The sequence below is a fragment of the Dama dama genome, chromosome 5 (assembly GCF_033118175.1).
Source record: "Dama dama isolate Ldn47 chromosome 5, ASM3311817v1, whole genome shotgun sequence".
NCBI lineage: Eukaryota > Metazoa > Chordata > Mammalia > Artiodactyla > Cervidae > Dama > Dama dama.
Window position 1 is genome coordinate 52,330,206 of NC_083685.1, and position 67,045 is coordinate 52,397,250.

Sequence of the window (67,045 nt, forward strand, 5' to 3'; positions counted from 1 at the left end):
AAGTGGGGTCAGGTAGCAGTTGGTCATGTAAATTGTGAGTCCAGTGGATGGAGATGAGGGCTGGGCACACAGTTTCGGGTGATAACTGAAACTGTGGACATGGGTAAGATTGCCAAGGGAGAATCTGTAGAATAAGAAGAACCCTGATCAGAATTCAGACACACAAGAGTTTTGGGGAAGGACAAGAAAGGGTAGCAGTCAGGGAAGCAGTAGAAAACATTAAGAGAGGAAAGTCTCAGAAAAGGTCAGAGAAGAAAATGATGACAGCAGGAGTGAGCCGTTTCTAAGAAGTTTAAGAGAAACCACAATGAAAGAGAGGTGAGACAGTGTGAAGAGCATAAAGAAATACTGCAAAAAGTTTGGCTGTTAGGAGCAGGTGAGGTTGGCAGGTGATAGGAGATGCAGACAGAGGATTTTTTTCCTTTTACTTTTTACTTAAGATGGGGTAGACTTGTGCCTGCTGGCAAGAAAATTCTGTAGGCAGGAGAGTTGAATGTAAAGGCCAAGTCAAAGTCATTGAGGAGGCAGGACATAGATGAGACATTAACCTCAGGTAAGAAGGAAAACCGGGAATTCTTTGACTGTCCAGTGGTTAGGACACTTCCACTGTAGGGGCCCTGGGTTTGATCCCTGGTTTGGGAACCAAGATCCACATGCCCTGAGGCATGGTCAAAAAACAATAGGGAAGCAAACAAAGGAAAACATCTCTTCAGCTTAGTGGAGGAAGAGGGGAAAGGATGCCTATAGAAGGAGATAAGTTTGCTGATCTGATGGCAGGAGGCTACAAGTTTTTCCATTTATTCATTCAACAACTATTTTTGAATGCCTGGCACATGCCAGGCACTGTTTAGACACTAGCGATACAAAGAGAACAAAACAAGATCTCCATCTCCATAGAACTTATATTTCAGGCAAGTGGATAGAGAAATACATATGTATGTATTTTTCAAAGCCACATAGTTGATCAATGCTATGAGAAAGCATAAAGAAGCTTGGGGAGAGAGACTTGAAAGGGTATCTGTTTAAATAGGATGTCTAGGATCAGCCTCTTTGAGGTGGGAAATGAAAAGGCAAGGCATTAAAGATCTAGAAGGATTATTCCAAGCAGAGGAAACAACAGATATACAGGCCCTGAGGCAGGAGTATGTGCAGCAGCATCAAAGAGTAATAGTAAGGAGGCTCCCTGAAACTAATATTGTGAGTCAGTTATACTTCAATTAAAAAAAAAAAAGGAAGGAGGTCAGTACAGCTGCAGCAGAGGAAGGCAGGAGAGAGGTATGAGAACAGCAGGCAAAGTTCTGGTCACAGAAGTCTTAGAGTAGGCTTTGGTGGGGATTTTAGACCTTTAGTCTGAACGTGATGAGGACTCTTGGAAGGTTTTGAATAGAAAAGTGACCTGATATAACCTATGTACAAATAATCAGGCTGCATGTGCAGAATAGATGATAGAGAACAAGAATGAAAGTTGGGAGTTCAGTTAGGAAGTTACTACAGCAGTCAGATGAGAGATGATGATGGCTTGCACCCGCATGGTGGTTGTGAAGGGGTAAAAAATTAATCCAGTTGGGAATCTATTCTGAAAGTGATGTCCACAGGTCTTACTGAGAGACTGAAGATGGGATGTGAAATAAAAGACTAAGAGCCTTAAACACCTCAGATAGAACATTGGCTAACGTAGAATTGATTCCTTCAAAGAAGCCCTAGCCCAGGTATATGAAGAATGTTTTGATGAGATAAGTACATTACACAGGGACAAGGGAAGGAAATGTATTGGAAATATTTGCTAGATGCCTATACTGTGTGATTTTTATGTGTCAACTTGTTGAATCCTCTCCACCACCTATGGTAATGTTATTATTCTTAATTTTAGAGATAAAAATTGTAATTTAGGTTAGATTTAATAGTTTACTCAAGTCATCTTATTTGTGAATTTTAATTTAACAACTAAGCTGTTGTCACTAACTTAGAAAATAACACTTTTATAGCACTAGTACTAAGTTTAATCAAATTAAAATATTTGATCTATTGTGAAGCAAACTGGTACTTAAGAAAAGTCAGCTTTAATTAGATGATAATTCAAAGGTATGTATCATTTTGGGAGCAGTTCTGAAAGACTTTTTAGGTTTTCAAGGCTCTCAGAAGCTAATGGCACTAGTTATTTCACATTTCTAATCTTACTTTCTGAAGATTCATCCTGAGTACAATTTTTGCACTTATTAGGACATATACCTTTTTTTTTTTTTTTTTTGATGCACAAGATAGATCCAGAGCTAGAGACTATTTCCTCTAAGAACCTGGGCAAGAGCTAGGAGAGGGGAAGAAGTTCATGAACAAGTGCATATTGTGATGGTAACTCTTCAGCTCTGGTGAATGAAAACTTAAGAGGGGGAACATTACCGTGGAGAAAGCTAGAGCAGGGGAACCCAGGGAAGCCTATCTATAGTCCCAAGATTCCTTAGTATTTGAACCCCGGAACAATGTAAAGTAAGTCTGTTTCTATCTGGACAAGATTCTTACAAGCAGCTGGGGGTAGGGCTACTCTGTTCCTTTATATTGCTCTCCTTAATGTTTATACTCTTTTTAACCTGGAGGAATTTAACCCTGGACATATTTAAGAATTCCCACCAAAATCACTGAAGGAAGAGGCAGTGGGATATAATGGAAAGGGCAGGGACAATTCAGAGGCCAAGATGCCACCTTAGTGGAGGCTCCGGAGAGGAATGTGGACCTCAGAATGCCTGCTCTGCCCCGAATGGGCAACCTCAAGTAGGTCATTTTCTCTGAGCCTTAGGATCCTCATTTGTTAAATAGGGATAAATGAGAGTAAAAATAGGAACTACCTCATAGGTTCCTATAAGATTAAAATGAGTCAGTCTATAAAGTACTTAGCCAAACGGCTCCACAAGAGTTTGTTACTATTAATAAGTTTCACTATCAGTGTGACTCTAGACTGACAGCTTAAACATTTTTGCCTTTTATTTCCTCAGCTGTAAAAGGATCGATAGAACTAAGTGATACTGCAGATTTCTTTACAACTTTATAGTTACGATGTTTGTTATGTATGTTGTTTAAGGTGATAGGAAAGAAATAAGAAATCTTCCTATGGCAGCCACCAGGTGGCAGTACTGAGTTTTACGGACTTGCCACTTTGGGGGAAACGTCCTAATTTTTTCAGTATAAAAAAAAAAAAGTTTAATCACTCATAATCTCTATTCCCAAGGAAATACCTTTAAAATTTTTGATGTATAACCTTCCATCCAGGTTATTTCTTCACATATACATTTAAATTATTATTTTTCAATTTTTTATGAGAAATGGGGTAACATATGTTGTTTTGTAATCAGTTTTTTTAAAACACAAAACTATACGGTGAACATTTTCCATAGCAATTGATGTAGTTCTACATCATCATTCTTAAAAGTTCCATGGTATTCCACAGGTATTTGTTTAAACCATGATTTGTTTGAATTTTCCTCTACTTAGCAAACACTGATTGGAAAAATTTCCAGAAGCGAAATGCCTGGGTTGTGCACCCCCTTTTTTCTCTATTTTTTGTTTTTGCATCTGATAGAGCAAGGTCACTTATTAGTGCCTTCCTTCAGAATTTAATTGACTATCTAAAGCCTTTATTCTTCTTGATGAAATTTTAAATCTTTTAATCAAATTCTGCCCCTCTGTCTCCCCTAAAAATTTCACTGGGATTTTGATTGATACTGTGTTAAATTTACAGGTTAATTTGGGGGGGTGGAGTCTGCATCATCCAATATTTTGTCTCTCCATCCGGCAGTATGGTATACTTCTCTAGTCACTCAGTTCTGTCAGAAAAATTTCAGTGTTGTTTAGTTTTCATTTAATTTGCTTCAGGATATTTTTGTTGTTGCTGCTGTGAATAAATACTATCTATAAAAATATTTTTCTAATGGCTTTTGTTGGTATGTAGAAACACTATTAATTTCAGGATTATTGATTCTGTAGTTCGCCATGTTACTGAACTCATTTAACGGGTCTAATACTCTTATCTATCCTTTCACTCATTTTGTAAATACTCACTGAGTGCCTACAGTATGCAACGCAATATTCTGAGTCTTGGAAATAAGCAGTTAAAAAAAAATCTGTTCTCAAGATCTTTACATTCTACTGAGAGAAAATACCAAAGAAATATGACAGGAGGTGCTAAGTGCTAAGAAGGTGGGAAAGCATAGTAAGAGGAGGGAAACTGACCACAAAAAACACGGTTTTGGATAATGTGTTTAAATAAGCCCCCTCTGATCAGCTGAAGTTTGAGGAGAGACCTAAAATGATGTTGTTTCTCTTGGGTTTTCCCAGTAGATATTTATATCATCATATGCCCCCCGCCACCCCACCCCGCAGCAGGGTCTCCATGGTCCTGGAAGATTGTCTGTCCAGTGACAATGACACCAAAGATTCAGTCTATAAAGGAGGCTTCCAGGGTTTTCAGTGACCGTGTTCCGCACTGTCAGTGTTCAAAGATTTAAATAATGGCTCCAGAAGTCTTTCCAGCCGCAACCCCAAGTGGATTTTAGCGGTTCACAGAGTTCAGTGTGCTCTTGGCAAGTCTATTTTTCCCTTCCCCTCCCAAATCACAGGATCTACCTGCTTCACCAGTATTAACTGCCTAAGGGGACCATCCCCAGAGACCATTATTACAGGCTAGAAGCTGTTTGAAAGAATAATCCAACCGGCTGTAATTTCCTTTCTAAAAAAATTAGAAGTAATTCCATCATACCTCATGCCTATTTGCCTCTTTCAACAGGTCACGTTCACCATGCAGCGTTTTGAAATCATAACTTTATTCCTTTGGTGGCTGTGCTGGGACTCCGCCGCTGTGTGGGCTTTTCTCTGGTGGCGCTGAGCAGCGGCTGCTCTCCAGGTGAGGGCTTCTCACTGCGGGGGCTTCTCCTGTGGAGCACGGGCTCTGGGGTCTGCAGGCTTTGGTAGTTGAGGCTCCCAGGCTCTAGAAAACAGGCTCAGTGGTTGTGGCACACAGGCTTTAGTTGCTCCAAAGCATGCGAGATTTTCCCGCAAGAGGGATCAAACCCACGTCTCCTGCCTTGGGGGGCAGATTCTTCATCACTGAGCCACCAGGGAAGCCCTGACATATAGATCCTTCACCCCATAACTCTTTGTTTTAATCTAGCCTAACTTCCCACTTCTCTTAATCTGTTTTGATTCTTTCATTGTGCTTGTTATCCGTCAAATCCCCTATTATCCTTAACAGCTTTTCTAAACATTCCCTTTATCTTCTTACTCTAACCCCAAACCTAGTAATCTCCTGTAATATTGTTTCCTTTCAATACTCTCAAGTTGTAGCTGTTTTGTTTTGCTTTAAATCCTTCAGGTCCTGCTTGCTCCCAATTCCAAACCTTTCCCCTTCCTTCGAAAATCCTAGTTCCTTTGAATGCATGCCTTACACTACAGCCTGAATCTACCCAGGTTGTGTGCGTGTGCTCAGTCACTTTAGTCGTGTCCGACTCTTTGCGACCCCGTGGACTGTAGCTCGCCAGGCTCCTCCATCTATGGGATTCTCCAGGGAAGAATGCTGGAGTGGGTTGCCATTCCCTTCTCCAGGGGATCTTCCTGCCCAGGGTTCGATCCCATTTCTTTTAGGTCTCCTGCATTGGCAGGTGGGTTCTTCACCACTAACGATACCTGGGAAGCCTGCTAAAACAAGAAAGTAAACATTCTCAATAGAATTTAAGCAACACACAGAGTTTCCAAACAGAAGAATCAAAATGTCCAGGATGCAATCTAAAATTACTAAGCATACGAAGAACAGGAAAATCTCAATTCACATGGGAAAAAAAGATGTCAGTGCTGAGGGAACACAGATAATGGCCTTACCTGACAAAGGCTCTGAAGCACTCACTTGTTGGAAGACAGCTCTCCATTGATCTCTTGTGTTTCTGCATGTCTTTTGGGCAAGGGCATTAAGAGCTTTTTCCTGATTTTTTCAGGGATGTTTGTGTAGCCAACATCCTTAGAAGACAGAGATAATGCCTTCCTCTGGGCCCAAGGGGAGATTTGTTTGCTGTCTAGAATAAAAAGGATGAGTTTCTCTCCATTACTCAGTTGGATAGGTTTGCTAGTCCTTTATTACAAACTGGAGTTTCCCCCATAAAGTTCCTCTCCTATCAGGAAACTCACTGCATACACAGGTATCACCTGATCCTCCTGGCATTACTTGGTAGGAACTGGGATCCAGGAAACTGTCAGAAATCCTGATATTCTACTTCCCACTACTGCAGTGAGTGATAAATTGTCCTTTGTCTGTGATTCACGAGACTCACACCTTCCCCACTATGCATTAAACTGCAACAGCCTAACTTGTTAACTTCTAAGTAAAATGCCAGACCTTTCAAATTTCTGAATTCTGTTTTAAAAATCCTCTTAACAAGCAATAAAAAAAGCACTTTTGAAACCAATGGAAAAATACAAAGTATCAGCAAGAAACAGAAAATATAAAGAAACAAATGTTTAGTTTAAAATTGAAAAGTGTAATAGCCAAAATTAATTACAAAATTCACCACAAGGTCTCAGTAGCAGAGGAGATGACAGAGGAACGTGTCAGTGAAATTGAAAACATCAACACAAATTATCCAACCTGAACAATAGAGGGGGGAAAAATTGGATAAATAATGAATAGAATCTCAGGGACCCGTGGGATAATAGCAAAAGGTGTTGAAATTTTTTTGAATATATAATGAATGAAAAGTCTCAAGTTTGGCAAAAGATATAAACCTATAAATTCAAGGAGCTCAACAAAGCCAAAACATAAAGAACATAAATCTGTGTCCAGACACATCTTCATCAAAATGCTGAAAAAGACAAAGAAAAATCTTGAAAGCAGCCAGAGAAATGCAATGTATTACTACAAGGTAACATCAGTTTGAATTACTATAGATTTCTCAACAGGGACCATGCAGTCCAGAAGGAAGTAACACATTTTTAAAGTGCTACAGCAGAAGAATGGTCAACACATTATAGTATATGCAGTAAAAATATGTTTCAGAAATTAAGGTGAAATAAAGGCCTTCTCAGATGAAGAAAAACTAAAAGAACTCATTGCCAGTTGGTCTGTTCTAAGAGAACTGCTAAAAGAAGTTCTTCAGACAGAAGAGAAATGACACTAGGAGAAAACCTGGAACATCAGGAATGAAGAAAGTGCATGAGAAATGGTAAGTATTTGTATAAATATGGGAGATTATTCTCGAGTTTATAAAATTTACTTGAAGTTAAAAGCAAAAATTACACCTTTGTCTGAAGGGCTTTTTTTGACCTGCGTGCTAAGTCGCTTCAATTGTGTCCGACTCTGCTACCCTATGGACCATAGCCCACCAGGCTCCTCTGTCCGTGGGATTCTCCAGGCAAGAATACTGGAGTGGGCTGCCATGCCCTCCTCCAGGGGATCTTCCTGGCCCTGGGATTGAGCCTGTGTCTCTTACGTCTCCTGCACTGGCAGGTGGATTCTTTACTACAGTGCTGCCTGGGACGTATGCAGATGTAATTGATGACAACTAGAACATAAAGGGGAGAAGATAAATGGGCCTATGTGGTGGTAAGGGTTCTGTATTTCACTTGGAAAGAAAAACAAACATTGATTCTGTACAAATTTTAAAAGTTTTAGTATTTGCCTTCCTTGAACTTTGTTTTTGCTTCAGGGGCTTTGCAGCTGTTTTTCCCTGTGTCTGAAAAACCATTTCCTTATATATACCATCAGCACTCCCTATCTGGGGGCTCTGCATTGGTGGAGTCAACCAACCTCAGATCAAAAATTTTTGGGAAAAAATTTTCAGAAAGTTCCAAAAAGCAAAATTTGAATTTGCCACATGCTAACAAATACTTACATAGCATTAACTTTCTGTTAGATATTATGTGTAATCTGGAGATGATTTAAAGTGTATGGGAGGATGTATGTATTAGGTTAAATACAAGTACAACTCCATTTTATATATGGGCACTGAGCATTTATGGATTTTGGTATCCTTAGGGGATCCTGGAAACAGTTCCCTGAAATTGAATGTTTTTTATGTGGCATATAGCTAGATTTGTTTTTAAATTTCAAAATAAATAAATAATAAAAATTTCAGTCTCCATCTTTGGTAATTTTAATTGTTGTTGTTGTTGAGTCACAAAGTTGTGTCCGACTCTTTGCAACTCCGTGGACTGTAGCATGCCAGGCTTCTCTGTCCTTCACTATCTCCCAGAGTTTGCTCAGATTCACTTCCATTGAGTCAGTGATACTGTGTAAACCATCTCATCCATCCTTTTGCCTTCAGTCTTTCCCAGTATCAGGGTCTTTTCCAATGAGTCAGCTCTTGGAGTCAGGTAGCCAAAGTACTGGAGCTTCAGCTTTCGCAACAGTTCTTCCAGTGAATATTCAGGGTTGATTTCCTTTAGGATTGACTGGTTTAATCTCCTTGCAGTCCAGGGGACTCTCAAGAGTCTTCTCCAGCACCACAATTCAAATGCACCAATTCTTTGGTGCTCAGCCTTCTTTATGGTCCAACTCTCACATCCATATATGACTAATGGAAAAACCATAGCTTTGACTATATGGACTTTTGTGGCAAAGTGATATCTCTGCTTTTGAATACATTGTCTAGATTTGTCATAGCTTTCCTTCCAAGGAGCAAGTGTCTTTTAATTTCATGGTTGCAGTTACTCACTGTCCACAGTGATTTTGGAGCCAAGAAATGAAATCTGTCACTGCTTCCAATTTTTCATCTTCTATTTGCCATGAAGTGATGGGACCGGATGCCATGTTCTTAGTTTTTTGAATGTTGAGTTTCAAGCCATCTTTTTCACTCTCCTCTTTCACCTTCATCAAGAAGCTCTTTAGTTCCTCTTCACTTTCTGCCATAAGAGTATTATCATCTGTGTATCTGAAGTTGTTGGTATTTTCCCAGCAATCTTGATTACAGCTTGTAATTCATTCAGCCTGGCATTTTGCATGATGTATTCTGCATAGATGTTAAATAAGCAGGGTGACAATATACAGCCTTGTCATACTCCTTTCCCAATTTTGAACCAGTCAGTTGTTCCATGTCTGGTTCTTTTGCTTCTTGACCCATAATACAGCTTTCTCAGAAGATGGGTAAAGTGGCCTGGTATTTCCATCTCTTTAAGAATTTTCTGCAGTTTATTGGAATCCACATAGTCAAAGGCTTTACTGTAGTCAATGAAGCAGAAATAGATGTTTTTCTGAAACTCCCTTGCTTTTCCATGATCCAATGAATGTTGGCAATTTGATCTCTGGTTGCTCTGCCTTTTCTAAACTCAGCTTGTACATCTGGAAGTTTTTGGTTCACATACTCCTGAAACCAGCAGAGCATAACCTTGCTAGCATGTGAAATGAGTGCAGTTGTAGAGTAGTTTGAACATTCTCTTTGGGATTGGAATGAAAGCAATTTTAATACATATATATTTATTTTGATTCTTGATGTATTTGAATTTATTTCTACATCCTTTTTGTTTATGTTTACCTTACTTTTTCTGAGCTGTTTTTTTTTTTTTTTTGCCTTTTGTTGGAATTTTTTTTTTTAATTAAGTTTTGTTCGGAGTTTTAAAATTCCATTTTTCTCTCTTTATTTGGAATGCGTACACTCTATATTTGTTCTTTTTAGATGTTTTCTTGTACCTCTAACTTAACAAAATGTAAACAGTATATTAACCCTTCTCCTAAACAAAACAATGATCTTAGAATCATTTTAACTCCACTGACTACTCTTCCAACACCTACACGCTATTATTATTCAAGATACTAGTTCTGTCCATTTTTTAAACCTCACAGATCACACATTTTTTAGACAGTGTTTAGCCTGGTGTGCTGCAGTCCATGGGGTTGCAAAGAGTGGACACGACTGAGCAATTGAACTGAACTAGATTGACAAGTTTGTTTACCTTTGATTCACTCTCAGTTCTGTCTTGCATCTCAGACTATTCTAGGATAATTCCCTTGTAAAAAATTTTTTAAAGTTCTCACTTTATGTCAGACTTTGTTCTAATTGCTATTTTCTACTAACTGATTCAATTCTTATAGCAAGTCCATGAGGTGTGTACTGTTACTGGCAACATTTTACAAATGAGAAAACTGAAGCACAGAGCTGTTAACTCACTTGCCTAATGTCCCACAACTAGCAAATGGCTGAACAGGGCCTCACACCAGTCAGTGTCCAAAGTAAATATTCTTAACCTGTTTGAAACACTGCTTCCCTTGTATCATTTAGGATTCCGTTAATGCAAGTCTCTGAGGTAAACTCTCAGTTCTCCTTTATCTTAAATATTTCTTTTTTACTCTTGTTCTTGAACAATAGTTTGGGTGAGTACACAATTCTAGCTGACCTATTTTCTTTCAGCACTTGAGAGCTATTATTCCATTAATTTTTGGCTTCCATTAATGCTGAGAAATCCATTGTCATTTTAATTGTTCTTCTGCTAGTGGTCTGTCCTTTGGCTGCTTTTAAGGTCTTAAGAGTTCTTCATTCGTTTACTATGTGTCATTATGCATTTCTTTTTATTTATCCTGCTTTGGTTATGTTGTGATTCTTAAAACAGCAGGTACCTGTTTTCATCCTTTCTGCAAAAGATAAATATGTACATATTTATTGAATATATATTATAATATTTGATATTGCATGATATTTTATATAAATATTTAATTAACTTAATAAATATTAAATATTTGCTAACTATTACATTTTTAATCTCATTAGGACACTAGTAACCAGTGAAGATAGAGGGCAGGGGTTGACTGACAGGAGGCCTGAGGGAACTCTCTGGGGTGATGAATATGTTCTGTCTTTTGATATGATTTTGCATTATAGCTGTATACGTGTGTGTGTGACTCACCCAGTTGTGTCCGACTCTTTGTGACCCCATGGACTGTAGCCCTCCAGGCTCTTCTATCCATGGAATTCTCCAGGTAAGAATATTGGAGTGGGTTGCCATTTCCTCCTCCAAGTTATAACTGTATATGCACTTATAAAAACTCAGTGAGTGATGCATTTAAGATGTGTGCATTTTACCATATGTAAAATTTACCTAGGGGGAAAAAAAGAACTATAGAACAATATTGAACACTAGTTAATGGAAACACTGAAGTTTTTAGGGATGAGGTCTGCAACTTACTCTAAAATGCACCAGGAAAAAAAACCTACCAAGCAAAAACACACTGATGGATGGGGAAAAGAATGAATGTGTGCGTGCATGCTCAGTCATGTCTGACTTTTTGCGACCGCATGGACTATAGTCCACCAGACTCTTCTGTCCTTGGAATTTTCCAGGCAAGAATACTGGAGTGGGTTGCCATTTCCTACTCCAGGAGATCTTCCTGACCCAGGGATCAAACTGGTGTCTCTTGCATCTCTTGTATTGGCAGGCAGATTCTTTAAATGAGATAGCAAATGTAACAAAATATTAATTAGAATTTAGGTTGTATATATGAGTGTTCACTCCACAATTCTTTTAACTTTTCTGTATGTTTGAAAAGTTTTGTAAAATGTTAGGGGAGACTACTGCCTCTTCTTTATTCTACTCTACTTTTCTGAGACTACTGTTATATGACTGACCCTCTCATCCTAGCCTCCATTTCTTAATTATCTCTTTCATATTTTTAGTTATTTTTATATTTTTATATTTTAGTGAAGTTTCATATTCTGGTTATTTTTAGTTGGGCAAGAATCCCTTAGAAGAAATGGAGCAGCCATCATAGTCAACAAGAGAGTCCAAAATGCAGTACTTGGATGCAATCTCAGAAATGACAGAATGATCTCTGTTCATTTCCAAGGCAAATCATTCAATATTACTGTAATCCAAGTTTATGCCCCGACTAGTAATGCTGAAGAAGCTGAAGTTAAATGGTTCTATCAAAACCTAAAGACCTTCTAGAACTAACACCCGCAAAACTTGTCCTTTTCATTATAGGGGACTGGCATGCAAAAGTAGGAAGTCAAGAAATACCTGGAGTAACAGGCAAATTGGGCCTTGGAGTACAGAATGAAGCAGGGCAAAGGCTAGTAGAGTATTGCCAAGAGAACGCACTGGTCATAGCAAACACTCTCTTCCAACAACACAAGAGAAGACTCTACACATGGATATCACCAGATGGTCAATACCAAAATCAGATTATGTCCTTTAAAAAAAAAATAGTTGGAGGATAATTGCTTTACAATCTTGTGTTGGTTTCAGCAGTACAGCAACGTGAAGATCCCTCACTTTTTTAAATATTTGGAACATAGATATTCTATACTTTATCAGTTCTACTACTATGGCCTTTGGAGTTATATGTCTATTAAATATTATTTCTGCATATACTCACTCGTAAAAGGTTGGCTTCTTGGTGCTTGTAGTTCTTTGATTGTAAGCTATTCTATTGTTTTTTTTTTGCCATGCCACTTGGCTTTAGGATCTTGGTTCCTCAACCAGGGTTAGAACCTGGGGACTCGGCAGTAGAAGAGTGGAGTCTTAAACCGCTGGACTGCCAGAAAATCCCCTTCACCTCATTTCTTGACCTTAATTTTGGGAGTTCTCTTAACCTAAACTGGAGATGTTTTCTTTCAGAAAGTTTTGCTTCTTTTTCTGCTCATAGCCAGGGAGCAATACAGACTTGAAATGAATTCAGTTCCCTTAGAGAATCTTGTTTCAGTAGGGACTCTCAGGCTTGGCTTTCCACCTGGCAACTGCGCCAGGGCAGTGTATCAGCATTGCAGCTGATATCAGCATAGTTCCGCATATCTACTTGCTGATTAGCCTGGGCTGAGCATGGGTGGTGGTAGAAGAGACTCCTTAGGACTTTCTTAACCTCTTAAGAATAACAGAGCATGTCTTAGGCAGATTATACCCATTCTACAGGAGGAGAACCCCTCTAAGAACCTCACCAGCCATGCTTCTAGAAGAAAATATTTGGCATTCTTTGTTAGTAAAGGATGTATTCAACTCCTAATTTATCAAAGATTTTTAATTAAAAATGGGTTTAAAATTTAATATCAAATGCCTTTTCAGCATCTGTAGAGAAGACAGATAAGCTTTTTCTTCTTTAACCAGTAGTATTAAGAACTGTTTTATCTCCTAGATTCATTGCCTGTTCTAAAACTGGAACTATGCTCTTTAAATATTTTTCCTTTGCCAGTTGGCACAGCGTTAAGCTATGGCAGTGGAGAGTGCTGGAAAGAATTTTCCTTCTTAATTCTTGCTTGCTTGGTTGGTGGGCACTTGGACCACGCATAGCTTCCCTTGCACCCCTCCTCTTGCAGTGCCTGCAGCTTTTCCTTTCCCGGCTCCTGCAGTACAAGTGTGTCCCCCAGCACCAGGCTCCTGCAGCAGGGGCAATTTCTCCCGCACTCATTAGCTCCCCCAGACCCCCCACCTTCAGACTATTTTGGAGCAGAGTGGCTCCCACAAGACTCCTACCCATGAACAACTTTCTCTGGTACCCCAGAGGGTACATTTTCAATAAATTCCAGAAGGTGGATTTCCAGTATGCCTCACTGGTACAGAACCAAAGCAAATTGCTTGTCAGTTGACAAGCCATGGCCTTGTCCTCTATGCGCTTCCCTGGCGGCTCAGTGGTAAAGAGTCTGCTTCTAATGCAGGAGATACGGGTTTGATCCCTGGGTCAGGAAGATCCCCTGGAGAAGGACATGGCAGCCCACTCCAGGATCTTTGCCTGGGAAATCCCACAGACAGAGGAGACTGGCGGGCTACAGTCCATGCAGTCACAAAAGAGTTTTTAGCAAATAAACAACTTAGTAACTAAACAACACCACAACAACTTGTCCTCTTGCAAGGTCTGGATCTCAGCCTGGAGTTGGGGCATGGCCCAGGTGCACCATGGGGAATCTATCTTAGCCCTAAGGGTAGTAATTAATTCTTTTATCTGATATTCTGTAATATTTAGGGTTCTCTTTACTTTCTACTAGTGAACCCGTTGTTATCCCAGTCTCATCATAGTTATAATTCTCTATATTAAACTTTGCATGGTCAAATTACTGTGGTTTCTGTTTCCTGATTAGACCTTGACTGATACTTTCAGTCATTTCTAAATTTACTGAAAACTTTAAAAAATATCTCCCAGTTTATGGTGTATCTTGGTGGAATGTTCCATATGCGTTTTGAAATAAATATGTACTCTGCCATTGTTTGATGTAGAATTCTATAAATGTTAATTAGGTCAAAGTGGTTGATAAATTGTTTGAGTCTTCCATATCATTGCTGATTTTTTAAATCAACTTATCAAAAACTGTGAGGTGAATGTTGAAATGTTTTATAATTGTGGATTTGTTTGTTTTTCTGTTGTCAGTTTTTAATTCATGTAATTTGAAGCTTTGTTACTATACCTTCTTGATGAATTGACTCTTTTATTATTATGAAACATCTGTCTTTATCCCTGGTCTTGAGGATAGGCCAAATTCTTTTTCCTAAAATCTACTTTGTCTGACAATAATATAGGTATTCCAGCTTTATTCTATTTGCACATCTTTTATCATTTTACTTTGAACTTACCTGTGTCTTTATGTTGATGATGCCTTTTTTGTAAGAAGTACATCATATTTTGTAAACAGTACATAATTGGACCTTGCTTTTTTTATTTGGAGAGGTTTGTCTTTTTAATTGCACAGTTTAGAACACTTACAATGAATTTAATTATTGATATAGTTGATATTTGTTTTCTATTTGTCCAATCTACATTTTAAATTTTCTTCCCTTTTCTTAGCTTCCTTTTTGAGTAATATGTAGAATATTCCATTTAATTACTCTTGACTACCTTAGCTGTGCTTCTTTCATCATTTCTGTTGTTGTTCTAAGTTTTACAATATGCATCTTTAACTCATCATAGTCTTTTATTAATCATACTATAATACATATTATATGTATGTGTATACTTCTGTTTTTCCCTCTCATTCTTTGTGATATTATGGGCATATAATTTTTTCTATATGTTATACTCCCCATAGTATACCACTATTATTTTTGCTTTAAACAGTCAACTCTGAAAGAAATTTTAAAATTAGAAAGGAGTCTTTTAAAATTTATCCAGATATTTACCATTTCTGGTGCTTTTCATCCCTTTGTGTAGTTCTGCATTTCCACCTGATATCATTTGCCTTTGATCTCAAGAACTTCCTTTAATATTTTACATAGCGTAAGGTCTGTTGTGACACATTCTCTTGGCTTTTATTTGACAATGTCCTTATTTTACCTTAAGTTTTGAAAGAAAAGTTTGCTCCATAAAAAAATTCTAGATTGATTTTTTATTTCTTTCAGCACTTTAGAGATACTGTCTTGTTTTTTCTGTTTCTGATATATAGTGACAAGTCTTTGTTCTTATGTATTTATTGTTTTATTTTTTTCTGGCCACTTTTATGAGATTCTCTTCTCACTGGTTTTCAGCAATTGATCATAAAGTGCTTTGATGTTTTCTTTTTGTTTATCCTACTTTGGGTTCTTGGAGCTTCTTAGATCTATGATAGTATAGTTTTCATCAAATTTGGAAATATTTGTGGCATTAGTTTTTCAAATACTGCTCTCTCTCAGAGGTACTCTGTATATTGAAGTGAAAGTGAAAGTCGCTCAGTTGTGTCCAACTCTTTGTGACCCCATGGACTATACAGTGCATGGAATTCTTCAGGCCAGAATACTGGAATGGGTAGCCTTTCCCTTCTGCAGGGGATCTTCCCAACCCAAGAATTGAACCCAGGTCTCACACATTGCGGGCATATTCTTACCAGCTGAGCCACAAGGGAAGCCCAAGAGTACTGGAGTGGGTAGCCTATCCCTTCTCCAGAGGATCTTCCCAACCCAGGAATCAAACTGGGGTGTCCTGCACTGCAGGTGGATTCTTTACCAGTTGGGCTATCAGGGAAGCCCTGTATATTAGAGCACGTCATATTGTTCCCCATGAAACTGAAACTCTTGCCTTTTTAATTATGTGTTATTTTTTTTTAATTTTTTTATTTTATTTTATTTATTTTTTTAAATTGTGCTATAGTTTGAATAGTTGCTGGCTTCAAGTTCACCAATCTTCTACAGTATCTAATTTGCTGTTAAGGTTCTACAGTGATTTAAAATTTTTTTCATATATTGTATTTTTCATCTCCAGAAGTTGAATTTCATTCTTCCACATATCTTCCATTTTTATCAGAATGTTCATATTTAATTGTAAACTCTTGATTATATTCATATAGCTTTTTAAATGTCTTATTACTAACTCTGTGATCTCTGTCATCTCTGGTTCTGTCAACTGATTTTTCTCTTGGTTATGGGTCAGATTTTTCTGAAGCTTCACATCTAGTGATTTTTTTTGTATACTGATCATTGTAAACATTATATTGCTGATTGTCTTGTGTGTATGTATGTAAGTATTGAGTCTTGTTTTGGCAGGAAGTTATTTATAGATCAGTTTGATCCTTTCAAGGCTTGTTTTTAAATGTTACTAGGTTACGTCTAGAGTAGCTTTTAATCTAGGGCTAATGTAGCCCTACTACTAACGTATAAGCTTTCAGGTGTCTCTATTTAATTCCTCAGTGTTCAGTAAGGTATTTACTCCAACTGGTAACTCTGAAGTCATCTAGTCTTTTATCAGCTCTGGGAATTTTTCCATTTATAGCTCCCTGGTAATTGTTCTTTTCTTGGTAGTTGATCTTTGCTTGGCCTTGCAGAGTATTACTCTACACATACTTATTTAGCATGTGTAGTCACAAGCAGTCAGCCAAAGACTCAAGATTTCTGTAAATCTTCTTGGAGTAAAGAAGATTCCTTTTTCTCCAGTATTCTGTCAAGCAAATTCCACAAACTGCATCTTTTCAATGTCCTTAGCCACATGTATTGGGCCTGCAGGTTATGTGGTAGGTGCTCAACAAAATATTTTTATGAATACATGGACTTGTATTCTTTCATATTGAAAGTTTCCTTTATCAGAGTATATCTCCTTTTTCATTTATTTTTCTTGACTGCACTGGGTCTTCATTGTGGTGCACAGGCTTCTCTAGTTGTGGCATGCGGGCTTAGTTGACCTGCAGCATGTGAGATTAATTAGTTTCCCAACTAGGGATTGAAACTGAGTCTTCTGCATTGGAAGGTCAATTCTTAACCACCGGACTACCAGGGAAGTCCCTCCTTTTTCATTTCTAACATTCTCTCTCCTGTGTTAAAATCTTTGCTACTTTTATTTTGCCATATTTATTTTACTGAACATATCAAATAACCAGCTCTTTCGTTTTATGATCTGTTCTGTATTTCTGGATTCTAATTCACTGCTGTCTACTATTATTATTTTGCCTGCTGTGCCTTAAAACTTTGTGTTTTTCTCATTTACGATAAGAGGCAGTGTAATGTAGTGATCAAAGGACTGGGTTTGGTTATTGACTTTATCACTTATTAGCTGGGTGAACTTCAGGAAAACACTTAACTCTCCGAGCCTCAGATTCTTTATTGATAAAAAAGGGAGAATGTTACTTGCTTCATATGGGTTAATTTTTATAGAAAACAACAGTGTCTGACACATTAAGGACTATATAAGGGATAGGTAAACCATATTTTTACTATGATTTTACTAATATTTACTAATATGACTTACTAATATTTTTCTATATTGGTTAGTATTAAAACATTGATCTGCGATTTTCCTTTATGTACTTCAGCTGAATCCTTACATTGTTTTATTGTTCTCATTGTCATTACTTTCTAAACAGTTTGTAAATCAGCGATTGTGATTTTTCTCCTTGAACCAGAATTAGATTTTCCTCTTAGCTTCCAAGTATAGTAGATAAATTTTCTTTTTTCCTTCTACTTAAAGAAAAAAGAAAGAATAGCTTGTTTTTATTGCTTTGGTATCAGACAGTATAACTTAAAATTGAGACTTTTCTGTGTAGTTATTTAGAAATAAATGTTTATAAATGTGGACATTAAAAAACTACATCTTCAAGGTAGAAAGTTTAATTTTAAATCTCCTAGTTACTTAGATCATCTTCAGAATTATCGGTTGCCTTTGTTATATCAAATACAGGGAATGCTACATAATCAAACATTCTAAAGGTGAGGAGGGAGAAAGGGAATGAAATCAAGGAAACAGCAAAGACCACCATGACTGCATCTTGCATATCTCCAATACTTTTAAGTCTTGCTTACTCATAATTTGAATTTATTATCAAGAAGAATGGCACTGCCACAGGCACACTCACCTTTAACTTAGCTCCTTGTCTGCCTCCACACTTGAACACATCTAGAATTTCTAGTCTTCTCCCCTGCCCCAACCACAAGTGCAGTGGAGATAGATAGTTAAATTTCATAAATCCTCAATGATCCTATTTATGAAGATATAACTTGAAGAATTCTGAAACTCAGTAAATTTACCTATAAAATGTTGATGGTAATTTGCTACTTAGGTGCTAAAACTAAAATCCTTGTTATTTATAATGTAGTATCTCTCATAAACCTGGAGAAGGAAATGGCAATCCACTCCAGTATTCCTGCCTGGAAAATCCCATGGACTGAGGATCCTGGTAGGCTAGTTCATGGGGTCGTGAAGAATCGGACATGACTGAGCGACTTCACTCATTCACTCATCTCTCATAAAATATTTGGGGATACCTATTAACCAGTGATTTCGTAATCTGGTGGAGTCCAACAAGACCAAAGCTATACTTCTCTGGGGAACTGGAATTCTGTCTTTAAAGGAGAGATGATTCCTGCTGTCAAATGGGATGGACAGGAAACCAGAATTAGCAGAAAAGCTCATATATAGGCCAGTGATTCTCAGTGAAAGTGGGAAAGGGACATTAATACCCCTCAGGGGCATTTGGCAATGTCTAGAGTTGATTTGGGTTGTTACAAGTAGGGGTGTGGTACTACTGGCAGGAAGTGGGTAGAAGCCAGGTATGCTACTAAACATCTTATAATGCTCAGGACAGCTGCCCACAACAAGGAGCTATCTGGCTTACTGACAAATACTGCATGATATCACTTACATGTGGAATCCAACAAATAATACAACTGACTGTATATCCAAAACAGAAACAGACTCACAGATATAGAAAACAAACCTGTGGTTATCAAAAGATAGAGGGAAAAGAGGAGGCACAAGTTAAGGACAAACTACTATGTTTATAAAATAAACAGTAAGGATATACTGTATAGCATGGTGAATTATAGCCATTATCTTGTAACAACCTATAATAGAGTTTAATCTGCAAAAGTACTGAATCACTATGCTATATTCTTAAAACTAACATAATACTATAAATCAACCATACTTCAAAAAATTTACAAAAAAAACAATTATCTGGCACAAAATGTCAGTAGTGCCAATAGAGGCAAGCAGGTAAACTCTCTCTTGTCCTCTGTACTCAGGTCTGAACTTAAAAAAGAGTGAAGTTTTCTAGGAGCTACTCTTTGGTTAAGACCAGTTAAAAAATGGCCTCTGCCACAGGGTGGATGCATCTCTTAATAAATAAAAGTTGACCATAAGTAGTTGTATTTTGTACATAAGATTACCCTTATTTCGTTTTTCATATCCAGCTTTTTTCTATTAGAAAAATACTTTTAAATAAGCCTCCTTGCCCTAAACTATGTATAATATTCCAGTTGTACCACTAAAGGATCCAAATTCAGTCTCTTCTCAGCTGTGTAGTAAAATACGAAGGAAAGGAATGGTCACATGCTTATACTTTCAGGCCAAGTGGTAGTGGTAGCAAGCAGTGAAAAACTCCAAGAACAAATGAATCCTCAGAAAACAGGGCTGCATAATCCATCCACTCTTCCCAACAGTAGCATCTTCTTCAAGAGTCAAACCTGGAGGTTCTGGGATTATTCAATAAAAAAAGTGACATACACTTTACTCACATAAGCAATCTCTCAAACTGCAGGCTGGAAATACAAAACTATTTGTAACAATATCAAGGGTCTACAGTCATTTTTCCATCTAAGTGGTGCTGAACTGTGTATAGCTGGTAAAGGGGTGCAAACTGACAAAGCTTACACAAGAAATTTCTCACTAAACTCATTTATTCATCATTTGCTGAGTAACAATGAGCTCTCCATCCATAGTCAAGAGCTGACAATCTAGTTGGAAGGCACAACATGTAATCATGAAACAAACAGCGAAGACAGTACTGCTGAGACCAGTATTGCTGAGCAATACCCCAAGTGTACTAGATTTAGAATAAATCAAGAACATTCTGAGCTGAAGTAATCAGGAGTAGCTTCTCAGAGATGAGACTTTTGAAGTAGGATATGAAATGTGAACAGGATCTAAAGAAACAGACAAGAAAAAGACCAAGCCAAAAAAATCAGAATACAAAAAATACAGAGCAAGGGTCTTGTGGTGCAAAGACACTGATGCTTTTTCACCGTCCTTTAAAATTACCTGATTATCCAGCTTTGAATTCTTCAACTGTTTTTTGTTATTAAATCTTCAGATGCTAACCTTTAAATGGGATAAGTGGAGTAGATTAGAGGCATGTCTCCAAGGTTCTCTAGTAGTCTCTGGGATTTATCTTTATGGAACTAAAGTCACAATTAGGATTTTCCAGGCCACGTTCTGGTTTCTATAACAGGAAACGGAGTAAATGTAATTTACTCACCTGGTACACACGTTCAACCAGGTGTGTAACCTTCTTCCCCCTGGCTAACATAACTTGGTATATCAGTAACTGTATAAAGTTTTTCTACCGCAACAGAAATTATTGTCTATTAAAGGCTTTTGCAAATTGCTGCAGCTCGGCATGCTCAGCTTTTACTACTAATTTGCTCTGACCACATTTCCATTTTATGGGCTGAAATAAGCAGTTTATCTCCTTTCCTAGGGCTTCTGGTTCTCTGTCGTTTCCCTCATTCTATTTAAGGCATGCCATGTCCTCCTCGCCATAGTCCTTCAACTTCCAAACTATGCGCTCAAACAGAAAACCCCCCAAACTCCAGTCTTGTTATCAGAAAATGAAACTCCTCACAAAAAGCAATATTTTTGCACATTTTGGAACTTTTCTATGACTTAGTGTATGGTAGGTTTCCTCGGAAAACTCTCAGTGATCCAGAGAATCCTCTTTAAGGCTGGGTGATCTCGTCTATTAATATTTTCCTGGGATATATGGCTGAAGACAACTGTGTGTGCTCCGTAATATTCAACGGCTACATCATCGTCACTCAGGCAGAAGACATAACTTGGGCACAGTGGGTTATACTCTCATGAGAGAGGCCATCTAGGCCAGCTCCTGGGTTCAAGGCCACCAAGCGGCCCTCCTGTGATCTTCTCTTGGGCCGCCGGACTTGGGCACCTGAGTCCCGCGGATATCCGAACACTGCTTCGGCGCCTAACGAAATTCTCCGCGCGAAGGCGGCGGGCGGCCTCGAACTCCCGCCTGCTCACTGACAACCCTGCTCCTGCCAAGACTCAAGTTCCGCGCGGCCCGGAGCTCGCCTCTAAGGGTTTCCCGCGCCCAGCGGGCTTCTGGCGGCGCCTCGCTCCCCTCAGCCCTGGTCGCTGTCTCATCTCCCGCGACCCCGAGCGTCCGAAAGAAGCAGGGAACGCGGCCGACTCCGCGGCCCCCAGCTGCAAAGCCGAGAGGACCCGCCTCCACTTCCAAGTCCGGGGAGCCCAAACGAGAAGCCAAGGACAGCGCCGAACCTTCCGGAGACCTCACACGTCCTCGTCGGGCCCACGCCAGCGTCGAAGCGGCTCCCCAGCCCTCTCGCGAGAGAGTGCCTGGTGGTACCTCCTTCCTTTCAGCTTTCTCTCCCCGCCCCCTGAGTGCTCGCGCGGCTTCCTCCCGGGGGCGGGAGCCTTGGACGTGGCGGGGCCGGGCCAGCCAGGGTACCGGGCCCGGGGCGGTCTGCTCGGCTTCTCAGCAGCCGGCCTTCCGCGCCCCCGACAAGCCCCCGACAGGCCCAGTGCCTTCACGGGTAGACGGGCCCCGGCCTAACTGACGCTGCGGTGGAGCCGTAGGCCGGGCGGAAGGGTCAGCGAGCCTGGGCCGGTGGGCACCACACCTGCGCGGGCGGAGGCCGGCGGGAAGGTGCGCACGCGCGCTGCCTGCGGGAGGGCGGTGGCTCCGGGGACGCTGAGCAGCGCAAGCCGCGGGCTGGGCGCACTGGGTGGCGGTGGCGTAATCTCGCAGCCTCTCAGCCTCTCCTTCCCTCCGCCTCAGTTTGGGGCGGGTCGGAAGAATGGCTTCGGACATAGAGTCGTCGCTGGAGGCGAGCTTCTCATCCAGCGGTGCAGTGTCAGGGGGCTCAGGGTTTCTGCCACCGGCTCGCTCCCGCATCTTCAAGATAATCGTGATTGGCGACTCCAATGTGGGCAAGACGTGCCTGACCTACCGCTTCTGCGCCGGCCGCTTCCCCGACCGCACCGAGGCTACGATCGGGGTGGATTTCCGAGAACGAGCGGTGGAGATTGATGGGGAGCGTATCAAGGTGAGCGGATGGGAGACTGTCGCGAGGAAGGTTATCCCGGGAAGACACGTGTGCCAGCCCCTTCGTGGGTTAATTGCTGGCCCGGTGCAGGGCGTGCGCTTCATCTTTTCTCACGCTGATGTGAAGATAGGAGTTGGGGATTGGAAGGATTTGTATATAGCAAACTTCTAAGGTAGTGTTTCTCAAACTTTATTGTGCATGAGATTTACCTGGGTTTGTTTGTTTTTTTTCCCCCAAGTAAAGGTTCTGATTTGGTCAGGTCTCCGGTGATGCACTTGGAGCTAGTCAGTGGAGCCCACATTGAGTAGCCAGCGTGTAGAACTGACTTACAGGCTGGGTCTCACGTGTTGGGAGTTAGTGAAGTAAGGCCAGAGGAAAAATAGTGAAATTTCTCAAGCATGGGAATTTTATTTAGTAAATATTATTTGTTAAACATGCATTTGAGTACTGCCCTAGGTATTGTGGAAGTAAGACCCCCGTTGCCTTTGAGGAAGTACCTAGGTATTCTCTTGCATGCAGTTTTGTTATGGTAGTTTCTGGATGACGTTGAGTTGTTTAGAAAATTATGTTTTCCTGCCGAAACATTCTGTAGTTTGTACTTGGTTCCTCATTGGGTTGCCAGACCACATTCTTGGTGCCACCCTCTTTCAAGTCTTAAGTCTTATTGGTGGCTCCTGAGACTGGATAACACAGTAAAAGTGGAGAAGGTAGTAAGCTCAAGGCCAAGCCTGGGATTCTCGGGGATTGGAATGGAGGCATTGGAGAATAAGGCATCAGTGACAGGGCTGAGGCCTTCTGGTAGTGTAAACCTTAGAAACACTTCTTCACTGTGACTGATGCTCAGCTACCTGCTCATACAATCCCTTAAAACAGGTGGCCTCGGGGAACTACTCTGCCTTCCTTATACTGTGTTTATTATTTATTTCTTTTTTGCTTTAAATTAGGATGTTCATCTTTACCTCAGTCCACTGTGGGGGAAAAAAAAATAGGCTTACTTCATTCCTACACCCACATCCTTCACACATGAACAATTTAGTTTTTGGTTCCCCAGTCTAGGGGCTTCCCCGGTGGTGCTAGTGGTAAAGAACCCATCTTCCAATGCAGGAGACATGAGAGATGGGATCAATCCCTGGGTCAGGAAGATTCCCTAGAGAAGGACATGGCAACCCACTCTAGTATTCATGCCTAGAGAATCCCATGGACAGAGCAGCCTGGTGGGCCATAGTCCATAGGGTCGAAAAAGAGTTGGATATGACTGAAGTGGTGTAGCATAGCATAACATAATCTCTGGCCCATCTCCCCATCCCCAAAGGGATTTTACTGCCAACGATAGTAAAGGAGAAATAGAGTTGAAAAGGCATCAGTCCTCTGTAGGCCCTCTTGCCTTTTAATCTTAGCTTTAATTTTTCATTGTCCCGTTCAAGCTGGGAACGGTCGTCTTTCGGACGCGCTGTATTAGGGAGTTGAGAAAGATCTGCATACATTGCAAAGAAAAAGGTAGAATAAGAGGCTGAATATTTTCCATCAGAATTAAGTTAGGCCCAGGAACCTCTGGGGGAGGAAAATAATAGGACTTCTGAAGTTAGAGAGGGAGTTTGTTTGGCAGAGGAGTTCTGAGAGAAAGTGCATAGGTTTTGAAGCCCAGCTGGCCTGGCTCAAATCTGAACCTGTGAAAGGGCTTTGTGTCCCTCGTAGGGAGATCAGCATTGCCCAGTTTTCAATGTAAAGTCTCACATCCCAGGAACCCTCTCGGTCTTAGGCGAATTGGCATGGTTGGATAGTCAAGTGGTTAGGCAGTTTCCTTAATCTTTCAGTCTATTTTTCTCATCTGAAAAATTGGGATACTAGTACCCCATCAGGCTCATGTGAGGGTTAGATGAGAACATAAAGAAGGCACTTGGCTCAGAGTCAGTGATCTTGAGAAGATTCTTCTCCCCTGGAGGTTTAACATTATGATTTCTCTTTGGCCCCATCAGTTCTGTGACTGCACAACCAGAGAGTGAAACAGAGATAGAGTAGGGCATAGGCAGGCAGCTGAAGGGGAGGTACTCCCCCAAATGGAAGCAGGATAGTGACAACATAGAGCGACTGGAGGCAGGAGAGGAGCTGGGGTTCAGGGACCCTTTACCTGCCTCCAGGTTGCCATTTATAGTTTGATCACAGATGAATTGGGTGCAAATTTAAGAGATACTCACAGCATTTCAACACATGAACAATGTCCAGTGTGTAACATCGAAGGCTTAGCTCCTGAGACTGGTGCTGGTGGTGATAAATGAAGCAGAACATCAGATGTGTTGAATCTGGGAGCACAGAGTTGATCCTGCTGGCTGAAAGGAGCAAGGAGAAAACATTTTTCTCTGTGATTGTCCTTCTTAAGCCTTAGCCTGACCTCATATGTTGATAGGGCCCCTGAGTTGGTATCCTAGTTGGTAGAGACACTGGATTTCTTTTTCTTGTCTCTAAGGCCTTATCCGTTGACTTGTACTTCCAACTGTAAGACTTGAGGTTTTTATTGTGGTCAAAAAGATTATAGATATTTCTGTAATAGAAAAAGATATGAGTATTTTGGTGGGGGAAAAGTTTAAGGTGTTCTTTTGGTGTCTTAAAAAAATGAGGTAATATAGAAGAGCTTTATTCCATATATTGCTGCTGCTTTTTTATTAACCTATATTATGTCTTAAGTGCTACTGAGAAGTTCATATTCTCTTTGGAGCATTGTAAGCCTAACCTGAAATGACATTTCTTCTAATTTTTCGTCTTGAGGTGAAAGCTGGAAAGCTCTGTGTTACTTTATTATCTATTAGTAAGTAGACATTATTTTTACTTGTTTGGTAAAAGTGAGAGGTTGTGTTAAATGTTTTGTGGACTGTAAATTTTTCAGAAAGCGTATCTTATAGCAGTGCTGTTTCAGAATCACTTAAAATGTTCTATAAAATGTGATAAAGTCTGTGTTTGCTAATCTGTTCCTAAGTACTATATATGTATAATAGAAAGTGTAAAATCTTGTTTGGAGAATTTTGAAATTTGGATAAAATTATATAGTTAATTCCTTAAATAAAAATACATTTGGTATTTAAATCAAGGTATTTAATCCTTATGCTCCTTCCATCTCTGTGTATCCTCATCATGGCAGCTATTTTCCTCTCATATCAGCACGTGACAATGTCAGACACCAACAGAATCATTAAAACCTAGTGTTGGATTTGATCTCTGTCTCTCACTAGGGATCTTCAGTGTCTATTTGAATATTGGGATAGCTTACTTGTCATTTGTAGTGAATGAGATTTTACATGTTAAATTCAAGATGTTAATATTAACTAAAGAAAAGTAGTGAGGGCCTCTCCCTCCATAGGTAAATCAAACATTTAATGGGTAAACATTTAAAGGAAAGAAGACATTTTGTTGGGCAAAAATAATTATGTTACAGTGCAGGAATCAGCAAACCATGCTTGAGAGCTAAGTACGGCCTGCTGCCTGGTTTTTTAATTTCTGGTTTTTTTTTAAGTGAAATATGATATACAATATTATGTTAGTTTCAGGTGTCCTACATTGTCATTTGCTATTTGCATACATTATGAAATGATCGCCACTGTAAGTCCAGAAGCCGTCTGTGCCTTGCTGCCTGTTTCTATGTGGCCTGTAAGCTAAGCATGAGTTTTACATTTTCAGGTGACTGGGGAAAAAAGAACCAAAAGAATAGGATTTCATGACAAGTGAAAGTTACATGAAATTTAAATTTCAGTGTCCATAAATAATAAAGTTGTATTGAAACACACCCAGGCTCGTTTGTTTATATATTGTGCTTGCTTTTGCACCACAGTGGCCGAGTTGAGTAGTTGTAACAGACCGTTAGGACTGTGAAGCCTAAGATACTTAGTATTCTGACCCTTTACAGGGAAGTTTGCTGACCCCGATACACTGCATAGATGATCTGCTGTCCTACATAGGGATAAAATTTATATACCTAAGAAGATGATTGAGGGCAGGAGGAGAAGGGGGCGACAGAGGATGAGATGATTGGATAGCATCATTGACTCATGGGACATGAGCAAACTGTGGGAGATAGCAAAGGACAGGGAAGCCTGGTGTGCTGCAGTCCATGGGGTCACAGAGAGCTGGACACGACTGAGCAACTGAACAACAACCACAACAGAAAGATGACTCGCAAAACCAGGCAGTCGGTGACTGCCAGGTTATTTTTGGATGTTGGTGGAGGGCTCATTCTCACTGGAGGAATATTTTCATGCGTATCATTAGCGGGATGCTCCAGCAGGATTAAAGGTTCCATGCAAAAGTGGCAAGTGAGAAGAATTGCATAGGTGTTGATAGCAACATTGCTGAAGAGTTTCTGAACAGCTAGAATCTAGATTTCATTTTGTATGCATGCTAAAAAGTCCCAAGTGTTTTAGGAAGATAAATGTGGCAGTGATTGAGGATGAATCCTGAGTGAGCCTGGATCTGCCCCTTGATGGACTGATTTTCTGTCTGCATTCTCTTCTTTAATAGACTCTTGACTTCAGGTATCATATCTATGAAGATAACTTTCAAAGCTTTGTTTGGCCCAGCCCTCACTCCTCATCTGTCACTTTGCGTTCCCTCTGGTTTTGTAGACATTGCTATTTGGGTAAGCCCTCCCTCCCCTCAAAATTCTGAGGTGGGTTTGTCTTTCCTCTCAAATCTGCCTCTTCTGTTTCTCCTCTGTGTGACCTACACGGTCCTGATGTTGTCCTTCTCTTCCCAGAGGCCTCACCATTCTCTCTCCTTTGCTTCCCAAATCCAGTTAGTTTTCTACATGGATGACTTCTCTCATGCATTCTTCCTTCAAAATCCTAGTTCATCTTTTTCACACCTATACCATGGAATACTCCTCACCCATAAAAAGGAACAAAATTGTGCCATTTGCAGAGATGTGGATGGATCTGAAGACTGTCATACAGTATGAAGTAAGCCAGAAAGAGAAAAACAAATAACATTTATTAACACATATATGTGGAATCTAGAAAAATGGTACTGATGAACCTATTTGCAAAGTAGATGGGGACTTCAGTTCAGTTCAGTTGCTCAGTTATGTCTGACTCTTTGTGACCCTATGGATCGCAGCACGCCAGGCCTCCCTGTCCATCACCAACTCCCGGAGTTTACTCAAACTCATGTCCATTGAGTCAGTGATGCCATCCAGCCATCTCATCCTCTGTCATCCCCTTCTCCTCCCGCCCCCAATCCCTCCCAGCATCAGGGTCTTTTCCAATGAGTTAACTCTTCGCATGAGGTGGCCAAAGTATTGGAATTTCAGCTTCAGCATCAGTTCATCTTTTTTATGCTCTGCTCTATTGTAGCACCTCAACTCATCTCCCAACCCCAGCCCTCAGTTAATTTGTTTTACACATTGTTGCCAAAATGCCAGATTAATGTTGCCCTTTAGGGAGAGTAATCTCCCCTGCCTCAGATGCCCAGAGTAGTTCTCCATTGTATTGTAAAAAGTTCCAACTTTTAAAATAAACATAAGACCTTCCTTCTCTTGCTCCAGACTGCTTTTTCTAACTTAACTTCCCCCCCCCCCATTAATTCCCTTTGAGTACCCTATAGTCCAGCCAGTTATTTGCTTATCCCTATGTTTTCCTGTTGCATTTCCCACTCTGCCTGGAATAACCTCCCTTCCCATATTTCACCACATGTAATTCTTCCTGATCCACCTCAATGTGTCTCTGTCAGGAGTCTCCCTGCCTCATTCTCCTTTCTATTTCTTCTTTCTCTCAACTTCCTTTAGCACCTTACCTGAGTCTTTAAATCTTTGCTGTTTGTACTGTATGTGTGTCTACCTCCTTTATTAGGTCTTATTCAGTTTTATTCAGGACAGAGTCCATGTCTGATAATTCCATCGACATCCTCCAGTGTCCAGCTCCATTTCTAAATTATATAGGACTCGGATGAGTGTTGCATATATTGGAAACAGGAGATCAGTTGGTAGCCTGCTCTGGAAATCCAGAATTGGGGTAATGAGGGAAGCTAATGGAAAGAAACAGATGACACAAGAGATATTTTGATGATAAAGCCAAAAGGCTTCAGTAACTGGCTTTTTGTGAAGGGGAGGAGGAGGACTCAGATGGCTGAGGTTGTGGGTCTGATTGATTGAAGGTAGGTAGTATCTTTAGTAGAGATAAGGAATATAGACTTCCCTGGTGTCTCAGACGGTAAAGCGTCTGCCTACAATACGGGAGACCTGGGTTCAATCCCTGGGTCAGGAAGATCTCCTGGAGAAGGAAATGGCAACCCACTCCAGTATTCTTGCCTGGAAAACCCCATAGACGGAAGAGCCTCGTGGATTACAGTCATGGGGTCACAAAGAGTCAGACACAACTGAGTGACTTCACTTTCACGGAAGATTGATTTTTGAGAGGCTCTGTAAAAAAATTTTGTGTTAATCACTTCTTTGTTGAGATGGTGTTGTATTCAAGTGGAAATGTTGGACTGGCAGCTAGAAGTGTAGAACTGGAGGAAATAATCATGACTGTGAAGATGAAGTTGGGGAGCATAGGTAGATGAAGACAAAACGCCCAGTGTAGTTAACATGCTTAGATAGTGAACTAGAACTTGGCTTCATAATGTAATGAAGAGGATATACCATGAATGCTGAACCCAAATAGAAATCAGATTATTTATCCTTCTCCATTGTTTTGTCTTGATCTTTATTAAAAGTAATCCAATGTTTATAAGTCAGAGTACTTTATAAGACATCTTACACCTTACCTGACTAGAATTAAATTGAGAATTCATCTTACAAGTGGTGATGGTGCAATATTGTAAAGTAATTAGCCTCCAATTAAAATTTTTAAAAATTAAAAAAAAAAAAAAGAAGTGGTGATGGTGGTTAGCAAGATACCAAATTGGTCCTCTTGATTTGATTTGCACTGGAATTCAGTGAATGGGAGTATTGACAGTTGGGGTACCCTAAAAACGAATCTTAATTTATGACCCCTTAGCTCAGAAAACTGGGATATTTGGGTCTGCAGTGGTTTGGTCTTGGGTCCTGTATGGTATGAGCAGTTTCCATTTTCACAGACCCAAGCCATTCCACTATCTGAAGAATCCCTGGAACCAGGCCAGAGCTCCTGTTCTTCCAGCCTGATCAGAAGCCCGTGATTCTTATAGCTCTTCTTTGAAAAGTAGCAACATTGGTGTTTGTACTCAGATGTGAGATATGATGGAATTATTAATTTTCCAGGGATCTTTCATCAATGGTTAAGATCTTTTGTTTTAGAGTCTGTGTCAGCTTTCTGTACTCAAATTAAGCAAAATTTTGCTTAAGCAAAATGAGATTTTTTTTTTTCACATAGCTGAAAACTCAGAAGAAAGTACTTCTTTTTCTGTCAGTTCTAATACCAGTACTGAAATGGAGACTCAGTGATTCTGCTTGGGGATTGTGACATATGCCCACCCCCAAACTGTGGTGGTGACATGGGTGTGGGGATGGGTCACATGCCTGGCTGGGTGTTCATGTGAATTGAAGGCAGGGGAGGGGTGGTTCCCCAAGGAAAATGAGATGCTATTAACAGTACCCAGTGAAGAGCCAACTCACTGGAAAAGACCCTGATGGTGGTAAAGATTGAGTGCAGGAGGAGAAGACGACGAAGGAGGATGAAATGGTTGGATGGCATCACTGACTCAATAGACATGAGTCTGAGCAAACTCTGGGAGATGGTCAAGTACAGGGAAGCCTGGTGTGCTATAGTCCACGGGGTCGCAGAGAGTCGGACATAACTTAAAGACTGAAAAACGAACAATAAACAGAGTTGGGATTGTATGCTGGACTGGGATGGAGAAGGCAACGGCACCCACTCCAGTACTCTCGCCTGGAAAATCCCATGGACAGAGGAGCCTGGTGGGCTGTGGTCCATGGGGTCTCGAAGAGTCAGACACGACTGAGGGACTTCACTTTCACTTTTCACTTTCATGCATTGGAGAAGGAAATGGCAACCCACTCCAGTGTTCTTGCCTGGAGAATCCCAGGGACGGCGGAGCCTGGTGGGCTGCCGTCTATGGGGTCGCACAGAGTCGGACTTAGCAGCAGCAGCTAGACTGGGAAAACCAACACTCATCCATAATAGAATCACTTAGCCCAGGTTTAAATCCTGGCTGTAAGACCGTAGTAGTACAGCTCTTTCAACCATCTTGGAGCCTGTGGAGGCCTGCTGGGAACAGGACTTCTAGCATAACTCTTAATAATATGTCTGGAAGACTGTGGTTCAAGGCCAGTTTTGCCGGCTGTGAGCAGGGTCTCTGGACCCAGAGGGAGCATACAGCCCTTTGTAAAATTGAAGACATTTGTGTTCAAGATGAAACTGAATTCTGTCTAGGCAAGAGATGTACTTATGTGTACAAAGCAAAAACAGCACAGTAACTTCTGGTGGAAAACCTAACAGAAGCAGAGTTATGTGGGGAAAGGTAACTGGCGCTTGTGGAAACAGTGGCATGGTTTGTATCAAATTCTGAAGCAACCTTCCTGTTAAGGTCATTGGATGCAGAATCCCTGTGATGCTGTACCCATCAAGGATTTAAATTTATCGAACAGTAAGTAAATAAAAGTGTGGATTTGTGTAAAAAAAAAAAAGGCTTGGTAGCATAACTGAATCACTGTGGTGTACCCCTGAAACGAACACAATATTGTAATCCAGTTAAATTGTAAACTACACTTCAATTAAAAAAAAAAAGGCTTCATAGTCTCTTTGTGTCCTCAGGTGAGTTACATAACCTTAGTAAACCTCAAATTCCTCATCTGCAAGATTGGGTAATTGTTACATTCAATTCAGTTCAGTCGCTAAGTCGTGTCCGACTTTTTGCGACCCCATGAATCGCAGCACGCCAGGCCTCACTGTCCATCACAAACTCCCGGAGTTTACTCAAACTCATGTCCATCGAGTCGGTGAAGCCATCCAACCATCTCATCCTCTGTCATCCCCTTCTCCTCCTGCCCCCAATCCCTCCCAGCATCAGGGTCTTTTCCAATGAGTCAACTCTTCGCATGAGGTGGCCAAAGTATTGGAGTTTCAGCTTCAGCATCAGTCCTTCCAGTGAACATCCAGGACTGATCTCCTTTAGGATGGACTGATTGGATCTCCTTGCAGTCCAAGGGACTCTCAAGAGTCTTCTCCATCACCACAGTTCAAAAGCATCAATTTTTCGGCACTCAAGCCTTCTTCACAGTCCAACTCTCACATGACCACTGGAAAAACCATAGCCTTGACTAGATGGACCTTTGTTGGCAAAGTAATGTCTCTGCCTTTTAGTATGCTATCTAGGTTGGTCATAACTTTTCTTCCAAGGAGTAAGCGTCTTTTAATTTCATGGCTGCGATCACCATTTGCAGTGATTTTGGAGCCCACAAAAATAAAGTCTGACACTGCCTCCACTGTTTCCTCATCTATGTCCCATCACTTCATGGGACATAGATGGGGAAACAGTGGACATTAGGGCCATGTACATTAAATAAGATAGTGCTTGTAAAGGACTTAGCATAGTGCCTGGAACATGCTTGGGCTGTGCAAAACCTCAAGTAAATATGAGTAGTTTAAGTTCAGTTCAGCTGCTCAGTCATGTCTGACTCTGCAACCCCATGGATTCCAGCACACCAGGCTTCCCTGTCCATCACCAACTGACGGAGCTTGCTCAGACTCATGTCTGTTGAGTCGGTGATGCCATCCAACCCTCTCATCCTCTGTCGTTCCCTTCTTTTCTTGCCTTCAATCTTTCCTAGCATTGGGGTCTTTTCCATTGAGTCAGTTCTTCGCATCAGGTGGCTAAAGTATTAGAGTTTCAGCTTCAGCATCAGTCCTTCCAATGAATATTCAGGACTGATTTCCTTTAGGGTGGACTGGTTTGATCTTCTTGTAGTCCAAGGGACTCTCAAGAGTCTTCCCCAACACCACAGTTCAAAGGCATCAATTCTTTGAGTGAACACTAATACCTTCAGGAGAGATGGTAATAATGGAAAATGCATAAATAGCAGAGAAACATAGGGACAGAAGATAGCTAAGATTGCTGTTTCCAAATTATGTGTATTCTTTACTCTTAAGACCACAGCTAATGAAAAGAAAAGAAGATGAGCTCATTATGTTACGTAAATTAGCCCTGATTTTAAGGTTAAAACAGGTTTTTGAAAACGTGAATGACTGGATCAAGGTCCCACACTGGAGGCTGGGCTGGAATTTACAGCCTAGCGCTTGCTTCCTTTCTCTCCTTGCTGACTTCGTATCTCTTGCATTATGCTGTAATTAAATTCTTCCTTTAAAGTATTTCTAGTCACAGAAAATGTGTCACTTCTCCTTGTTAGGGAAGCTAAAATTTATTTTTGAAATTTGCCATATGGATCTGTACGTCAGATATACATATTACTACTACAGTATGCTAAAAGGAAAGGGTTCTGTTACAGTGTTACTAATACTGGTCGTGATGTTGATTTACATCATCAAGCTATTAATAGAGGCTTTTGTGTAATCATCAGATGATCTTTTATATAGGCTGCTTAGAAGCAGAAATAATAAAAATGTGTTCTTTGAAAGAACAGTACTGGGCTTAGTCACTCAGTTTGTCCTACTCTTTGCGACCCCATGGACTATAGCCTGCAGGCTCCTCTGTCCATGGGGATTCTCCAGGCAAAAATACTGGAGTGGGTTGCCATGCCCTCCTCCGGGGATATTCCTGCATTGCAGGCAGATTCTTTATCATCTGAGCCACCAGGGAAATCCAAGAATACTGGACTGGGTAGCCTATCCCTTCTCCAGGGGATCTTTCTGACCCAGGAATCAAACCGGGGTCTCTTGCATTGCAGGCGGATTCTTTACCAACTGAGCTGTTACCAGCTAAGCTACAATAAAAATGTAGTCTTTGAAAGAACAGGGGAAGAGGAAATTTGATAGCTGATCAAAGAAAGAAAGATCATTTGGGCTAATACTTTATCTTCTTTAGTCAAGCAAAAAAGTATTAAATCAATTTGCCAAATCATTTCTCATTTTGGTAATAAAACTGCTAAAAAGAGCTTTCACGAATAGTAAGAAACTTCTCAGGATTTAGCAAACAGGTTGCCATTTGTATTGGAACTTGATACTTGGATTTAAAGTTGGGATTCATGAAATATTTTAAAAGTATATTTTATGTTGTCTTTTTAATGCCTCAAATGGGAGAATACCCTGTAAAAGCACCTGTGAGCCAATTCTCTTTCCTAAGATATTAAGTATCAAATTGGGAAAAATTGCTCTGAAAACACTTCCTAACTTAATATCTGCCAGACAAAAGCCTGTCCCTTCCGTAATTTCCAAAGTGTCATTTTCTCTTCTTTTCTAAGCATTGTGAACCACTGCACTCAGAGCTAAATCTAAAGACTTTTCTAGGTTATCATAAGGCTTGTTCCCCACTGGGGAGCTATGTCTGTCTCTCTCAGTCATAGTTCTCTCTAGCCTTCGTGGCTGACAGTTTTTATCAGTTGGCCTGTCCTCTCTGCCGTCACCTCAGTGCAGACCTGAAAGGCAGCAGGCGGCGTAACAGTGTGTCCTAGGCCTTCACTTGTTCTAGTAATTCAGTGAATGAAATTTTGAAGCTTCCTTTTAAATTCAGTTGACCCTCTGTATCTAAGGGAGAATATTTGGGGGAAAAAAATTCCCCAAAGCAAAACTTGAATTTGCCCACTGCTGGCAACTGTTTACATAGCATTTACATTGCATTACATTTACATTATATTACATTGCATAAGTAATTTAGAGATGACTTAAAGAATACAGATGTAAGTTAAATGCAAATATTATGCCATTTTATATAAAGGACTTGAACATCCTTGGATTTTGGTGTTAGATTTTGGTGGGGGTTCCTGGAACCAGTCCCCCATGGATACTGAGAGACAGCGGTATTTCTTTGTAAGTGACTCACCAACATAGTATATACTTTAAGGCTCTTTGGTCAAGTGTGAGGAGTTATCCCATACTTCTTTTTTCCTGGAAGTCTTGATATGATCAGAAGGTTTTGAGTAAGATTGATGGGAGGAGGCTTATTGTTGCGTCAGTCCCAGCTTAAACAAAAAAGTTTTTTTAAGGATAAATGTCCTCATCATCACCACTTGCATTTATTGAGGACTTTCACAGTTCTTTGAGACAGGTCTAAATTCTGCATGATTTTTTTTAAACTTTAGTTTGTTAAAACAAATTAATTTTTTATGGAAAACAGAAAAGTAGAAATAAAGGGGGGAATTTGGCTTAAATGCAGTCATTTTAAAAATTACTTTTAATTGGAGGATAATTGTTTTCCACTGTTGTGTTGTTTTCTGCCTTAGGTCCCTACGAGTCAGCCATAGGTAATATACATGTCCCCTCCCTCCCACCTCCCACCCATCCCACCCTCTAGGCTGTCACGGTGTGCTAGGCTGAGCTCCCTGCGCTATATAGCAGCTTCCCACCAGCTGTCTGTTCCACACACGGTAATGTATGTATCTCAGTGTATTTCAGTCCTGCTCTCTCAATTCGTCCCACCCTGTCCTTCCCCTTCTGTGTCCATGAGTCTGTTCTCTACGAAAGACAGCCATTGTTCATGTTTTGGTCTGTTACCTTCTTGTGTACTTTTTATTGTTTTAACTTAAATATGTACTCTGCATTATAAATCATTCTTCATTAATGAAATGAATTTTGAATATCTGAGCTGGGAAAACATTATTAAAAGAGGAAGAAGTCAGTTCCAGTTCTTTGGACGGCTTTTATATAGATCATCCAAATCATTCCCAAAATATCTTTCTGAATGTTAAAGATACAGTTTGAAGTGGGATTTTTTTTTTTCATTCTAAAATAACTGAGATATTTAAGATTTATGTTTGAAAATAAGCAATTTAGTGGTTTTTACTGTGTTCACAAGCCTGTGTCACATCATCACTTACGAATTCCAGAACATCTCACCAGTCCAGAAGGAAACCGCTTACCCATTATCTGTCGCTTCTCATTCTTCCCGTTCCTTCAGATCCTGGCAACCACGAATCTATTTACTATCTCTGGAGACTTGCCTTATAGTGGAAGTTTCATATACCTGGAATCTTATGATGCGTGGACTTTTGTGCCTGGCTTCTTTTACTAAGCATAATGTTCATCCATGTTGTATCATGTGTCAATATTTCATTCCTTTTTATGGCTGAATAATGTTCCATTATATGGATATATATTTTATTTACCCATTCTTAAGTTGGTGGGTATTTGGATTGTTTCCACCTTTTGAAAGTTCAACATGTTAGCGCGCTCAGTTGTGTCTGACTCTTAGCAACCCCATGGACTATAACCCGCCAGGCTTCTCTGTCCATGGAATTCTCCAGGCAAGAATACTGGAGCGGGTTGCCATTCCCTTCTCCAGGGAATCTTTCCAACCCAGGGATTGAGCCAGGGTCTTTTGCATTGCAGGCGGATTCTTTACCAATATAGTGTAAATGTAACTTTTACATGCAGTAGGAAACCAAAAAATTCATGTGACTTGCTTTATTGTGATATTTGCTTTATTGCAGTGGTCTGGAACTGAATCCGCAATATCTTCAGGATATGCCTTATATTATATTTCTACCTTGAACAAAGTTAGACTTAGGAAGAAAGGGAGACTATTTCAAAAATGGATACACTTGAACTAAGAAGAGCTACCATAAAAAAAAATAGATGAAAAAAATCAGAACTGAAAAATTAAGATAGCCTGAGAGTGGTGATCAATATTTCCATCTCTAACCATATTTTTAAAGTGTATTCAATAATTCATTACGTCTTAATTGAGCACTTACCACCATGTTTCAGCACTTCCTCTTTTATATACGGCTTACTTTGGGGGCCAGCTACAGTATCCCCTCAGTTTTCCTCTCCTTTGGTATTGCTTTCAGTTCAGTCACTCAGTCGTGTCCAGCTCTTTGCCATTCCACGGGCTGCAGAATGCTGGGCTTCCCTGTCCATCACCAACTCCTGGAGCTTTCTCAAACTCATGTCCATGGAGTTGGTGATGCCATCCAACCATCTCATCCTCTGTCATCCCCTTCTCCTCCTGCCTTCAGTCTTTCCCAGCATCAGGGTCTTTCCTAATGAGTCAGTTCTTCGCATCAGGTAGCCAAAGTATTGGAGTTTCAGCTTCAACATCAGTCCTTCCAATGAATATTCAGGACTGATTTCTTCTAGGATTGACTGGTGTGATCTCCTTGCGGTCCAAGGGACTCATAAGAATCTTCTCCAACACCACAGCTCAAAAGCATCAATTCTTTGGTGCTCAGTTTTCTTTATAGTCCAACTCTCACATCCATACATGACTACTGGAAAAACCATAGCTTTGACTAGACGGAGCTTTGTTGGCAAAGTAATATCTCTGTTTTTTAATCTGCTGTCTAGGTTGATCATACCTTTTCTTCTAATGAGCAAGTGTCTTTTAATTTCATGACTGCAGTCACCATCTGCAGTGATTTTGGAGCCCGAGAAAATAAAGTCTGCCCGTGTTTTCATTGTTTTCCCATCTATTTGCCATGAAGTGATGGGACCAGATGCCATGATCTTAGTTTTTTGAATGTTGAGTTTTAAGCCAGCTTTTTCACTCACCTCTTTCACTTTCATCAAGAGGCTCTTTAGTTCCTCTTTGCTTTCTGCCCTGAGGGTGGTGTCATCTGTATGTCTGAGGTTATTGATATTCTCTAGAGAAGTCATCTCTGAGAAGGCAATGGCAACCCACTCCAGTGCTCATGCCTGGAAAATCCCGTGGACGGAGGAGCCTGGTAGGCTACAGTCCATAGGGTCGTGAAGAGTCAGACACAACTGAGCAACTTCACTTTGACTTTTCACTTTCATGCATTGAAGAAGGAAATGGCAACCCACTCCAGTGTTCTTGCCTGGAGAATCCTGGGGATGGGAGCCTGGTGGGCTGCCGTCTATGGGGTCGCACAGAGTCGGACACAACTAAAGTGACTTAGCAGCAGTAGCAGCAGCAGAGAAGTCATCTATTTAGGCTTCCATACTCTGAGTATCTATAAATAATACAAGCCTTTCAGTTAAAAATTATCTAAGGGACTTCTCTGGTGGCACAGTGGGTAAGAATCCTCCAGCCAGTGCTGGAGACACAGGTTCGATCCCTGGTCCTGGAAGATCCTACATGGGGTAGAGCAGCTAAGCCCGTGTGCCACAATTACTGAAGCCCACTTAGCTAGAGCCGATGCTCCGCAACAAGAAGCCCCCACTTGCTGAAACTAGAGAAAGCCCATGTGTAATGATAACCCAGCACAATCAAAAATTTAAAAAAAAAAGCTGTCTGAGCATCTCTGTCCTTAGTCTTTTCCATTGTGATTAGTACACTCATCATTTACTTTTTCTTAGGAACTAGGCAGAGGCACAATAAACTCCATGTTTTAAGAGAATCATAACATATGACTTGTATTTAGCTTTAGATATCATTACCAGCTCCCCCCCACCCCCGCCACCCCGTATTTCCATTGGGAGGTATTGGAATATTTTTATTGGTAGAGATGTTTAGGATAGATAAGTGATTTCCTAGTCATTTGAATTTTTTAAAGGGGCCTGGATTTTGTCAGATGTATATATATGTTGATATAGAGGTTAAACCCCATGACTTTTCACATCTATCCTAATTCTACTATTTTAAATTACATGAGTGAAAGGCAGGGAAGGGCATATTGTAACCAGATTTGCAGAAATTAGACACTTAACATGTTTTTAAAATCTGATATCTGTTTCTTTTAGCATTTTAAAATCAATTTTTGAGGTATAATTTTTTCCAAACAAACTTGACTTACTGAATTAAAGTGCTAAATTGAAGTACTTGTTCTGACACTTGTGTTAATCATGAAGTAACTGGACTAGCATCATGACATTTAAATCACATAAGTAACACTGAAAAGGCACTTTAGAAGGGAGCAAAGTAGTATAAGTGAAGAAGTACAGAGGACCGTGCAAAGGTAGTGAAAGTTTTCTATATGTATGACTGGATGGAATTTTCAGTTTTTCTCTCCTTTTTTCCACTTTCAGATCCAGTTATGGGACACAGCGGGACAAGAACGATTCAGAAAAAGCATGGTCCAGCACTACTATAGAAACGTGCATGCTGTTGTCTTCGTGTATGATATGACCAACATGGCGAGTTTTCACAGCCTGCCATCTTGGATAGAAGAATGCAAACAGCATTTGCTAGCCACCGATATACCACGGATTCTTGTTGGAAATAAATGTGATTTGAGAAGTGCCATTCAGGTACCCACAGACTTGGCACAAAAATTTGCTGACACACACAGTATGCCTTTGTTTGAAACCTCTGCTAAAAACCCCAATGATAATGACCATGTGGAAGCTATATTTATGACCTTGGCTCATAAGCTTAAGAGCCACAAACCATTAATGCTTAGTCAACCCCCTGATAACGGAATTACCCTGAAGCCTGAACCAAAGCCTGCAATGACATGCTGGTGCTAAATCACAGTCTTTATTACAGTATCTAATATTGACTAAAGAAATACTTCTGAAGTATGACAGTGATAAGTCATAGAATTTAATCTCAGATACAATGGATCATCCTGACACGTTACTGTTTATCATCGTCATGCTTATTTTTGTATTTGTGTCTACTTAATCAAGTTTGTCACTGTGACACCACAAGGAAAAAGTTTTCAGGTGAGGTTGAAATGAAGCAATATTAGGATGAATCAGAACATCTTTGCATTGAGAGCGCAAGGAGGAGGCTTCATATGAGAGCATAATGGGATTTTAAGAGTTAGTGATTATTTAATCCTGTGTTCCTGAAATTGAAAAAATATATTAAGGGTTTAGGGCGCTTACTGGTATGTCCTCTGAATGGGAAGTGTTCTCAGTAGGATAAAACTGGTATTTGCCCCTCCCTAGAGTTCTTTGTATTGTTAGTATATTAATTGCATTATTATTGGTACATTTTAAGAGCTAAGACTTCAGATCTGGTGGAAGAAGACCTAGAATGTTTTCTGGTTCTCAGCCCAGAAAGAATGACTTTCCCAACAGTTCTAGATGTTTGATCTTTGTAAACAGTGTCAATCAGGTCTGTAAAAATATCATTGTCATTTTTAAAAAGAGTAATTCTATAAAATATGCAGAAGTAAATCAGATTTTAATGCAAATGAAATGACATAATAAGGTGCTTTATACTTTACTTTGATATATTTAAATAGTAAAAAACTAATTGAAAGATTTGAGAAGTTATAGTTTAGGGGAAATAAGTAAACATGGTTCCTGACTGCCACAAGAGACCTTCCAGCATCTCGGCTTTTAGTCATTTCAAACTGTGTTCTGACATAGGATCTCATGCTCCCTCCATCCCCAATCAACTTAATGCCTAAATGCATTCATCATCTCTTCCATTTGAATTGTAACTCTGAGGGCATACCTATAATTGCTGTGAGTCTACATTTATTTCTGTAATAGAATTGTGTCATAGTATACTGCTGTTTAGATCTTTAAATCTTATGGTCACAACAAACTACTCCTCCTCAGTATGAAAAATAAATTAGGTATTACAGAATATCTAGTCAATTCCTCAGTGATGGAAAGAATATTTCAGAAAGTCTTTTACCCTAAATACTTTTGTTTTGAATGTAAGACTTTGCACATAGGAAATAATAAGCTTGCATATGACGCTATTACATGAATGGAATGTAAGCCATGAACTCTAACTGAAGTGTGCACATTCACTGATTCTGAAAGATTGCTGAATTTACCATTCTAGAGGACATTAAGCCGAAAGGTGATTATACATAAAATATTTTCAGAATGTGGGAGACCAATGAAATATGTGATCTAATCTAGTTTAGAATTTTTTACTTAATCATGGTGGTCCTGGTTGAGTAATTTAGTTATAAAAACAAGATACTTCTATTAAATAAACTAACTGAAAATAATAATTAAGGGAAATAATTATTCTATTTTAATCACTAGACCTTAAGGAAAAAGAAATTGTCTTTGTTTTTAATGAGATTAATCCATTTTTCTTATCATGCTAGAATTAAAAGTGGTTTGACTTTATCTAAATTGGTATTAATTTGTAACTATTTTTATAGCAAAACAATGACAGCTGTTATCATTGTTGTGGGTGTTGACAGTTTTTTAAAGAAGGGAATCTGTTTATTGCTTATCAAAACATTTTCTAAAGTGGGGGAAGAAAGTTTACAGACTTTCCAAGCACATTTATGTTTTTTCATTGCTGTTATTAATATTTTTTAAAGTAATTTAACTTTATTTCTTTTTGTAAGGAGTGAGTAGTAAGTATCCTTTAAAGTTCTCTGAAAGGACTTATTTTCTTCCACTTTAATATTTATTAATTTAAAAAATATTTGTATCCCATTTGTGGTGATTTGTTTTAATTTTTTCTATACATGTTTTCATTTTTAAAAGGAACATACTTATCAGTTGAATGGGGATGAAGCTTTTAGATATTTTCCAAAATATTTATAAAACACTTCACCAACTATTGACAAATCACTTCCAAAATGGTGGCTATTATTAATTTTTAAAGCACAAGTCACAAGTTTTATAACTCCCGTGTGAGTTTGTTTTAACAGTATCCTTTAGTTAAAAACTTCAGATATGTTTTGGAAAAGTCATAGTTTGGGAGAACACCAAAGGAAGCTAATCCAGGCTATATAATAACGTTAGTTTGTAATGACAGTATGTTGCTAATACATTTCTTCTTGAAATCTAAACGAGAGTTAAATAATTTTGTTGTGGAGTAGTGTCACTGTAATTTTGCCCTCATGAAGTTCAATAAACCAGCTTTGACATAAGGAAATTGTAGCTTATTTTCTTTCTTTGGTTGAGTAGAAAATAAAACCAAAAAAAAGTCTTTTTTTCCCTTGGCTTCTAGGTAATGTGTAATATATTAAACAAACAAAAACACTCACTTGAAAATTTATTTGGGAATACATTCGAGGTTAAAGAAGTTTTCAGGTAAAAACCCTAAGTTTTAAAATGAGCTGATAGGGTAGCTTTTTTTTGTGAGGCTAAGTAGTCTACCTTGTTTAAGAACAAACACTTCAGTGCAATTGGCAGATACCACAAGAGTGATTGACATTTCCAGATTTAGAGGTCAAAGGATTTAGAAGAATGAATAAGTATAAAATGTGTGAGAAAGAAGATGTGGCAAGTGTAAAATTAGTCTCTGTATTCAGATAACTGATTTAGGAGATTGTGGACCGGGGCTTGGGGCCTCTGAAGTTCATACTGCTTTCCCTGGTCAGTTTATCTCGTTTATGTTCCTCTTCTGTTCAAACACAAAATTACATTATTCATGAAAGACTGCTTTTTAAATTGAATAATAAGACAATAGGTTGGTCTTTTGGGGGCAAACTTACTAGAGCCTGTGTATGTGCATGTTCAGTCACTCAGTCGTGTCTTACTCTTTGCGACCCCCTGGAATGTAGCCTGCCAGGCACCTCTGTCCATGGGATTTTCCAGGCAAGAATACTGGAGAGGGTTGCCATTTCCTCTTCCAGGGAATCAGTCTTCCCAACCCAGGGATCAAATGTGCGTCTCCTGCCTCTCCTGCATTTCCAAGCAGATTCTTTACCACTGCGCCACCTGGGAAGCCTGCATGACAAACGCTGATTCACTTCGTTTGCTGAAATAACCTGATTTATCAAACATTTGTCAAGTACCTGCTATGCACTTTCCAGTTGTGTTAGGCGGTGAGCTGCATAGATGAACAAGATTGTCCTTGAAGAACTTAGAAAATAATACATAAACCAGTAGGAATTCTACAATGTCATGTGGTAGATGTAATTAAAGAGGCAGATACAAAGGACGATGAGCACAGAAATGGCATGACCTCGTGGCTCTGATGCAGAGGAGTGAGTGTGTGGTGAAATGAAGGGGTAGTCAGAACACTGGGAAATGAAACCAGCAAGGCAGGTTGTGGTTGAACCTCCAAGTTGCCATGTGTAGTGGAATTCAGACTGACTTGGGTGCAGGTATCAGAAGCTCAGTCCACATCAGCCTACAAGGGGGCATTTATTGCCAGAGTCTGACTTGTCTGACTTTGGGTCCAGCTGCATCCTTGTCCTGGAGTCTAAAGAAGAGCTGGGATGGAGCAGTTTCCCACCTTGGGTTCAAATCGCTGCATACCTTCTTTCTCTCTCTCCACACCTTCATTCTCTCTCTCCTTTATTACTGGGTTTCTCCACTTTTCTGGTTCACTTGGCAGAAAACATGGCCACTGACTGCCTCTGAGCTTTTGCATGCTGCAGAAATCCAAAGAGAAACTCACTGTCAGTCCCAAGTCAAAATGTCTAGGATGACTTGGCTAGATTCAGGTGCCCAGTGTAAGACCAATAGCTAAGAAAAGATCAATTAGTAAATTTCCATGTTTGGGGAAGAAGGAATTTTGGGGAACAGAAGGGAAAAAGCCACACAAAATCATTTGAGCTTTACTGTTTAGACAATGGGTTGTTCAGTTGCTAAGTGGTGTCTGACTCTTTGTGACCCGGTGGACTGCAGCACGCCAGGCTTCCCTGTCCTTCACTATCTCCCAGAGTTTGCTCAAACTCATGTCCATTGAGTTGGTGATGCTATGGGTAGAAAAAGCATTTGAATATGAAATGCTTAAGAAAGCGTGAAAGCATTTCAGCAAGGAAGTAAGTAAAATAATCAGATTTATGCCTAAAATTCCATTGGCAAGGGGAAGGTTGCGAATGAAGACATGGGGGCCAGTTTACTGTGATAGCCGAGAAGAAAGAACTTTCAACTGGGAATGTTGACAGAGCAATATGCCATACAGCACTTATCTTCCTCTGGCTGGCTTATTTCACTTAGCACGAGGCCCTCCAGATTTATCCTTGTTGTCTCAAATGTCTGGATTTCCATCTTTTAAGACAATAATATTCCTGTGTGGGGGTGTATGTGTCATATTTTCTTTATCTATTCACTTGTCAGTGGGCACTTAGATTGTTTCCATACCTTCACTATTGTGAATTAAGGATCCAATGAGTATGGTAGTACAGATCTTTTTGAGATAGTGACTTTTTGCTTTGTACACCCAGAAGTGGGATTGTTGGATCATATGGTAGGTCCATGTTTAATTTCTTGAGGTATCTCCATACTGTTGTCCATAGTAGCTGTACCAGTTTACATTCCCAGCTGCAGCCACAAAGGTTCTCTTTTCTCCACATCCTTCTTTTTGATGATAATCATCCTAAGAGCTGTGAGGTGTTATCTCATTGTGGTTTTGGTTTGCATTTCCCTGATGATTAGTGATATTGAGCACCTTCTCAAGTACCTGTCAGCCTCTGGTATGTCTTCTTTGGAAGAATGTTCAGGCTCTTCTACTTTTACACTATTTACTTACTTTTGCTACTGAGTTGCATGAGATTCTTGTGTGTTTGGGATATTAACTCCTTATGGGATATGTGATTTGTAAAGTTTCTGCCATTCCCCAGGTTGTCTTTTAATTTGTTGGTTTCCTTTGCTGTTCAGAAGCTGTTTAGCTTCATGGAGTCCCACTTGCTTATTTTTGCTTTTGTTGCCTTTGCTTTTGGTAACATGTAGTCATTTTCTTAAAGAAAAGGTTGACCAAAGTAAAATCCACCAAAAAGAAATCAGGTCTTCCAAACCTGGACATTCATCTGAGATGATGTATTCACTCTGGGGGATGCTTGAGAACACACAAGTGGCTCACTAGTGTCCCTAGAGTTATGTCTGCCAGTCTCCATGCCGTCATGCGTGCTCTAGGTTTGGCTTATTGACAGAGAACCTCCAGTTTCTCAGGCCCGCAGCTCACAAACTTCTTGAGCAAATATAAGACTAGTAAATATTATCTGCTTTGTGGAGTCTATTAGTTCATTGTATATCCACGGACGCTGTATAGCACACACTTAAACATTCTGAAAACTCTGGGAACTTAATCACAGAAGGTCATGTGTATCATAAACTGGACAAAGAGGCACTCCCTAAGCCTTTGTCCTTCTTCCTCTTCTCTTCTAGCTGAACACCCTTTCCCTTTTGATCTCATCTTCAGAAGACTTTTGATTCCCCAACCCACTTCCAGGGCCTTGACTTGGCCCCTGAATTCCTGTGGGCCTTCTTCCTTTCAGGGTACCAGTGACACACGGAACTAGATATGTCAAAATCCAAACTTAGAATCCTCCGCCCTAAACTTTTTTTTTTTTTCCCCTATGTTTCCTCAAAACTCCTAGACTCTGTTTGAGGCTCCCTTTCCTTCACCTCCCATATCTGGTCTCTCACCAAGATCCATTGTTTCCACTGCTTCTGATCCTTGCATTTGTCCTCTTCTTTCTGAGAGGCCATGGACACTGCACATAGACTCTGAGGTCTAGCTGCAGGGGCTGAATCTAATGGTAAAATCTCTCAGGGCTTCAATATCCTCCATTTTTTAAAAGTCTTTATTGAATTTGTTACAGTATTGCTTCCATTTTATATTTTGGTTTTTTGACTGGGAGGCATGTGGGATCTTCATTCCCTGATCCTGCTTTGGAAGGTGAAGTCTCAACCACTGGACCACCAGGGATCTCTCATTTTTAAAGGGGACTGACAATAATTCATAGGGTTATTGTGAGAATTAAATGAGTTAATATGCGTGTTCTCCAGTGTTGCATAACAAACATTTCCACAACTTAATAGGTAAAACCACACTCGTGTGTTACCTCTCACTGTTGCGGTGAGTTAGGAGTTGGGGAGCTGTCCAGCAAGGCACTTCTGGCTTGGGTCTCTCGTGAGGCTGTAGTCATCTAACAGCTGGGGCTGGAACACCTGGCACTCCCCAGGCATCTTCTTCTGTCTGGTATCCCCACATGGTGGCCTCAAGGTAGCCAGACTTCTGCTAGGATGGCTGGAGATACCCTGAGCAACAGCCCCAGATACACCGGTAGATGCCCCAGGGTCTTTTCTCACTTAGCTCAGAAGTCCTGCTCTGTTGCCTTGATGGAGGAAAACCTGCTGGGGAAAGAAAATCTAAAGAGAAAGAATGAAGATGGATTAGAACGAAGAGCTGACTCATCGGAAGGGACCCTGATGCCAGGAAAGATTGAGGGCAAGAGGATGAGATGGTTGGATGGCATCACTGACTCAGTGGACATGAGTTTGAGCAAACTCTGGGAGACAGTGAAGGACAGGGAAGCCTGGCGTCTGCAGTCCACGGGGTCACAAAGAGCTGGACATGACTTAGCAACTGAACAACAACAAAGAGAATAAAAGGGAGGCTGGGAAGGGAATAATAGGAATCCTAAAGGACAAATATAGAGGATAAAACGATGAATCAAAGAGGCATTGGTGGAATGTTGTAAAACAAAAGCCCCACAACAAACCTGCCAGGATTGAAAGTGGGGAGATATAAACTCCAACTCTGCATGGAGGCCTGTCAGAACATTTGTGGACCTTTCTTAAAACCATCACAGAGAGTGACCACGAGAATGTTTTGTACCATTCAGATGACTCACTGCTTATCTCATGGCTGTCTCATTAAAAGACTGGAACTGAGATGTGCTGCACGTTTTTCTTTGACAAAAAGATATGATTCAAATTACTGGCCATTTCTATAATGATAAGTGTCTGGGATGTATTTCATACTAAAGATAATGCTACCTAATAGTTATTTTTAGAAAAGCACTATTTCTTTCTGGTGGGTATCTGAAAATGATTTTATCTGATGTGCTTTTATTTCTAAAGTCTGTGTCACCTATAAAAATTCTATCTGAACATTCTAAAAGTTAGAATTTTCCATTCTGTTTAATGTTCTTCCAAACTAAGACTTACACTAGACTTTGAATCTGTTTGTTAAAATGAAACAATTGGTTTGCAAGAATGAACTGGGGAGATGGATATCTAGCAAATGGTTTCCATTAAAAACCTTTGCATATCTGGTAGGTGGAATTGAGAACTCTGCGTCAAGGTTTAATTAGACCTGTGAATGATGTTCTTCTATTTGGACCTAAGGATCTTCGTGGGTTTTTCATTTTTTTTCTTAACTTCGGTAGTCATTAAATGTGAGTATGAATATAAACTGAGTTTATAAATGGACTTTTGCCATGCTTTATGTTGAAGTATTAAAGATTTTCAAAATAATGAAGCATATTTAATCCTACCACTTTCACTGAAAATTATTTTCAGCTAAATAAGGCTGTGTGAGAGATAGAATAAAAAGGCTCTTTATGTGAAAAATACAATAATTATTTAAAACTATACTTCATCTCATCTCTTAAATTTCTATTTTGTGTATGTGTCTTAATCTACTTAAGGTTATCAATACAGATTGTAGTTATAGTTTTTTTATTAAACAGTTGCAAATTCCTTTGTTTTTTATTTTTAACATATTTATTTATTTATTATTTTTTGATCACGTGGTGTGAAGGATCTTTGTTCCCTGACCAGGAATTGAACCTGTGCCCACAGCAGTGGGAGAATGGATTCATAACTGCTGGACTGCCAGGGTAGTCCCTTGATCGTGGCTATAGTTTTAGATGAACCAATGGATATTCACTGAAGTGTTACCAAACCAGTCTTGGGTCTGCTCATCCAAGTGCACACAGTGAAGCCAATTCACCAATACAAGGTTGTGGTGAAGAGAAGTGCAGTGTGTAGTGCAGGGTGCCAAGCGAGGAGTTCAGGGTAGCTAGCTAGTATTTGAAAGACTCAACCTCCCCAAAGGCTTTGAAGATTTTTAAAGACAGAGTGAGAGGGGGATTGTGGGGTTTTGATCAACTTATGGACATCTTTCTGACTGGTTGGTGGTGAGAGAGACAACGTCATCACCCTTCTGGTTCCAACCGGTCTGGGGTCTGTGTTCTTTTCTGGGGTCAGTTGACTTCTTCCCCCTGGTGGGGTTTTCAGTATTTGCAAAACACCTCAAAGGACATGACTCAGAATATTGTCTATAGCCCTTGAGGAGGAACTAAAAGTCCTTGGCTTGGCTTCATGGCTAAATTTGTTTTTTTTTTAACCTTGCTTGGCTGTTTTCCTTTTTGTCCCCCTGCACTTTCTCACTTCTCTGATGAAGTTTTTCCTTTGATTAAAGTTTTTTCATACAGACAGAAGGTCAGCAGAGGACATGGGGGGAAATCTATTTTGGGAAGGCCTCAGAGGGTCCTGCCTAGTTACAGAAGCGCTGGTCACACACTTTTTCTGATAAGAATGTCTGGTCTTAAAAAAAAAAAAAAGACTGTCTGGTCTTGAGTTTGAAGACCACTGAGGTGCACACTTCCATCAGCATCTGTGAAACACCCTGAGCTGTTGGCATGCATGTCCTCCTGCCCTTGGTGGGTCTGGGCTGTGTCTCTTTACGAAAGAAGGCTGAACGCTGAGGAATTGATGTTTTTGAATTGTGGCATGGAGAAAACTCTTGAGAGTCCCTTGGACAGTCAGGAGATCAAACCAGTCAATCCTAAAGGAAATCAACCCTGAATATTCATTGGAAGGACTACTGATGCTGAAGCTCCAATCCTTTTTGGCCACCTGAGGCAAAGAGCTAACTCATTGGGGAAGAAAAACCCTAATGCTGGGAAAGATTGAGGGCAGGAAGAGAAGGGGGCAACAGAGGATGAGATGCTTGGATGGCATCACGACTCAATGGACGTGAATTTGAGCAAACTCTGGAAGATAGTGGAGAACAGAGAAGCCTGGTGTACTGCAGTTCATGGAGTCACAAAGAGTTGGACATGACTTAGTGACTGAACGATAGCAACTCTTTACGACGTGGGAAGCGGCAGGAGCCACTGCGTGGGGATTTGTGCTAGGCATGCTCCCCTTAATTCATCCCTCCCTAGGATATCATAGGGGGAAGGAGAAGGAACCACTTGCCTTAATTCTGCTGATGGCAGCCTTGATTATCTATAATGATCTCCACATTTTCACAGTCAGCATCTAGTCTTTGAATGTCATTTGTTTCCTCCACAGTCACCCACTTTCCCAAAGTGTTCACCATTTGAAAATCACTCGTATTTAAGCAATTCTTGATTCGTTAATGATTTGACTCCAAGGGCTTTCAAAAGGAAAAATATTCCTGATATGATGGTTGAGTCATGCTTGGTGAAATGAGCAGCTCAAGCCCGGCACAATGCTAGAGCAATACTGCATTCAGATTTTGGCAAGAACATGTGTCCTCTGGGAATTTTGTTACTTGAAAGTAAAAATGAAGTCACTCTGCTTTAACTCCTTTGCTAAGCTTAAAAAAACAAAAACAACCGAAATCAAAGCAGTCTTTCTTAATGTTAGTAAACTTAAAACACTGAGGTCCTCGTGTTTTTCTCTTGTATCGTGATGGCAAGCAAGATCAGGTTCTGCCAGCTGAACCTGGGCAAGACCCTACAAGCTGTGTTACATGTCCCCCAGCCTCAGTTTCCCCATCTGTAAAATGGGGCCAGTAACAGTCTCTAATAATACCTGCTTCCTTTTATGCCTTAACATAGTTATTATTAAATTGATTTATGTTAATGAAATCCTCTTAGAAGCGTAAGATTTCTTCCTTCTGCTGTTGACAAAGTTGTTTCTAATACAAACTTCTCTGCTTTGAATTGTATTTTGTCCGGTGGGAGCCACTGTCCCCACAGCCAGAGTCTCTTTTAGCCTTATGAATTGAATTTACATCAGATACTCTTGATTTCTGCAATGGATATCCTCCACTGCAGAAATGAAGTGAAACAAACAAAAAGCCATCACACTGTTCCAAACTGGTTGTGCCAGTCTGGAGGTCCTGACCAGCACAGAGCCTTGCTCAGATTATATCAGGTTACTGTTTTTTGTTTTTTTAGTGTATACGGCATTTATTTTTTAATTAAAAATTATTTATTTTTAATTGGGGGATCAATGCTTTACAATATTGTGTTGGTTTCTGCCATACATCATCATGAATCAGCCATAGGTAATGTATATGTCCCCTCCCTCTTGGACCTCCCTCCCATTTCCCACCTATCGCATCGCTCTAGGTTGTCACAGAGCACCAGATCTGAGTTCCCTGTGTCATACACAAACTACCACTGAGACATACACTCCCACGTGTAAAACTAGATAGCCAATGGGAATTTGCTCTATTTGGCTATTGTCTTAAAGGCTGTTTTCTTCAGAGTTGGCCCATTAACACTGGACTGCATAGGCAGGAATCTCTCCCCCTTGCTGCCCTTGGAAACTCAGGACTTCTTACTTCAGTCCAAGTTTTAGAACTTGGGCAATGGCAGCTGTCTCAGGAAGAAGGACTTCCCAGGCTTAAATGGATCTCTATTTTGGAGGCCCTTCACTGAGGCACCCACTCCTAACTCCTGCCTCCACAGGCTCTTTACCCTTTAGGCGGCCACTAAATGGAGCCCAGGACAAAGAGCTTTCTGAAGACCGATGACAGTTTTTGAGACCTAGAAAAAAAAGGGACTGACCTCAAAATATGAAAATAAAACACAACTAAGAATCATTTAATTAAATGTCTACCAACTAATAATTAGGCTATTATTAGCAAAATGTTAATATTCAAAAATCATAATAATTTTTTTAAGAAGGAGATTAGATTATTCCCCTTCAAAAGGACCATGTACCATGCTTGCTGAGAAATTGATTAAAAATGGAAAGGCTAACTTGTAGCTAAATAGTTGAAACTTTTTATTTCAGAAAAACAGTACTGTAGGTGCATTTTAATGTACTCGATATGATGTAGAGGGCTTGGGAATTTGAATGAAGACTGTACATATACTAGATGGCATTACGGAATGATTGTTAATTTTCTTAGTTGTGATAATGATATTGAGGTTAAGTGGAAGAATCTGAGGAGCTACTTATGGAAGTGTATTTAGGGGTAAGGTACCTTGATATTAGCAACTTGCCATCAAAGTGTACTGAAAAATAATAACTATATGATGGAAAGAAGGAAGCACTAATTCCATTTCTTCTGCTTATGGGTAGCCTTGATTATGGATAAAAATTTCTGTATCTTTGCAGTCAGTGTCTTTTATTTGAATGTCATTTGTTTCCTACACAGTCATCCTTTTCTCTTAAGTGTTCGTCATTTGAAAATTACTCAGCATGTCAGCCACCTGCCTTCAAAAGTTTCTGCAAAGTGATAATAGCAAATATATGGGTGTTTATATACACACACATGTACGGGATAAATGCGGTGAAATGTTAACAAGTGGTTTGAAGACTAGTAAAGCAGGTTAGAGGAATGAACAAGATATATGACAATTTGAAGGAAGTATTTGTTAGGCATATGCAAAGGTCTTGAGGCAGGACTTCAAACACCTGATACTGTCCAACAAATTTTTTGCTGTTGTTATCTAATGACAGTAAAACAGACTTTAATGATTTTAAATTTGTATTTCCCTTTTTACGAATAAGAAGTTTTTAGTATATTTATTTTCTATGTGTGCTTCATTTTTTGTGAAATTCTTATCTTTTGTTTATTGTTCTATTGGGTTGTCTTTTTCTTATTGATCTATAGTCCTTATATGCTGGATAATAACTTCTTTGCCCAATATATGTGTGGCAATTATCTTCTTCCTATTTATGGATCATCATTTCTGTCTTCTTAGGGTGTCTTTCAAGGAATAGATGCTATTAATTTTAATTCCATTGAGTTTATCAGTCATTTTATTTATGATCTGTATTTTTGTGTCTTAATTAAGATAAATTTCTTACCCTGAAGTGAAAAAAGATGTCCCACTAAGCTACTCTAAATGTTTTATGATCGTTTTTCACACTGATGTCTTTAATCAGCCTAAAATTGATTTTTATACAGTATAAGGTGAGAACCCAATTTTGTATTTTTTTCCATATTGAGTATCTAATTTTTCTGGCACCATGTATTAAATAGCCACTCTCTCCCTAATGATCTGTAGTGATCACTTTTTGTCAGTAAGGGCTCCATATATTCTTGGATCTGTTTCTAGGCTAATTTTATTCCATTCATCGATTTGGCTGTTACTGGACTAATACTACCTGTCTTAATTTCTAGAGCTTTATATCTTGATATTTGGTGCGGCAAGTCCCTTGCCTTTATGTGGAGTCTTAATTACTTTTTGACCTTTGTTCTTCTACCTAAAATTTCCATTCAACTTGCCAAATTCTATGAAAAGCTCTGTTGGGATTTTGATTCAAATGCTCTGAACTTAGGAGAATTGACATCTTAACAGTGTTAAGTCTTCAATATGGTATGTTTTTCTATTTATTTAGGTTTTTTAATTTTTAAAAAATTTATTCACTCATTTGGCTGCATTGGATCTGTAGTTACTGTGTGGGGGCGCCTCCTTGCAACTGGCAGGCTTCTCTCCAAGTGGGCTGAGTATTGTGGCATAGTTGCTCCAAGGCATGTAGGATCTTAGTTCCCTGACCAGGGATTGAACTTGTGTCCCCTGCATTAGAAGGCAGATTCTTAACCACTGAACCACCAGGGAAGTCCCCAGATTTTTCTTTAGCCTTTCAATAAGACTTGTTATTAATAACAGGACACCAGTTTTGCCTTTATTGTTTAGGAACTGAGGGCAAAAGATCAAATATTATAACAAAAGATGCTCTCTCTGTTTTTATCACTTAGGAAGTCCCAAGAGTTTGGGGATCTGTGAGCCAGGAACTGGGAATGAAGACCGGATACACATTTCTTGTTATAAATCCAACATCACACATTTTCCCTCTTCTTTTCCTCATTAAATCCCCTCCAAACTCGCCTGTTTGTTTTCAGTTTATAACTTTATTACTCTGGTCCATCCTGGGCCAGGTGCTTTAAGTATTATTTCCTTCAATCTTGACAATAACCCTTATGAGGTAAGTATTATTGCTTCTCTTAGAGAAGTAACTTTCCTAAAACTATATGCTACAAGGGATTGATGGAAGCTTGTCTAACTTGGCAGGCTCTTTCGTCCCAGAAACCTTTGCTACTTTATTCTTGGGTTGAAATTTATTCAGTACAGGGAATCCTAAGGAGATGAATCAGAGCAGTTGGTCTGAACAAAGGAGGCCTATGAGGAGGGGAAGTAAAGAGGAATGGAAATTTAAATGGACAGTGAAAGCCACCTCACAGGCATGTGATGCTGAGTTTGCCAGAAGCAGGCATTTCATCTTGACTGGCTGGGTCACCTTCACTTCCAAATGTCTCCTCCCAAGAACCCCTGCAGTGCTCAGAGCTGTGGCAAGCCACACAGCTATTGGGCAACCCTGTAAACCATCCATACTTCAGTGTTTTAAAAAAGTGAAAAAGCAGTGCTCGCTTCGGCAGCACATATACTAAAATTGGAACGATACAGAGAAGATTAGCATGGCCCCTGCGCAAGGATGACACGCAAATTCGTGAAGCGTTCCATATTTTTAAACACATGAAAAGATGCTCAACATCACTCATTATTAGAGAAATGCAAATCAAAACCACAATGAGGTACCATTACACGCCAGTCAGGATGGCTGCTATCCAAAAGTCTACAAGCAATAAATGCTGGAGAGGGTGTGGAGAAAAGGGAACCCTCTTACACTGTTGGTGGGAATGCAAACTAGTACAGCCACTATGGAGAACAGTGTGGAGATTCCTTAAAAAACTGGAAATAGAACTGCCATATGACCCAGCAATCCCACTTCTGGGCATACACACCGAGGAAACCAGATCTGAAAGAGACATGTGCACCCCAATGTTCATCGCAGCACTGTTTATAATAGCCAGGACATGGAAGCAACCTAGATGCCCATCAGCAGATGAATGGATAAGGAAGCTGTGGTACATATACACCATGGAATATTACTCAGCTGTTAAAAAGAATTCACTTGAATCAGCTCTAATGAGATGGATGAAACTGGAGCCCATTATACAGAGTGAAGTAAGCCAGAAAGATAAAGAACATTACAGCATACTAACACATATATATGGAATTTAGAAAGATGGTAACGATAACCCTATATGCAAAACAGAAAAAGAGACACAGAAGTACAGAACAGACTTTTGAACTCTGTGGGAGAAGGTGAGGGTGGGATGTTTCGAAAGAGCAGCATCTATATTATCTATGGTGAAACAGATCACCAGCCCAGGTGGGATGCATGAGACAAGTGCTCGGGCCTGGTGCACTGCGAAGACCCAGAGGAATCGGGTGGAGAGGGAGGTGGGAGGGGGGATTGGGATGGGGAATACGTGTAAATCTATGGCTGATTCATATCAATGTATGACAAAACCCACTGAAATGTTGTGAAGTAATTAGCCTCCAACTAATAAAAAAAAAAAAGAAAAGAAAAGAAAAGAAAAGAAACCCAGGAAAGAAAAAATAAAAAAGTGAAAAAGCAAAATCAAACAGCAATCAAAAAACCCAAACAGCTATTGGACAATGAGGGTAACACAGTAGTTTTTACTACATTCCACTCTTGGTCAATCACAATTGTTCCCTTACAGTTTTTGGGGGTTTTTTTGCTACCAAATTGGCTTCCCTGATTATCCGTTCCTGGAGTTCATCCAGTGGTTATACATGTTCTGCGTTAGGCCCTTGTTATTCCCACTATGACTTGTTAGTCCCATGACTCAATGGACATGAATTTGAGCAAACAGTGGAAGACAGTGAAAGTTAGGGAAGCCTGGCATGCTGCAGTCCATGGGGTTGCAAAGAGTCAGACATGACTTAGTGACTGAACAACAACAACAAATGAGTAGAAGGTGGAGATGTACAGGCAAAACCCATTCATTTATTCAGCAAGTACTGAATGAGTGTCTGCTATATTTCATGTGCCAGGCAAGGAGCTAAAGACACAGCAATAAATGAGACAAAAGGCTGTACCTTGGGAATGCCTTTATTTTAGTGATAGAAGACAGACAACTAACATAAGCAAAGAAACAACACAACTGGGTTGGGATACCAGATAAAAATGAAACAAATTGGGTCGGGAGATAGAAAGGGTGAGTCGGGAGATAGAGGGGGTGAGTGGAGGACGGTCAGGAAGGCATCTCAAAGGCACACTCATGAGTGAAGGGCTGACAGGTGACACCAGCCATGCAAAGACCTGGAGGAGAGCAGTGGGCAGAGGAATCAGCAGGTGTCAAGGTCTAGAGCCAGGACAACACTTGGCAAGTCTGAGGAACAGAAGGCCTGACTGGAGGATGGGGGGCGGGGGAATGGACTGACTGATACTGGGGATGTAGCGGGAACCAGGCCAGTGTGCATTCTAAATGCAATGGAAAGGGATCCAATAAGGCAATGGAATGACCCTCATCACTACTTGAAAAGCTCGTCTCTGGTCGCTGGGTGAAAAGTGGAGAATATTGGGATTCTCTGGTGGCTCAGAGGGTAAAGAGTCTGCCTGCAGTGCTGGAGACCTGAGTTCAATTCCTGGGTCAGGAAGATCCCCTGGAGAAGAAAATGGGAACCCACTCCAGAATTCTTGCCTGGAAAATCCTGTGAATGGAGGAGCCTGGTGGTCTACAGTCCATAGGGTTGCAAAGAGTCAGACACGAATGAGCGACTTCACTTTCACTTTCAAGAGATGAAGGCAGCATGCCTTCTGGAGTCTCTTTCTTTCACATAGTTTCCCAGAGGCTTGACTCACTGACTCACCACTCCCTGCCAACATCTCTTGGGCCAGAACTGTGTCTTCTGGCCAGCCTTAGCGGCAAGGGACTCTTTTTTTTTTTTTAAATTGAAATATAATTGTTTACAATGTTGTGCTGGTTTCCAGTGTGCAACAAAGTGCATGTTTTACTTATCTACTGTATTTTAAGTATTGTTTAGTCATTAAGTCATATCCAACTCTTTTGCAACCCCATGGACTACAGCCCTTCAGGCTCCTCTGTCCATGGGATTTCCCAGGCAAGAATACTGGAGTGGGTTGCCATTCCCTTCTCCAGGGGAATCTTCCTGACCCTGGCATCCAACCTGCATCTCCTCTTTGGCAGGTGGATTCTTTACCATGGAGCCACCTGGGAAACCCCTATACTTATCTATCTATCTATTTTGTATTATTTTCCATCATGGTTTATCACAGAATATTGAATACAGTTCCCTGTGCTATATAGTAGGAGCTTGTTGCTTTTCCGTTTTATATATAATAGTTTGCATCTGCTAATTCCAAACTCCCCATCCATTCCTCCCCATTAGGTACCATAAGTCTTGTTTTCTATGTCTTTGAAGGATTATTCCCTTTTTTCTTTTGGAGTTGCCATAATAGAGCATTTTAATTTTTGTTTTATTGAGGTATAGTTGATGTACAATATTATATGTTTCAAGTGTACAGCATAATAATGTTTAAAGGTTATGATAGCTTACAGTGAACAGTGTCGGATTTGTGATCTCCAAAGAAGATTTAGCTTCGGGACCAGGGACCAGTCTTGATCACTCAAGAGCTTTTGTGTAGCAGAGTTTTATCAAAGTATGAAAAGAAACAGAGAAAGCTTCTGACATAGACGTCAGAAGGAGGACAGAGTCTCCCCCTTGCTGGTCTTAGCAAGGGAGCTATATACTTTTTCAATTGGTTATTAAAGTAAATCAAAAGAATGTCTCGAGGTTGTAAAGGTCTTACCACACCCTCTCCCACAAATTACGTTTTAAGATAATAGGGTTAAAAATAACAATAGAAAGATCTTACCAGACCCACTCACATAATATACATTTTAAGATGACAGGATTAGTCAGAAGGCTCTCAAGAAGGAGAAATATGTCCTCAAGCAAGATACATTGTTGTGATATAATCATTGGTACAGAGTTTAAGGAAAAACATATCCTTGAGCAAGATGAGTTGTTTTGTTGTACAATCATCAGCTCTGGGCTTAAAAAAAAAAAGTTTGTCTTTTCTCCTGCTTGAGAACTCCAGACCCCTGTGTCCACCTCGAGACCCCTTTCTCCTCCTTGGGTATCCCAGACTTCTTATCAACCTACCTGAGAATTGACTCAGTTACAAACATTTGAGGGTTATATTCCACCAAAATATTGGCTGTGCTGCATAGTACATCCTTATTACTTATTTATTTTATACACAGTAGTTTGTACCTCTGAGGTCTCCTACCCCTATATTACCCTTCTCTCCTTCCTTCTCCCCACTGGGAACCATGTTTGTTCTCTATAAATCTGCGTCTATATTGTTATGTTTGAGTGTTTTACTTTTAAGGTTCCAAATATAAGTGATATTATACAGTATTTGCTTTTCTCTGACTTGTTGCACTTAGCATAATACCTTCCAACTTCATCCATGTTGTTGCAAATGGCAAACTTTCATTCTCTTTTTATGACTGAGTTGTATCCCATTGTTTATACATATACTACAAGTTCTTTGTCTATTCATTGGTTTATGGACATGTAGTTTGCTTCTGTTAGGTAGTTAGAATAGGGAAAAGGAGTCCAAAATGGTCATGGCTAAAAGACAAGGAAGGGAAAAGCCCGTGAAAATAGAACAAAGGAAGGTCAAATAAAGGTCCGAGGACCGGGGTGAGGACTTCAGGTAGAGCAGCACTCCTGGCTGAGCCCAATTTGCATAGGGCAGGCCCAGGGGAAGAAAACATACAAAAAGAGGAGCCAAGCTCACTCACTCTCTCTCCTGCATGCGAACGCTCTTTCTCTCTGTCTCCACAGCCCCCCCACACCCCAACACCCCACACCCACCCCCCAACCTCCCGCGTGCTGGCACGCCCCTCCGCTGTCTTCTCTTCTTTGAGGATGGATTCTCCTATCTTCTAAATAAAATAAAGCTGTAACACTGATTTGTCTAAGAGCTATAACACGGTGTGTCCAAAACTCGAGCCATGGTGCGCTGAGGGCTTTAATGTCCGTCGCTCCAAATCATTGTTGTGACGAGACAAGAACCAAGGAGCATACACTCGCCTGACACTTCCACATCTTGGCAATTGTAAATAGTGCTACTGTAAACATTGAGATGCAAAGGAATTCTTAAAAAATTAATATTTTAGGCACAGGAAGGCAAAGAGGGAAATGGCTTGTAAATTACTTTTTGTTAGCCATTCTAGTCTGTCATTAGGGTCATCTGTATTATTCCTAAAAAGAGCCTGTGAAATAGGTGGGGCAAGTTTTTTTTTAATAAATGTAGTAGACATCCTTTATTTGTCACACCACACAACACTCGGGATCTTAGTTCCCCAACCAGGGACAGAACTTGTGGCCTCTGCATCGGGAGTGCAGAGCCTTAGCCACTGGACCACCAGGGAAGTCTCTAGGTAAGCCAATTTTTACTGGACTCATCTATAAAAGGAAGACAGCATTAACAAGCATGAACTTCAAAAGGCTTGGATCTCAATCTTCTGACCTCAAATTGGATGTGTTCTTTTCACTACTTTTCATTATTCTGGGCCCCATAAATGACTGAACCTAGTCACCACATGTCCTGTTGCATCTCAACGTTCATTGTCCCTGAGCAATTTTCACAGCTGAATGAACCCTGGAGGGAGATCAGTTCAGCAAAACAAATTTTGAAATGGAAAGAAGCCTTCTAAAAGAGAAGAAAGAAAAATAAAAAAATAAATAATGCCTTCTGTTATACTAGGAAAAATTGTCCCACCAAACAGAGTGATCAGGTGGAAAGAGCACACACCCTGGGAGATGTGGGAGACAGGCCACTGGGGTGTGGGAAGGACACTGAGAATCCTGTGTTTGCATGAATATAGATGATACAGCTATGGACATAGAAGTTCAGCATTGCTAATATTTATTTACTTTTATCAGGCTGCACTGGCTCTTAGTTGCAGCACGCGGCTCTAGCTCAGGGATTGAACCCGGGCCCCCTGCATTGGGACCCACTGGACCACCAGGGAAGTCCCAGCATCGCTAACATTTAACACATGAATTGACACTGGGTATCAGACAGGCACATGCCTGACACGGGTGGGATTCAAATCATATCCTGATTCTACAGTCTATACTATGGAGAAGTTAACAGCAGTACTCTCTCTGTTTGTTTATTCACTGTCAATGGATTGTGGCAATAGGGGTTGCCAAGTGCCTGATTATGTGGATTTATTAGAAGTGTTATCTTAAATGGTAAATTCTTTATAATTTTTTTTTGTAATGAGATGGAGAGTTTCAGTGAAATTATACTTACAGGAACAATGCTTAACAATCATTACATATATATACATATATTTATATATAGTCACCTATAGCCAGAAGATCATTATGGATTATATGCAGTGAGAATTCAACATAGGTATGTCATATACATAGGTATGTACATAATTACATACCACAGTGTTTTCTACTATGAAAATTAAGATAGCTAGCAGAGAGCACCCAGTACAATGCCTGCTGTGTGTGTTTTTGTAAACATTCAATTAATCAAGAAAAACAATCACAAACTGGCTAGAGTGTTATTCACCTGGCTGGCCTCTTCGTGGTTACATCAGGAGATACTCCTTGGGAAGTCTTCCCTGGCTTAATGCTTTTCCTGGGTTCAGACCCTGTATATTTTGTCAGCACATTACTAACAGCTTCACCTTTCAGGACAGATTCATTAATCAAGCTTACAAGACCAGAATCAAACCCAGAATCCAAGTTTGCTTACATGCTCAGTCGCTAAGTCGTGCCCGACTCTTTGCAATCCCATGGACTGTAGCCTGCCAGGCTCCTCCGACCTTGGGATTCTCCAGGCAAGAATACTGGAGTGGGTTGCCATTTCCTCCTCCAGGGGATCTTCCAGAGACCTGTGTCTCTTAAGTCTCCTGCACTGGCAGGTGGATTCTTTACTACTGAGACACCTGGGAAGTCCCCATGTATACATGCTATTAAACTTGTTTGATTGATTTTTCTCCTGTTACTGTCTCATGTCAATTTTATTCTTTAGACCAGCCAGAAGAACCTAGAAGGATACAGGAAGATTTCTTCCTCCTTGACAATATGTTTATGATTAATAACAGTCTCTTTTTCAGTTCCTTTTTTTTTTAACTCGTTATTATGGAGATTCTGAAACATACACAGTGTAAGTTAACGAGCCCCATGTACCCATCACCTAGCTTCAATCTCTATCCACACATGCTTAGTCAGTCTGGTTTTATTTACATCCTCACCCACATCTCCTACCCTTCTGTATTGGAATTTGAAGAAAATTCTAAACATCCTGATTGATTTTAAAGATAGGTTATTGAATCAAGTCCTGCTGGTTTGAACACCATTTTTATTTTTTCTTTTTCTGGTGACTTTAGCTATCTCTGCTCTGATCTTAAAGTGCCTCCCGGAGAGTCAGTGTTTAGTTCTCAAGGGAAGCCTATGGTCCTGAAAACAATTACCATTATCATTAGGCAGGGTACATTCCACTTACTTTTATCTTTCCTTAATTACCCAGGGATATCACTCTGAGCATCATCTTTTAGGATTTGAAATAGCTCAACTGAAATTCCATCAACTCCACCAGCTTTGTTCCTTGTGATGCTTCCTAAGGCCCACTTGGCTTTGCACTCCAAGATGTTTGACTCTAGGTGAGTGATCACACCACTGTGGTTGTTTGGGTCATTAAGATCTTTTTTTGTATAGTTCTTCTGTGTATTCTTACCACCTCCTCTTAATATCTTCTGCTTCTGTTAGGTCCATACCATTTCTTTCCTTTATTGAGCCCTTCTTTGCCTGAAATGTTCCCTTGGTATCTCTAATTTTCTTGAAGAGACTTCTAGTCTTTCCCATTCCATTGTTTTCCTCTATTTCTTTGCATTGATCGCTGAGGAAGACTTTGTTATCTCTCCTTGCTATTCTTTGGAACTCTGCATTCAAATGGGTTTATCTTTCCTTTTCTCCTTTGCTATTAGCTTCTCTTCTTTTCTCAGCTATTTGTAAGGCCTCCTCAGACAACCATTTTGCCTTTTTGCATTGCTTTTTCTTGGTGATGGTCTTGATCACTGCCTCCTGTACAATGTCACGAACCTGTGTCCATAGTTCTTCAGGCACTCTATCAGATCTAGTCCCTTAAATCTATTTGTCACTTCCACTGTATAATCATAAGGGATTTGATTTATGTATACCTGAATGGCCTAGTGGTTTTCCCTATTTTCTTCAATTTAAGTCTGAATTTTGCAATAAGGAGTTCATGATCTGAACCACAATCAGCTCCCGCTCTTGTTTTTGCTGACCATATAGAGCTTCTCCATCTTTGGCTGCAAAGAATATAATCAATCTGATTTTAGCGTTGACCATCTGGTGATGCCCATGTGTAGAGTCGTCTCTTGTGTTGTTGGAAGAGGGTGTTGGTGTTTGCTATGACTAGTGCATTCTCTAGGCAAAACTCTGTTAAACTTTTCCCTGCTTCATTTTGTACTCCAAGGCCAAACTTGCCCGTTACTCCAGCTAGCTCTTGACTTCCTACTTTTGCATTCCAGTCCCCTATGATGAAAAGGACATCTTTTCTTGGTGTTAGTTCTAGAAGGTCTTGTAGGTCTTCACAGAACCGTTCAACTTCAGCTTCTTCAGCTTTAGTGGTTGTGGCATAGACTAGGATTACTGTGACATTGAGTGGTTTGCCTGGAAATGAACAGAGATCATTCTGTTGTTTTTGAGATTGCACCCAGGTACTGCATTTCAGACTCTTTTGTTGACTCTGAGGGCTACTCCATTTCTTCTAAGGGATTCTTGCCCACAGTAGCAGATGAATTAAATTTGTCCATTCCAGTCCATTTTAGTTCACTGATTCCTAAAATGTCTATGTTCACTCTTGCCATCTCCTATTTGACCACTTCCAATTTACCCTGATTCATGGACCTAATATTCCAGGATCCTATGCAAATCCTAAAAGATGATGCTGTTAAAGTTCTGCTCTCAATATGCCAACAAATTTGGAAAACTCAGCAGTGGCCACAGGACTGGAAAAGGTAAATTTTCATTCCAATCCCAAAGAAAGGTAATGCCAAAGAATGTTCAGACCACCTCACAATTGCACTCATCTCACATGCTAACAAAGTAATGCTCAAAATTCTCCAAGCTGGGCTTCAATAGTATGTGAACTGTGAACTTCCAGATGTTCAAGCTGGATTTAGAAAAGGCAGAGGAACCAGAGATCAAATTGCCAATTTGGATCATAGAAAAAGCAAGAGAGTTGCAGAAAAACATCTACTTCTGCTTTATCGACTATACCGAAGACTTTGACTGTGTGGATCACAACAAACTGTGGAAAATTCTTAAAGAGAAGGAAAAACCAGACCACCTCACCTGCCTCTTGAGAAATCTGTATGCAGGTCAAGAAGCAACAGTTAGAACCGGACATGGAACAATGGACTGGTTCCAAATTGGGAAAGGAGTATGACAAGGCTGTATATTGTCACCCTGCTTATTTAACTTATATGCAGAGTACTTCATGTGAAATGCCGGGCTGGATGAAGCACAAGCTGGAATCAAGATTTCAGGGAGAAATATCAATAACCTCAGATATGCAGATGACAACATTGTTATGGTAGAAAGCGAAGAACTAAAGAGTTCTTGATTAAAGTGAAAGCGGAGAGTGAAAAAGCTGGCTTAAAATTCAACATTCAAAAAACTAAGATCATGGCATCTGGTCCCATCATTTCGTGGCAAGTAGATGGGTAAACAATGGAAACAGTGACAGATTTATTTTCTTGGGTTTCAAGATCACTGTAGATGGTGACTGCAGCCATGAAATTAAATGATGCTTGCTACTTGGAAGAAAAGCTATGACCAACCTAGACAGCATATTAAAAAGCAGAGACATTACTTTGCCAACAAATGTCCATTTAGTTAAAGCTATGGTTTTTCCAGTAGTCATGTATAGATGTGAGAATTGGACCTTAAAGAAAGCTGAACGCCAAAGAATTGATGCTTTTGAACTGTGGTGTTGGAGAAGACTCTTGAGAGTTCCTTCAACCGCAAGGAGATCAAACCAGTCAATCCTGAAGGAAATCAGTTCTGAATATTCATTGGAAGGACTGATGCTGAAGCCGAAGCTCCAAGTCTTTGGCCACCTGATGTGAAGAACTGACTCATTGGAAAAGACCCTGATGCTGGGAAAGATTAAAGGCAGAAGGAGAAGGGGATGACAGAGGATGAGATGAGGTGGTTGGATGGCATCACCAACTTAATGGACATGAATTTGAATAAGCTCTGGAAGTTGGTGATGGACAGAGAGGCCTGGCCTGCTGCAGTCCATGGGGTCACAAAGAGTTGGACACGGCTGAGTGACTGAAGTGAACTGAACTGATCACTCTGAGCATCACCACTTTCTGGACTGGAGTGCAAAGCAGACATGCCAGACTTCTGTGCTCTGCCCAGGGGAACTTGATCCACATGCAGGGTCTCTGGGAGCTGGTTCTAAGAAACTGCATCCGTAACGAATTCCCAGGTGATTCTGCCCCTGAGGTTGGAGAATGTTGTCAGAGATTGCTAAGGATTCAAAGTACTGAGGTTTCCAGCCATGGTGCTGAAAAACTGAACGAGACTTTTAGAAAACCAGCTGCATTTTTCTGGTGCTTCCTTCTTCCTTCTGTTGCTATTTGTCACACCTCTTGGGTCAGAGGCCCTGAGGCTGGAATCTATTCCTTGGTGGCTGTGCCAAGGTAGTTCTGCGGAGCAAAGTGCATGAACTTCGAAATAGGGATTGGCTGCTTAGAAGTCCCTTGATTTCAAGTTCCTGGCTGTGTCCTACATAGCTGTGGGTGCTGTAGGTCTTACCTAGGTAAGTGGTGTTCCTATGGGCTTCACAGGTGGCAGTGGTGGTGAAGTATCAGCCTGCCAATGCAAGAGCCCCGGGTTGGGAAGATCTCCTGGAGGAGAAGCCCGTGGACAGAGGAGCCTGGCACGCTACAGTCCACGGGGTCCCAAAGAGTCAGACGTGACTGAGCAACTGAACACACAAACACACACAGGCTGAGTGCTAGATTTGCTTTTGCAAAAAATGGAAGTATTGTTGATTTTAAATGTTGTGTTAGTTTCAGATGTACAGCAAAGTGATTCAGGTATATTCCTTTTCAGTTTATTTCCATTATAGTTTACTATAAGACATTGAATATATCTTTCTGTGCTATAGGTCCTTGTTGTTTATCTGTTTTATATATATTGGTGTGTATCAGCTAATCCCACACTCCTAATTTATCTCTCCCTTCAGCCCCTCACCTTTCCCCTTTGATAACCATAGGTTTGTTTTCTATGTCTGTGAGGCTGTTTGCATTTTGTAAATAAGTTCACTTATATCATTTTTTAAGACCCCACATGTAAGTGATATCATATGATGTTTGCCTGTCTCTGTCTGACATACTTCACTGAGTATGAGAATCTCTAGGTCTATCCATGTTGCTGCAAGTAGCATCATTATATTCTTTTTTATGGCTAAGTAACATTCTATTATATACATGTACCACATCTTCTTATCCATTCCTCTGTCAATGAACATCTTGGCTATTGTAAATAGTGTTGCTATGAACATTGGGGCGCATGTATCTTTTCAAATTAGAGTTTTCTCTGGATATGTGCCCAGGAGTGGGATTTCTGGATCTTATGCTACTAGAGTGTTATATTTTGAATGGTTCTACTATATAGCACCATTTTGAGAAATTTCTCTAATATCTCAGTTCTACTGGGATAAATTTTCCTTTGAGTAACCAGTTTCAGTAGTATGGGATGAACTCTCATGCTCCCCACAGTGTTCATCCCAGTCACATGGTAAGCTTGACTATGACTCTGTTTTTTATTTCAAGCTGCTTAAGATTTCCTTGTTTTGGAGAAACTATATTCCTCTGCAGACTCCCCGGTGGTTCAGTGGTAAAGAATCCGCCTGCAATGCAGGAGACTCGGGTTTGATCCCTGGGTGGGAAAGATCCCCTGGAGGAGGAAATGGCAACTCACTTCAGTAATCTTACCTGGGAAATCACATGGACAGAGGAGACTGGTGGGCTACAGTCCATGGGGTCTCAAAAAAAGTGTAGTTTGTGCATGTGGATGGCTGGGAGATAACTTCCCCTGCTGATCCATGACCCTCTCATGACTCTGTGGGGTGACTCATTAAAAAAAATAAAGAGATATGTCAGGGAAGTACAAGATAAGATTGATTTAGGACTAATGAACTCACAACCCATATTTTGCAGAAAACGGTGGTTTTAAAGAGCTATATGACCTTAAAATGCTTTTTAGTGTTTGTTTTGGTTTGAAAGGAAAACAAGCTTTGTTCAACATAGTTTATTGCAAGTTCCAAAAGTGCTTAGTTGCTCAGTCATGTCTGACTCTGTGACTCCATGGACTGCAGCCTGCCAGGCTCCTCTGTCCATGGGGATTTTCCAGGCAAGAATACTGAAGTGGGTTGCCATGATCAAACCCAAGACTCCAGCATTGCAGGCAGATTCTTTACCATCTGAGCTATCAGGGCAGCCCTTTTGTAATTTGGATGTATTTAAAAAATAAAAAAAAAGCCCTGGAAATTGTGCCTTCATTTGTCTGTTCAAAGTTCAACCTGATGATGGGAATAAACATCAGCTCAGTTTTCATGTTTGTTTTCAAAATGTATTAAATCATCTTCTTGCTTAAGTTCTTTCTGTTCTACAGCATCGTGTCAGAAACAGTATGAGAATAAATTCTTACCACAAGAGGGAGCTGGATCACGAAGAAACTAATGGGTTGTTTTGGAAATAGAAACTGGGAGAGTGCTGGTGTTTCATGGCAAGACTGTCAGCATCAGCAGTGGTGACAGAAGCGATTTTCACACGCGATTATTTCATTCTTGTAGTTCAGACCAAGAGCAGAGTCGTCCTTGATTCCTTACTTCCCAATGAGTTAAGCGTGTCTTTGTCTTCTGATGGGGTTGACATCTGAGGCCTTGCTGAGCTGGGCCACCGATTCCTTTAGCAAACAATTTGTCCTTTCATATGCAAACCAACCCATCCAGAGCCATCCTGCAACCGGCTGCTTCTTCTTTTTTTTAATCCATAAAGATGCTCATTGCAGTGTTATTTATGATTCCATAGTGGTAAACAACTTGAGTATTCAATAGCGGATAGGTTAAAGAAATCATGGTACTGTCATATAACATAGTACAGTGTAGCTTTTAAAAATTAAGCCTGCGTGCTAAGCCACTTCAGTTGTATCCGACTCTTTGTGATCCCATGGACTGTAGCCCACCCGGTTCCTCTATCCATGGGATTCTCCAGGCAAGAATACTGGAGTGGGTTGCCATGTCCTCCTCCAGGGGATCTTCCCCACCCAGGGATCAAACCTGGATCTCTTAAGTTTCCTGCACTGGGAGGTGGGTTCTTTATCACTAGTGCCATCTGGGAAGCCTAGAACCCAAATTTTTCAATGGGAATGTATTTATGATATATGTTATTTTAAAAATTTATTTAGATTAGTTTTTATTGGAGTAGAGTCACTTTACAAATCAGCTTCCTTTTTGGCTCTTACACTCCAGGGCCTCCATCACCCCAGGGCCAGGTACTGGGTAACTAAAAGCACCCCCTACACTCCAGAGCCTGTTGAAATTATTCAAACTTGTTTAGTTGCTAAGTCATGTCTGACTCTTTGTGACCCCCATGGACTGTAGCCCACCAGGCTCCTCTGTCCGTGGGATTCTCTAGGCAAGAATACTGGAGTGGGTTGTCATTTCCTTCTCCAGGTGATCTTCCTGACCCAAGGATCAAACCCGGGTGTCCTGCATTGCAGGCAGATTCTTTATCATCTGAGCCACCAGGGAAGCCCCATTTATGGAATACTCTGTGACAGACACTATTCTAAGAGCTAAATCTCACAACAACCATATAAGATAGGAAGCAGCCTTTTTTCAATGTCTCCACCTTTCTTACTCTGCTTCTCAGACTTTGAATATGCCGTTCCCTGCCTAAAATACTCTCTCTTTCCTTACTCTTTGTTCCCTCTCTTCATAATTCACACCTATATGTAAGGTCTCAGCTTATTCAGCACTTCCTCCATGAAGCAATCCTTGATCTTCCTAAATCTGGGTTACTTGTCCCACCCCATGCATCTCTTGCATTGGCAGGCAGATTTTTTACCGCTAAGTCACACCCCAGAGCCCACTGAAATTATTCAAAATAGTTAATTCTAAACCTTCCATCTCTGTTCCTTCCCCCAGAAACCACGTCCAGCCTCTTGTCCCCATCTTTCCTGGTCCCCTCTGCCTTCTGATCCACCCCGGGTCCCCCCCTCCACCCCCACCCCCGCCATGGCTTGGTACCCCCTCCCCTTGGGAACTGTGACTAAGGAACTGCCTGGCTGACAGCACTGATCTGTTGGCCTCATCACCTGAGTGATAATAAAACCAACACCTTAAAATCTCTAGCCCCACATCTCAGCAAGTCCTATTGTCACTGCCTTTACGGCATATCCCCAATTCAACCACTCCTCATCGCCAGCGCCCCTTCTGGGTCCTGTTCCTCCAGCTGCCACCTGGGTCCCCCTCCCCTTCTCTATATTCTCTACCCTGTGTGCAGTCAAGGTGAACCTGCTACACAGGTAAGGCCCGTCTTATCACTCTTCTCTTCAGAGCCCTCCAATTGAAGGGCTAACAGCAATTACAGTTTCAACAGCATTTTTGGAACTGTCAGCTACAAATGGGCACTTGCCAAGATCGTTGCCAGAGACTGAACAACAAGGGCATTTCCATCTGCCTCTGCCGAGACTGAACGCTCTGCTGCTACAGCTGCTGACCTTTGATACCTCGTAAGGGGATTCAGGGCGGAGAGCGGGGCACTCTGTGCTCCGGGGAAACTGAAGGAACAGGTCTTTAGGTAGTTAGATATT

General features: G+C 40.4%; 1 protein-coding gene, 1 long non-coding RNA gene, 1 other non-coding gene and 1 pseudogene across 3 annotated transcripts; 3 read left to right on the forward strand and 1 right to left on the reverse strand.

The window, feature by feature from the left end:
* Positions 1-3,422: 3,422 nt before the first annotated feature.
* Positions 3,423-21,532, reverse strand: LOC133056720 (uncharacterized). Its single transcript, XR_009692886.1, has 4 exons — positions 20,381-21,532; positions 18,984-19,815; positions 5,863-6,053; positions 3,423-5,682 (listed from the first exon to the last, which is right to left on the reverse strand). It is a non-coding gene; the product is annotated as an uncharacterized LOC133056720 (long non-coding RNA).
* Positions 21,533-21,946: 414 nt separating this feature from the next.
* On the forward strand, positions 21,947-39,663 carry RAB33B (RAB33B, member RAS oncogene family). The gene is made up of 2 exons (XM_061142380.1): positions 21,947-22,425; positions 38,445-39,663. Exons 1-2 carry the CDS (start codon positions 22,177-22,179, stop codon positions 38,883-38,885), a joined length of 690 nt encoding a protein of 229 aa, XP_060998363.1. The 5' UTR covers positions 21,947-22,176; the 3' UTR covers positions 38,886-39,663.
* Positions 29,658-32,454, forward strand: LOC133056719 (large ribosomal subunit protein eL33-like; annotated as a pseudogene).
* A 12,947-nt stretch (positions 39,664-52,610) lies between the features above and the next one.
* LOC133058016 (U6 spliceosomal RNA) lies at positions 52,611-52,717 on the forward strand. The gene has a single exon (XR_009693142.1). It is a non-coding gene; the product is annotated as a U6 spliceosomal RNA (small nuclear RNA).
* Positions 52,718-67,045: the final 14,328 nt, after the last annotated feature.

Excerpts from the sequence above, each read along its gene's own strand:
- RAB33B (XM_061142380.1), top strand. The coding sequence starts at position 22,177 with ATGGCTTCGGACATAGAGTCGTCGCTGGAGGCGAGCTTCTCATCCAGC. Across the intron at positions 22,426-38,444 it reads TTGATGGGGAGCGTATCAAG|ATCCAGTTATGGGACACAGC; the intron begins GTGAGCGGATGG and ends TTCCACTTTCAG.